This window comes from Camellia sinensis, chromosome 7, assembly GCF_055761805.1.
Source record: "Camellia sinensis isolate YWXY chromosome 7, ASM5576180v1, whole genome shotgun sequence".
In the NCBI taxonomy this organism is placed as follows: Eukaryota; Viridiplantae; Streptophyta; class Magnoliopsida; order Ericales; family Theaceae; genus Camellia; species Camellia sinensis.
The window spans coordinates 92,141,533-92,213,621 of NC_138967.1; the positions used below are offsets into that span (position 1 = coordinate 92,141,533).

The 72,089-nt window shown below is 35.7% G+C and overlaps 2 long non-coding RNA genes across 7 annotated transcripts; both read left to right on the forward strand.

Annotated features, from left to right (window-relative positions):
- Positions 1-5,627: 5,627 nt before the first annotated feature.
- LOC145795200 (uncharacterized) lies at positions 5,628-29,664 on the forward strand. Of its 6 annotated transcripts, none has more exons than XR_014335667.1 (3): positions 5,628-6,108; positions 11,454-11,503; positions 29,284-29,664. It is a non-coding gene; the product is annotated as an uncharacterized LOC145795200 (long non-coding RNA). The 6 variants fall into 6 exon arrangements; XR_014335668.1 differs by lacking the exon at positions 29,284-29,664 and adding exons at positions 16,245-17,386; positions 17,566-18,378 and having other exon boundaries at positions 5,628-11,503; XR_014335666.1 differs by having other exon boundaries at positions 5,628-11,503.
- A 2,753-nt stretch (positions 29,665-32,417) lies between these two features.
- LOC145795201 (uncharacterized) lies at positions 32,418-34,585 on the forward strand. Its single transcript, XR_014335671.1, has 3 exons — positions 32,418-32,557; positions 33,472-33,524; positions 34,291-34,585. It is a non-coding gene; the product is annotated as an uncharacterized LOC145795201 (long non-coding RNA).
- Positions 34,586-72,089: the final 37,504 nt, after the last annotated feature.

Below are 72,089 nucleotides of genomic sequence, written 5' to 3' on the forward strand. Positions count from 1 at the left end.
ACAAATTCGACGGAATCGAATTCTGACTTGTGCGCTAAGATTAATTGAAGTTACAAATCTTTCCAAAAATGGCTAAATCTCGAAATTGATGGCCTAAATGATGGAATTTTCCCAAAATTATTGAGTTCCGTGGGACAGCTATGGATCTTGATCAAAACGATATTTTCCATCAACTCAACGAATTTTGCGCGATTTTGAGCACGTGCCGTTTGATTCCTGCTGGTGCCTTTTGCCTTGTTTGGCCACATGCCTATCCATTTGATCTACAAATTTTATGGCCACACGCTACGTCATCATCTCCAAGGTAGGAAGAATTCACCCTTGAATTTGTAGCCTTGTCATCAGAACTGTCTTCCCAATATGGAATGTAGGGGTGTTTACAGGTCGAGGTTTACCCTCATCCGTTGTCGACTGACCTACTATTCGAAATTGACCGAGTCATGACAATCGATTAGGTGGTCGGTTTGGTCGATTTCGCAAATCTGTTATTGAAAGAGGTTGGAGGGAAAAAATGGAAAAAATATGATTCAAAGTTTAAAAAAAACAAAACCATAAACTCATATACATACAAACAGATTGAAATAAAGATAATGGAGGAAAGAAAATGGGAAAAAAAGGGAAAAAGAGAAGGGAAACTCACCATGCCACGACCATTGCTCATCGACACTACCACCACCGCCATCACTCAATGCCACCACCGCCACACCATTGATAACTACCAACATTTGCCACCATCGCAGAGGGGAAGACTGAAGATTGAGAGGGAAGAGAGAGAGACGCAGAGATGATTGAGAGATGAGAGAGCATTTATCTTGAAGTTCCAAGGAAGAGAGAGACAAGTCCCATAGTTTTTTGCTAGAGTTTGTCTTTGTGAGAGAGAGAGATAGAGAGAGAGAGAGAGAGAGAGAGAGAGGGAAGTAGGATAGATAGCAGGGTGATAGAGACAAAAAGGTAGATGAACGGGTGAAAAAAAAGGTGAAAAGAGACAGAGTTGGAGTGAAAATTAAAGTCTCTGACACTAGGTAAGGCCATAGCCCAACTATTGATTGCAGAAGTCATTGATGATAATGTTATGTGTGTACAACTAAGGTTCTTGGGAAACAAAATCCACCATTAAAAGGCAACATGTGTAAGCACCATTATTAATTTAATTATAATTATATTCGGTTGGATCAATTTATGCAGTTTTTCAATTAATACGCTCATAATTCGATCGAAATCCGCACTAAATTTATAATTTCAATTGATTCTCGACTGTTCAACCATTGAAACTGTCCAAAATGGTGTTAGATCGGTTGGATTGGCTCGGTTTGCTCGAGTGATTTAGTTTTATAAACACTCCTAATGGAATGAGATGTTTGATGTGGAACACGTCGGTGGTGCAAATGAGATCTTTTCACAATCTCTAATGGCCCAATTTTTCTGGCTGCCAGTTTGTTGTACTTGCAGGCAGAAAACTTGTCTTTTGTGAGAACGACCTAAACAAAATTTGTGGACTTCCTATAGGTTGCTAATAAGATTTTTTGCTTTTTCATTGATACGCTTTCAGTTTGGCACAGGTGCCAAGTCCAATGGAGCTCGTGGTTGATAACCATAGTTAACATAAAAGGGATTAAAATCAAAACTTCGATTTTTTGAAGGGTTACAAGTGCAATTTCTAGTCCAATGATTTCAAATGATCCCCTACCAAACACATCAATGAATTTCCCAAATTGACAACTCTCATTTGACTGCCACTTTGAGGATGATAGGCACTACTAAAGTCAAGCTTTGTATTACACAAACAGCTCCAAAAATGATTGAGAAATCGGCTATCCTTGTCTGACACAATGGATTGTGGTAGCCCATGTAGGCAATAGACTTCTCAAAAATACAATTGTGCCACATTTATAGCATCTATTGTCTTCTCGATGCAATGAAATGGGCCTTTTAGAAAATTTGTCCATAACCACGTAGATGGAATCATAAACTCATTGTGTATATGGAAGCCCCAAAACAAAATCCATCCTAACATCAATCCATTCTAACAAAATCCATTCTCACAAAATCCATTCTCACCAATATTCAACTGCCTTGGATCCACGTTGGACAAGAGGTTTCACTTTCACAGGATGGGTAAAATTAGCTCTGGCATGCCAATAATGACTAAGATGACATGACTAAGATGACATAACTAGGAAACTCAAGGTCGATATTGCTAGTTTGTCAATAATGACTTAGATGACAGGAACAAATTTGGGAGAAATTTAAATAAAGGAGTACTTTTCTCCAATTTCCAAATATCTGGATGAGTTTGATTGCATATGCCAAGTACTTGGAATAAATTGCTAAGGCATCGATAATAGTTTGAGTTAAATTACGAACGTAACATCTCTAGAGTTAGGCTTCAAAAGGCCATGAGTGTGTTCACAGCCCAAATATATTAATTACATATCATTAAAATAACACAAGCTTGTGAGCTAACTCATCTTATAAGTCTATAAGCAAACTAGTTAGGTTTACACGCCAGTCTCCAAAATAATGGCAACTTAAAAAAGGTAAATACGATTAAGCATGGGTATACATGTATAACTCTGTAAAAGATTTGAATATATGGCATGGCCACCCAACTTTATGCTTACAGTGGTGGAGTACCTGTAAATGTAAAGGACGAGCAAAGATTAAAGCTCACTAAATAATCATCCAAGACATTGAAAATGAGTAGCCAATATATTAAATGTTATAAGGATGACGCCATATTACACAATTATCTTAAAATTCACATACCACCACTGTAAGCATCAATTGCTCAAATATTATGAAATTCAAGGTAAAATCAATACCACCCAAAAATCAATGAAACATCTCGATAACCTAGACAGACCCTATTGAGTCTAACTAGAACACAATTGTGTCTTTAACCTAGGCGACTAATCCCTAATCCCGTATTTATGTTTTACTAGACCAATACACTATGGGAAAGCCAACCCCGCGTGGGTGTTAGGGGTTGTCACCGATGGTATGATGCGGCACCAATCCTTACTATAATGCACACAACTAACCAAATAGTGGAACATCGGTGCATTTGTATTATTTATCACAAAAGAGGCTTAAGGAATTCCATTGTTAGGTTATCTTTGGGACGTTCAGGTTTCATGTCCTTATTTTGAACATTGGTGCATTTGATTTATTTATCACTAGTAAATGGACTTTCTATTGTTAGGTTGGCTTCCCATCATTTATTTTGCTGTAAAATTTACTTGTAGATTGGAGAATCTAAAAAAAAGATTCTAGCACATACAATTTTTTTAAAGATTTGGTTACACGTAGGGTTTATTATCTTAAATCATAAATGTGGTGCATTTTAGTGGACTAATCATTTGGTCAAACTAAGTGTCCAGTCTCGAGTCTTGACTGCCGGAAGTTGGAGGGGCGTCAAGTTACGGGAAATTTTGATATCATCGAACAATTTGATAAAATAAAAAAATAAAACCTCAATTTTTAATTTTTTTAACTCTTTTTTCTTTTTTCTTTTTTTCTCCTATCTCTTTTTCTTTTTCTTTTTCTGAATGTTCCCATTATGTGCCCCATGGTACACGATTCATAAATTGCTCTTTTGTGTTCGTCTTACCCATGTTTGGGATTTGGAACCTTTGGGATTTTAATTAGTATTGTTCATGCAGGAATTCGTACAGTTTTTCCTTTTTGTGGTTTGAACTTTTTTATAAGCCAACTAATCTAGTTGTTTGGAGATGATTTGGTTTATAAATGTGTTTCGTATCATAAATTAGATGTCTTTGCTTTTGCTTTTCTGTAAAAGTTTTTGTAAGATTCTAACTTCTAAGTGCAGATGAAAATGAAGTTTAGAAGTTGGGTGGCATGAATCAAAGCATCTGAGGTCTTGGGATTATCAGCTATATGTTTCAAAAGAACAGCTTTGGGGAGACTTCAATCCTATTTACAGTATATAATTATTTTGCTCGAGTTAATGTTTCTGTAAAACATAATTTGCTGCAGTGAATTTTTAATTTAGTTAACCAGAAGTATTTAACATATTTCACTGTTGCATTACTTCTTGTGAAATTAGTTTGGTTGATTATTGTCTTCCGAGTACTTAGCAATGTTTGACTTGGATATATCGGGAGTTTTAAATCTTAAGGGGGAATTACATTTTTCACCTTTGTAGTTTGAGTCAAATTTCAATTTGATTCTTACACTTAAAATTCAGTTTTAATTTGGTCCTTTTGTCTAAAAAATTGTTAATTTTTTCATGCACTCCTTGGGAGACTGACACGTATTACAATATTGTAAGTTTTAATGTTTAATTTGAATGGAAGGATTGAATTGAAATCGGACTTAAAAGGCAGGAATCGAATTATTTAAATTAAAATGGTAAGGACTAAAGTGAAATTTGAGTCAAATTAGAAGTTTAACTTATCTTATCTTAGTCAACATCTCTGTGGTTTTCATAGAGCAATCCTACACATGTAACGAGTACTAACTTGTAGAATTTTCCATAGATGTAAAGAAATTCTAGTTTTTTGAGCCTGCCATAATTAAATCCCTTCTTTTTTCAATTGCTGCTTACCTGACAAGTTGATACCTAATCCTTTTTATAACGATTGATTTCCCACATAACCTAAGTGGCGACGTCGTTTTCTTGATTTTATGCATGCAACACTTTGACCTCCTTAACCGTAGAATAAAAATTGTATGGGCCACTCTGGATTCTTTGTATGTGTGTGATGTGTAATTGGCCAAGCAAGGAAAATATTTTATTGTTCTTATTGAAAATTATTCTTCAACGTAGTTAATTGATACCAATCATTGTTTGGGTAAGCAGTGTCTTGTTTGGATAATGCTTTATTTGCTTCACTATTGGAATGAAGTGGAATAACATGATTAATCTATTAAAATATTTATCATCACCTTTGATTCACTAAAAAAATAATAAAAAATACACCCTAAATTGAATCATCATTCACATTATAAAAGAATGATAATTTCATACGAAAGTCTAAGGAATAATTATTTTAACTTGTTTTAGCGAATCAAACAATTCCTAGTTGTTAGATTAAGTCTAATAAATTGTACTTTCAAGTTTGACTTGTATACATAATAAATCGATTTTGAACGACAACCATTGCTGCTATAATGCTATTGTCATTGCTATTGCTATAATTTGGCAATGAATAATGCTATTTTGTCAAATTATAGCAATGGTGCTCAAATAGTCATTTGTTATTTTAGCAAATCTTAACTTACTTTATTTCTAAATTTGTAAGTGTTGTTTAGATATAGGTTTTTTTGTAATTTTATTTTTATTTATTTTTTTTCTTTTGTGACATTTTTTTACCTGTTTGTAAAAAAAATTATATATTTATATTATTTCTATCTAGACAAATATAAAAAATGAAAAAAAAATGAGAAATTGGAAAAAAAATTAAATATAATTCACCCCACTAAAAAATATACCATTACATATTTAATAATTTTTTTAACTATATATAAAAAATAAACAATTACTAATTAGCTATAGAAATTTAAAATATTACTGTTTGAAAAAAATAGCCGTTTAAAGATAACTGTTGTTATTAAATTTTTTTTTTTTTAAAAACCAAACAGAACACAACGGCTATTTTAAGGGCAAAGTGGTAGATCACAACCGTCCACGTCTAAAATGTTCAATGGTTGAGATGATTCTCTAGAATCATCCAACCCTCTCCTCTCACTCTCATCACACCGTCTTCCCTCTCCCAGTCATTCTGTCTTCCCTCTCACTCTCCTCAAACCGATCTCTCTCTCTCTCTCTCTCTCGCACTATCTTCCCTCTCCTCAAACTGATCTCTCTCTCTCTCTCACTCTCGCTCTCACTCTCGCACTGTCTTCCCTCTCTTCACCGATCTCTATACTCTTCGATCTCTTTACTCTCCGATCTGTCTCTCTCTCTGTCGCTCTCCGTCTATATACACATCATGTATATATATATATATATATGCTTTGATTTTTTGTTTATTTTTCTGGTTGTTGATGTGGAGGTGATCGCGATTTTTCAAACTCAGGTCTCGCGATGGCTTCAAACCGGATCTTCAAAGAACTCAAGCATCTCCAGATCTTCAAACAACTCAGGTCTGTGCTCTCCGATTTTTCGTAATTATTTATTTTGATTTTTGGTTTAATTTTTGTTCATCCAACTATTTTTGTTCATCCATTTATTTTATTTTGATATTTATTTTGATCTTCAAAGAACATCCATCTGATTTTGGTTTGGTTTATTGTGATAATAGCCATCTGATTTTTACACTCCATTTGGATCAACTGATTTGGTGATAAATGATTAAAAAAAACAGAAAAGAGAAACCGAATTTGGGTTTGTCAAATTTATTCTGAAATTTGTGAACTTGGCAAAAAAAATTGTATAAATTGGGTTTGATTCTGAATTTGTTGGATTTTCTACTGTTTCAAATCTGTTTCTTCATTTAAATAAATTGGGACCTTACTGTTTCTATGTTGGGACTTATATTTTAAAATAAATTCCCCATTTAAATGATGTTTTATTGCAAAAATGTCATTGCCACGTTATTTTAGTGATAAATTTTGTATGAATAACAATTTGCTTTCTCATATGGTCTGGTATGTTTTATTATTTTATAAATATAATAAATACTATACATGCACACTATTGTTATTGCATAAGTACATATAAAAAGGTGAAATAAAATGAGAGAGCTATTATTTATCAACGGCTTCATTTGACCTCTTGTGTTTATACTATAAAAGTCACGTACATGTGTAAAAAAAAATCATATTAAAAAAATAGTAGAACTTACCATGTCACATGAAAGATTAGGGGTGTAAAAAAAATCGATGAAACCGAACTGACCACTCAAGATCAACCGAAATTTAAGTTTTCGATGCATTTTTTTATACTGGTATTCTATTTCGATTTTGAAAAGTTTTACATTAATATAAACTGAAAGATTAGGGGTGTAAGAAAAATCAATGAAACCGAAACGATCGCTCAAAATTGATCAAAATTTTAGTTTTATGTCTAGTTTTCATATTGTGTGGCCTGTTTTGATTTTGAAATTTTTTACATATAAACAGAATCAATTGAAATATTATATTTAAAAACTTTTATATTTTAAGTGATTAATAATTCAATTTTTGTAATAAAAACTAAGAGGGAGACATTTTCACTATTTTTCTTCATTTATTCCCAATGTGGAATTTTACAAGTTTTTATGAAATATTTTAAAATTTCATGTGAATCCTTCTTCTACACCAAATTGACAAAACCAACAAAATTGAATTGTAATATGTGGTTTATTTCGATTCTTCAACCACCAAAACTGAAAGATTCAGTTTGGTGCTAAATTTTTTCATAATTCTGACCAGACCAAACCAAACCACTTACACCCCTATAGAAGATGAAGACTTGAGATAAAATATTGGACAAATTACACCGGTAGTCTTTGACACTCAAGTTATTTTGATCCTTATAATTTCAATTGGCTCGATTTTGGCCCTGAATTTATGATATTGTCTTAATTTGGTCCAATTGATTATAATTGTTATTGGTTTTTTTATGAAAAATGTGCACATAAGAATATGTGTCATGCTTTTAAGTGTAAAATTTTAAATTTATCTAACTCAGTAAATTAAGCTCAACTAACTTAGTAATCATTTTTTGACAAAAATCACAATCAGTATTATCAATTGAACTAGATTGACACAATAAAAAATCAAGGGTTAAAATCAAGCCAATTGAAAGTGTAGGGACTAAAATGACATGATGGACAAAATTCAAGAACTAACAGTGTAATTTGCTATAAAATATTTCAATCATACATGACAATTATGATGAAATAATAAAATAAATTTAACGATAAATAACATCACGTGTTCAAAAATTTTTATCCAAGTTAGATAGGGATGCATGTCAATATGTTTTCAGTGCAAATGCTCTTGCCAACAAACACAGTTGTGATCCAACACCATTTAGATTTTCTTTCTTTCTTCCGTTCAGAATTTTTGAAATTGTAAATAAAATTTTGTTTGGTTTATGTTTTTGTTTACAAAAATTTTCTAAACACAAAAAAACTGGTTTCACAATTTAATTTTTGCCCCCCATTTCTTCCTCTTTCTTCCACCCTTTTCAATCATCACCCACTAATTATTTCCACCACTTCCGCCAACCACTTTCGGCCACCACTTCCCTTGGTCACAATCACCTCCCACTTGTGATAACCACCTTCGGTCACCACTTCTTTTTAGAAACAAGCTTTAACTAGCACTTTAGATGACTGAGCGGCCATTAGTTCCGATCGTCAACCACTTACGACCATGACCTCTCACTATTGGCACTTACTTTCGGCCGCCACCTTCGAAGGCAAACAACCACATCTGGCCATCATCTTCAACCGTCTAAACAGACCAATTCTTTCACTTTTTTCCAAAATAAGTTTTTTAAAACATTTACGTCAAATTTGTTTTTTGTTTTCATTTTTACCTAAAATAAACATAAACATATTTAATATTTTTTGTAAAATAAAAATAATAAAATGTAAAAGTTACCAAACCACATCTAAATCGTTTCACCTTAATCTAAAAACACAATTTGAAATATCAGTTTCAAAAAAATAAAAATAAATTAGAAAGTGTATAGAACAATTTTACGAGTCCACGGATTTTTTTCCTCACTTCTAGCACAGCTGAGAATAAACTTGGATTCTAATAGCAACTCCAATGGTTTTTCTATTTGCCTTGCCAAAGCCAAAAAATAACGGGGCTTCACAAATGCACTACTCTAATGGTGTGTCATTTGCCATGCCAAAAAATGGCAAAGTCAAATCAGTTTTGTAACCCAAATTAGCTGTTTTTTTGAACCTTCAACTGTTAGTTTCACAACTTCTACAAATCAAAACTCTACCATAAATTTTCAAACCACAGTAAAATTTATAAAATTACAAAAACTCAATAAAGATCCTTCTAGAAATTCAGCTTTCCAAATTTAATTTGGAACCCTCAAATTTTTTGAATACGAAAAGTTTATAGATTGTACAAAATTTTAGAACAATTTAGAACCCAAATTTGAACACAATTTTAGAACAATTTACAACCAAAATTTGAATTTGGCATTTGGTTGTGCCAAAATGGCAAGTCCCTATTAGAATGGTATAACCAAAAAAATAAGTTTTGTGCATTGTAGTAAGCCAAAAAATAATTTTGACAAAGCTATTTTAACTTGAGCCATTGAGCATCTAACTTGAGCCATTGAGCATCTAACTTCCAATTTCAAAAACGGTTGTGAGTTTGCTAAATAATTTCCAAGCTATAGTATTTTATAAATAACTAGAAGGCTGAGAGCACATAATTTGTGGTTGAAAAAAATCACGTGCGTTAAATATTTAAAAAAAAAATTGAATAATAGCATAGTTGACTCTTGTGGGCATTTTTAATATATATATATATATATATATGACATGTCTGCACTAATTTAATTGTAAGCTTTATGTTATATATTATAATATTAAGGGTACACACATAACGTGTGTATCATGACAATTGTTTAAAGCACTTAGATTTCATAATTATGACACTTATATTTGAAGCAGTTAAATATGAGAGGGACAACTATCAAGTTTAGAATTACTTTGGGAATTTTTTTTTTTTTTTTTTGGCAATTTACACTAATTTATTTGTAGGTTTTATATAACAACCAAAAGGCCGGTTATGATGGGAAGGATTTGTATCCAATTCTCATAAACGATTTGGACTATCTAGTCAAGTCATTGGGGTCTATTTCAATGATATGAATCATTCAACTTAAATCAGATATATTTGGTGATTATACCTATGTATTTTCATCATTTATTTAGAGAAAAAAAAAAGTAATTAAATATGATTAAAATTATCGAACTAAATAAATTTTGTCTGTGAATAATTTACATATAAATATCAAAAGAATAAATAAATCAGATTATCAAAATGGGCCAAAAGAATGAATGATCATATTATAAAAATGGGTCATGTGAAAGGCCCCCCAAAGGTGAACTTGATGAGTGGAAGCCTTTTTCCGTTGTAATTGAAGGAAAACCCTACCCCTCTCTTTGGGCGAGAATTTAGCGGAAGGAAACCTTACCCCACCTTTTGTGGGTGTGTTTTTTTTTGTTTTTTTATCTTTTACTGCGAGTCCCTGTCTCCATGGCTGATTGAAGAGAGAATATCAAAGAGGAAGTCTGAGTATCAAAAGAGAAAAAAGATTGGTCTAGGAAAGAAGCAACCGGTCGTTCTCCTTGATGGTATATATCTGTATTTCTCTTTCCGGTTCGCATGCAATTCCTCCTATGTAGTTATAGAATTGCACAACAATGAAACGTGTAACTAGCAAGTAGCAAGAGAGTGGTTATGCTCGCCTCGCCTCGCCTCGCCTTTTCTCGCCTCTACAAAATTAAAAAAAAAAGAAAAAGAAAACCAGAGAACTAAGAAGACAACAATGGAGCATTAAAAACCACCATTTCTGTCTTTCATGTCCTTGTTTCTTGGTTCTTCCATTTAGACGGCAAATGTCAAAAGCTATCACCTTTTTCCTTTGAAGTTATCTGAGCTAATTTAATAATGTGTCATACAAAAGGCTACATTGTGGTTTCGTGGTGCTTATCTTGACATACTTCCCATTTGATTGCATTAGGGCTTCCCACTCCTTTGCGTAGTGCCACAGGCATTTGAAGCCTTCTCAACCCAACAAATATGCCCAACAAAGTAAACGTCAATACATAAAGAAAAAAAATTACGCTTATGGTTCTAGCTAAATTTTTTTCCCACTTAACAAATGTCCTAGTTGAAAATTAGTTCCAGTGACTTCCAATAAAGAATGTTCCATATGCTTCTTTGTTATATTATTGGATTTATAAATAGTAAATACTAAAAGGAAAATGTTTGAGAGCCACAATTTTTGTGGCCACAATGGCTCAAAACTGTCAAAACGACGTCGTTTTAACAGTTTTGAGCCATTGTGGCCACAAAAATTGTGGCTTTCTAGCATTGTTGATACTAAAAATCTGTACAAATACAAAAAGCAGGACACCTACTTCATAGTAATAAGAAAGAGAGAGTATAACAACAATAATTGTTTTAAGAAACTGACACTTATTTTGAAATTAAAAATTATAAGAATCCGATAAGAAACTGTTTTCATATCACCGAATACGTGATAAATTCACTATTTTTTTGTTAATAAACTGACACACTTATGCTTGTCCAAAGGCTAGTTTTGAATTTTCTTTCATCATTCAACTTCATGACTGGTATAGTCCTAGCTATTTCAATTGGAATTTTTAATTAATTAGGCATTTGTCATGAAGTTAATTGCTTGATTCATTGTTAAGAGGTAATTTATTGGTTTCACGGATTAAATTATAGTTTCTTTGACGTGTATAACGTTGATTATTATGCTAATTGTGGTCATTTAGGTTATCGCCTTCGTGGTGGAGTGAAAAGCCTGCCAAACTTGCCGGCCTAGGTATTAATGAACCTGTTTGCTTTATCAACATTTGATGCATCAGCCAAAAAAGTAATTAATTAGCTTGAAGTATTTGCCGTTTTAAATACTAACTTATCTAATGTGTGTACAAAGTTAGTAATCAAATTTTAATTAAATTCATTGAATAGGATTATGGGAGAAAGAAGAAAATTTTCACTCCCCCACTTGACACAAATACAATCACAAATACTACCACCGACATTGTAGCCATTTGTTGAGATACTTCATGTAAATGCCATTTGATCTTCTACTTGATCGAACTTAGCAGCTAAGAAATTGTATAGGCAATTGTATAGGCAGATAGAATTCAATGTAGTAATTTTGATTATCACTCAGTTAATTAGTCTAAAGCTTTTATAACCTTTGTTTTTTGCACTAAACAAAATTTGGTTATTGTTACGAAACTAATTTTTCGCAATAAGTAAATTTATTGTGATGAAAATTATTTTGTCCTTATAGTTCGTCACAAATTCCATGGTCGGAAGTTTTAAAGCCAGTGGGAGTTAAATATTGCTATGAATTAGTTTCATCACAATAAATTTGTTGCAATAAAAATTAAATTAGGACATATTGTGACAAACTATTTTGTAACAATAGGTAACTGTTTATAGCCACAAAAATATTGTTGTAATACGTTGTTGAGTACTTGAAGGAGGGCATGCGGATCTCCTGTGCTTGTGGGCTCGTCCCTCTTGTTTGGCTTCTTGCTGGTGGGGGCTTCTATGATCACATCTAAGGAGGGTTTCCATGCATTGTTCACCCTTCCTTCCATTTTCTTTTAATGAGAAAAAATATATACATATGATTATTTAAATATGATTGTTACAATAATTAACAAAAGGAAAATTTACCCATAAGTCCTAGTTTCTGAAAAGTTGAACCATTTAGTCCTAAAAATTTTCTTATGCTCCATTTAGTCCCATTTGCACATCAATCTAATGTTCGAAATATTAATCTGATGTTCGAAATCTAATGTTCGAAACATTAATCTGATGTTTGAAACATTGTAATGGGACCTTTCAGTCTATAAGAAAACTTTTAGGACTAAACAGTGTATAAGTTATTAATTTGGGATTTATTGGTGCATCCCCCACAAAACAACTTGGATTATTAGTTAGGTCCAATCAATATTAGGGATAAAATTATAATAAAGAATTAATTATTGAAAATTTTGAAAATATTTATCCATCTGAGTATTATTTCAAGTTAAGTTGGACGAATTTTTTTTTTATTCCATCAAACTCTAATTACTCCAAATCTTATATAACATTAACCAATTTTCAAACAATAGATGGATGATACATGCTATTTTATTTTTAAAATTTGGATTATAAAATGCATCTTTTTATTTTGTTATTTTTTAATTAAGGGCAAATATTATTAACAATCATATTTTTTAATTAATGGTACATCTACTATAATAGTACATCTACTACAATGGGATACAATATAATCTCACATGATATATAATAGTACATCATCTACTATAAAATTTGAATATTGAGACAAAAAGGGTTGTTGAGAAAGTTCGGAGGAAGAAAGCCAATGGAAAATTTGAGCCATTGGTTTGAATTTTATTTCTTTTGTTTTCTTATGGTTTTTCATCAACTGAGCTTGGCATCATGTTGCAATTGGTTCTTTGCAATAGCAAGTGGAGAGGGAATAGAATGCTGTATGTAGTCAGATATTATATGGCTTGCCCCCTTTTCTCTTATTTTATGGAGATATTCCTTTTTTAATAGATATTATATGACTTGCCCTTTGCATTCCTCTTCTTTTATGGGTTGATTTTCAATTTGAAATACTTGTATTTGTTGTGTGTGTATGTGTTCTATTGAGGTTTACTTTGGCAAAGAGTTTTACATAAACGAACTGGTTTTGATCTTTTGATTTACATCACTTTTTGAATAATGTTGTTGTTTTCTACCTTAGGTTTGACATCTTTTTGTTCAATAGGATTGGAACCCTTTACTTTTGCCGGGTAGCATCCAAGCTTATCCAATCTAAGGGGCTCCAATAGAGGGTTCCAAGATTTATGATGAAGATAAGGGTGCTAAGATGAATGGGAGCCATATAATGGGCTTTGTTCCTCTATGGATGCTGATATGACAGCATTCTAAAAGTCACTTGTCCCTATTGAAGAGCTTGATATACATTGTTGAGCTCATTTCAAGACAACTTAAAGCTTTTGAGCTTGATGTATTTATTGAGCTCATTTCTTAACATATCAAGTTTTTGGGACTAGTGGTGATCTAATAGTTCCCCTCCTCCCCCACCCCCCCTCCCCCCCCTTCCTATACAATCAATACACATGGTATGTACTTGTGTCTATGTGGACCTAAGAAAGAGAGATTTATATTTTTCTTTTAACTGTTTTAAATTATAATACTAAATTCCAGACCTTGTGTCCATTTCTTCTAATTGACCTTGAAATAAAGACTATGATCACTTGGACTATCTTAGCTTGAAACATCAGCGCAGAATGTTAAGTTGACCTTCTTAGCCTTGCAATCATGCATCAGGTTTCTTTACTATATATTGATTCTTTTACCTTTGATTCTCTAAGTTAAGCTCATGCAGCTGCATTCATCTTCGTATGTGCACTCAAGTCTGAAAAACTGATGATAACCGTAGGGATATTACAATTTAAGACGCTAACATTTTCATGAGATTTATTAGTCTATACTTTGGTGGTACAATTATTATTGTTTAGTATAGTAATTTGTTACTTGTTAGTTTAGATCCTTTGCCGGTCTATTGAATCAGAACCTTTTAATTTTTCCTGTCATTGTATGCGTTATTGAGAAGATCTAATTGTCTTCATATTCTTACTGTACTTATAGTTTGCTAGCTTTGTCAATGGTCTGGATTTAGGAGATTAAGTGGTAGCACTAGCAGGATGTTAACTATTTATTGTGGTTTGTTATTCTAATCTGCTACAGAGAGTGACCCCATTTTACAGTTGCTGATTTTGATTCAAGATGGTTGTTGATCCAGATACCATAATATGTTTCATCCACTACCTCTATTTTTTAGAATATTTTATCTATATTATCGTATAGGTAACTTTTTATCCATATATTTTGTTTTAATTATATGACTCTAGCCTGCTAGAGCATTTGAAATACAATTTTCAGAAGGAAAACAAATTGAGGATTCAAACATGTATACTGGTTACATTGGAAGTACACAAAATAGCAAGTGGTGTATCACCTTAAGTCACAATCAAAAGATTTACGATAGTGGTACGAGTTTGCGACGAGTCACTGCAGCCTGTATTTACTGAGAGTAATTGGAAAGTGTCAAAGTAGAGTAATTGGAAAGTGTCAAAGTAGTTTTGTTGGCAATAAGGTGCTTTTTTCACAGAGGTGGTAGAATGAATTCTACACGATTGGGTGATGAAAAACCTTCTCATTGATTCTGAGTATCCTGAAAGGTTGAATAAGTTTTTTATTGGCATCTTGGGGTAAGTGCATTTCTATGTCATGTTTGCCATTTATCCAAGTAATTCATTCATTTGTTTTTTTGTCTTTTCATTCAAATTTTTTTGGTCATTTACTCTGTAAAGATATACTTAATGGCATCATATAGTTCAGATGTATTGAGACAACCACATGGAGAAATTTGTGCAAACAATGTCTACTTGATTTATGGAAATGCCAAGTTGGGCAAAACTGTAAATCCTAAGTGGTACGAGAAGACATTTGGGGATGACATTGACAAGTTCTATGATATGGTTAAATCTCTCTTTTAAGTCCAAAGGGTCAAAACTTCCCTTTGGTTTGGATCATTTAGACTTGAAGAGAGATTTAACCATGCCACAGAACTTGGCATTTCCATAAATCAAAGTAGACATTGTTTGCACAAATTTCTCCATGTGGTTGTCTCAATACATCTGAAGTATATGAAGCCATTAAATATATCCCTACAGAGTAAATGACCAAAAAAATTTGAATGAAAAGACAAAAGAACAAATGAATGAATTACTTTGATAAATAGCAAATATGACATAGACATGCACTTAACCCCAATATGCCAATAAAAGGCTTACTCAACCTTTCAGGAAACTCAGAATCAATGAGAGGGTTTTTCATCACCCAATCGTGTAGAGTTCCTTCTACCACCTCTGTGAAAAGCACCTCATTGCCAACAAAACTACTTTGACACTTTCCAATTACTCTCAGTAAATACAGGCTGCAGTAACTCGTCACAAACTCGTGTAAATTTTTTGATTGTGACTCAAGGTGGTACACCACTTTTATGCTATTTTGTGTACTTCCAATGTAATCCTCAATTTGATTTCCTTCTGAAAATTGTATTTCAAATGGTCTAGCAGGCTAGAGTCATATAATTAAAACCCAATATATGGATAAAAAGTTACCTATACGATAATATGAATAAAATATTCTACAAAATGGAGGTAATGGATGAAACATACTATGGTATCTGGATCAATAGCCATCTTGAATCAAAATCAGCAACTCTAAATTGGGGTCACTTTCTGTAACAGATTAGAATAATAAACCGCAATGAAGAGTTAATATTGTGCTAGTGCTACCACTTAATCATTATTGAGAAGATTTAATTGCCTTCATATTCTTACTGTTTGTTGGCAATTAAATCTTCTCACAAGGCTAGCAAACAGTAAGAATATGAAGGCAATTAAATCTTCTCAATAATGATTAAGTGGTAGCACTAGTAGAATTCTAATCTGTTACAGAGAGTGACCCCACTTTAGAGTTGCTGATTTTGATTCATTACCTCCATATTATCGTATAGGTAACTTTTTATTCATATATTTTGTTTTAATTATATGACTCTAGCCTGCTAGAGCATTTGAAATACAATTTTCAGAAGGAAAACAAATTGAGGATTCAAACATATATCCCGAAAGGTTGAGTAAGTGCATGTCATATTTGCATAAATAATTCATTCATTTGTTTTGTTGGCATCATATACTTCAGTTGCATTGAGACAACCACATGGAGAAATTTGTTCAAACAATGTAAATCCTGAGTGGGATGACATTGACAAGTTCTGTGGCATGGTTTGGATCATTTTCGCAGATACGTGCAAAAATACAACAAATTTGAAAAGTACAGTAGTTCTTTAATTATGATTTTTTATATCTGCGCAAGTTTCAATGTCACTTCCAAATGTCTTCTCGTACTTGGCATTTCCATTAACCAAGTAGACATTGTTTGCACAAATTTCTCCATGTGGTTGTCTCAATGTAAATCTGAAGTATATGATGCCATTGAGTATATCCTGACAAAAAAAATCAAATGAAAAGACAAAAAAACAAATGAATGAATTACTTGGATAAATAGCAAAGATGACAGAAATATGTACTTACCCAAGATGCCAATCAAATGCTTACTCAGCCTTTCAGGATACTCAGAATCAATGAGAGGGTTTTTCTTCTCCCAATCGTGTAGAGTTCCTTTTACCACCTCTGGTGTACTGACTCGTCGCAAACTCGTACTACCATTGTAAATATTTTATCCATATGTCGCATAGCTAACTTTTTGTTTTAAATATATGACTCTAGATTGCTGGAGCATTTGTAAATCTTTTGATTGTAAATCTTTTTACATTTTTATACTATGTGTACTTCCAATGTGACCAGTATACATGTTTGAATCCTCGATTTGTTTTCCTTTTGAAAATTATATTTCAAATGCTCCAGCATGCTAGAGTGGATAAAATATTCTACAAAATGGAGGTATAGGACGAAACATACTATCCAGCTGTACATGTAACAAATTGTACCAAATGTTAATGTCTTGGTTCATATTGATCACTCTTCTTTGTTTTATTTCTGCTTATTTGATCCCATTGGACCTCCTGATCTCCTCACTGGTGATTGATATTTTGTGATTTGGGCTTCATCTTGTTTCCATTTCCATTCACTTCTTATGTGGTTCAGACCTCCAATTAATAATCCCTTGAACTGGGCTTGGTCCAACATCATATTTAAGTTAATGCTGGGCCTGTGCAGATCCGAATTGACTGAGGTGCATTATGGGTCTGGTATTGAGGAGGGTTGGGCTGGTGATTGATATTTTGTGATTTGGGCTTCATCCTGTTTCCATTTCCATTCACTTCTTATGTGGTTCAGACCTCCAATTAATAATCCCTTGAACTGGGCTTGGTCCAATATCATATTTAAGTTAATGGTGGGCCTGTGCAGATCCGAATGATGGGTCTGGTGGCACAAGGGAAGCTTGCGCTTTCGGACGTCGAGAATAAGATCAACCCTATCCAAACGACCACCAATGTCAGGAGAAGTGTTAGTCTTAAGATCAACCTTATCCAACTATTAGGCTCCCCCTCGCCACAATTCGCTGACTAGAAAGGAAAAAAGATAATTTATGTTGATAGGCCATCTCCTCATCCGCAATCTCATCTATAACTATCCCCCGAAGAAGATGGCAGAGAAGAAGGAAAGAAGGCCCATCTCTCAGATTCGCGGAAAGTAACATCCACTTTTCCCACGAGTACGAGGTTGCAAATGAACAAAACAGAAACACCCACTTTTCCCGGCATCAAAACCCTGTGCATGCCTTCCACTTTTCCCAGACTTGTCCCGCACGTCTCATTAACTACTGACATAGCTAGTGAAATGATGCCTCTTCCAGAATTCATGGATTTGAGTTCTTTTCTTCTAGAATTCAAGCCTTCCTCACCAAGCTTGGTACTTTTGTCAGATATCTTTCCAATTACCATGTAATGATACGACTTCGATTATTACTATTTTTTGGTTTAACTATCAAACTTGATTGTTATTATTTTTGTTATTAATCATATGTCGTTTGTATCTGTTGGTGACCTAACAGATGTAATATTTCTCACTTCCTTCTCTTTTCAGTTTATATGGAATTTTGTCAATTATATTCTATAAATTGTGGAGAATTGGTCTTGATCTTACTTTTGTCAATTATATGTATATGGTTAGGGGTGCGAATGTTGTAATTGATGAAAATGATGTTTCTTGTAAAGACAATTTCTGTTTAGATGCTTTTGCCTTTGATCCCACCATTGATCCAGAGGAGGGTTTGTTGTTCCCTATCCACTGATATTCCCACCACTGATATTCCTGCCCAATCCTCTCAGCTTCGGTAAAACTGGTGGTGAAACTATCCTCGACTACTTTGCTTGGGGACACAGGCTTAGAATTTATACCCAGGCTGGTTTTTGCTTGTTTGACGGGGTTCTTAAGGAAGTTCCAGTGTTGGAATTGACATTGCCTGCCATGTCAGCAAAAGGGGATGAGCTGATGAGCTCACTGCTTATGATTTTGAAGAGGCCAATGGTTTCCTCAAGTCTCACTGGGTACTAAGTGAGCTTTCTATTATGTTCAATCCTCTGGTCAAGCGTTACGTAGGCTGTCACCTATCTCTGTGATCGCCTTAGGGGCTCTTCCCAAGCGGGCGGTTTTGTATACGTGCAGCAGTCTTTCGGGTTTCCAAAACCTCTTCGACGAAATTGAGCATCTGCAAAGCTTTTTTATTCATCGAAAAATCTAAAATTTTATATATAAAATTATAAACGTGGGGACTGTGTATGTAAATGTAGGACAGAATTTTGCTAATTTGGCTGATGTGCACCATCTAATTGGTTGTCTAGCAAATCCATGGTGTATGAATTAGCTGTGAAAATTTTGGTCTCAACCACAAATCAGATGGTGGTTGTTAACGTGATCCTGATCCTCATAATAATAACAACAGGAGTAGTGTTATATAATTAGAATTTCTAGATTAAAAAATATATATATAACAAATGATATGAATTTTTGTGATATTTTAAAAAATGTCACTACAACATTATTTTTGTCAAAAATTTCGTATATATATAACAAATGATTATTGTTTTTGTACAAACACATTAATTTTATTATAATAGAATGGTGCCGTGCCTCGTCAAGATGATATGGCTTCAAACCGTTCAGTTGTGCCATGGCAAATCATATCACTTAATCTTTATTAATTAATTAAATACTTCAAGAAATGTCTAGGATTGAGAATGACAGTTTTAGGGTTATGGGTTCAAATACTTAGCAACTAAGGCATGATTAAGGGGTTGTTTGGGATGTTCTAAATAAGTGTACTTTTTATATGTGAAGTGATGTGTTAAAGAGGTGATATGACTTAAATATGATGATGTGATTTAAATAGGATTGTAACTTTTTGACTTTTTGATTTTTCAGAGTATATGAAGAGAACAAAGAAGAGTGAAGTAGGTCATGGATTCTATGTCACTTTTCTGAAGTTATCGTTGATTTTTTTATTTTAGCGATCAATTTCACCCATGAGCTTCCCATTTTCTCTCATTGTCTATGTTGCAAGTAAGTGGCACTTGTTGGTGAGGGAGAATCCAGACAATTGAAGAAAGTAAAGTTGGAGAGATGAACAGTACAATCGATTTGTCTAGCCATAAAAGATTTGCACCAGTGAGGCAAACTGATATGAGTTTGGTCAAGATTAATGTTGAAACAAGATAGTAGGAAAGGATTTGATCCTATGGTTTCGAGAACATATGACCCTTGATAACCCTTGATATTGCACAATTATAGAACAAGTTTTAATTGCTAAGAGTATTATTGCAAAGTGTCAAGAGGGAGAGGGTTTTTCCATTGGGAATATTATTGCTAAGAACAAGGCATTATTAGGGTAATGGTTATGGGGATTTTTTTTATTAAATAAGATACTTCATAGTAAGGCCCCATTTGGTAAGTCCTAAATAAGCTAGCTTCTTCTGAAAAAACCAAAAAGCCAAGAAAAATCCAAAACACCTCTAAAATGAGTTTGGCATCCTCTAAAAAAGCAACCACCAAAATTACCTTTTACTCGCCCAAAAAGTTTTGATGTGACATTACCTTCTTTCTATTACATCAAGGGTAAAATAGTCTTTTACTCTACCAAGTATGGGATCCAACACAATGGTTGGGATTCATGTGGTTTTTTGGGCCAACTCTAGATCTCGATGGAAATGCATTGTGCATTTATAAGGGATTTTATATTTTTAAAATTTCATTCCTCTCATGGTTGGTAATTGAGAGAATCTCTCTTTGAGAGAATGTTTGGATTGTGGAGGACTCCTTTGATCATTTGTTTATGTGCCTTTTTTGTTTATCTTGCTCTCACAAGTCACAATGCTCCCAACACTTTTCTTGCCAGTTCCCGCGAGGCTTCCATTTCTTAGAATATCAAAATTTTTAGAAATTTAAATGATACGGATGCTAGTGACTTTTGATTATTGTTAGTTATTGTTCAAAATGTTTTCTTGAGTCGTCATGCTATAGATAGAAGAGCGTGGTCCATTGATTCCTCGGGTATGTTTTCTTGCGAGTCTTTTTGCATGGAAATGTAACTTTGTTACTAACACAAGTAGAAACAGTAAAATAGACTTTATTACTAACACAAGTAGAAACAGTAAAATAGTGTAGATTGAAAACCATGAGATACCAGAAAGTGGAAAGATTGAAAATGATGAAACTTTAGTGTATCAAAGTAGGTTGGCTCAAATGGAGATGTGCTAGATAGCAACAAATTTGAAAGAAAAATCTTTAATTTTGAGGTCTGCAATGCTTTATGGCACTGAATGTTAGGCAACTACGAAACAATAAATTTGTAAAATTGAGTGTAGCATAAATGAGGATGTTAAAATAAATGGGTGGTAAGATGAGGAAAGTACTTTCGCAAAACGTTAGGGGTAGAAATGGTTGATCATTGTGTAATGGTTGTAGAGGAGTTATGAAGATGGTAGGCAGGCACTAATATGGACTAGAGGTGGCAGAGGAGAGAGCCAACGGTAGCCTTTGTAAAGAGGGGTGGCAGTGGAGAGCTTGTATGTCAGAAGAGCAAGGAAATGTAGATATGTTGTCTTGCATAGCCAACTCAACTGATGATAGGTGGATCACTGTTTTAGGCTTGGCAAATTGGAGGGAAATTGGATCAACTCTACAACATTTGATGTAGGCCTCGGGGATGTAACATACTTGGATACGTGGACATAGGTAGGCTTGTTACATCCCTTTTTGGGTGTGTCGAGTGGCCTAGAGATATGATACGACCATCAGGGTGTCGCGTCTTGGTTAAGGCCCCTCTTACAAACTGGTTTTAGTGCCCCAACTCAACTTGTATTCTAGCCTCTAATTCACAAGTCCTCTAGTGTTTATGAGCGAGGTATTCGAGCTCTACTCCCAACCTAAGTGATGTAGCAAGAATGTGTGATAGTGACGATTTTATGGTCTGTTGATTCAGAGATGATTACCCAGAAACAACCAAAATCAACAGTTTTTTAATGAGCAAAACAAAAAATAAGCAAATACAATAAAAATTTCCAAAAATAGAAATATTGAAATAAAACAAAGAAATTAGTAATTTAGGCTACTACGATAATCACAAATTCGACGGAATTGAATTCTGACTTGTGCGTTGAGAGTAATTGAAGTTGCAAATCTTTCCAAAAATGGCTAAATCTTGAAATTAATGGCCTAAATGATGGAATTTTCCAAAATCTATTGTGGTCCATGGCATGGCAACGGATCTTGATCAAAACAATATTTTCCATCAGCCCACCAAATTTTGCGCGATTTTGGGCACGTGCCGTTTGATTCCTGCTAGTGCCTTGTGCCTTGTTTGGGCACATGCCTATCCATTTGATCTACAAATTTTATGGCCACACGCTGCGTCATCACCTCCAAGGTAGGAAGAATTAACCCTCGAATTCGTAGCCTTGTCATCAGAATTGTCTCCCCAATATGGAATGTAGGGGTGTTTGCATGTCGGGGTTTACCCTCATCCGTTGTCAACCGACCTTCGAAATCGACCAAGTCAAGACAATCGATTTGGTCGATTTCACAAATCTATTATAGAAAGAGGTTGAAGAAAAAATGGGAAAAATATGATTCAAATTCAAAAAAAAAATAAAAATAAAACCATAAACTCATATACATACAAACAAATTGAAATAAAGATAATGGAGGAAGAAAATACAGAAAAGAGAGAAGGGAGACTCACCATGCCATGACCATCGCTCATCGACACCACCACCACTGCCACACCGTTGATAACTACCAACATTTGCCACCATCGCAGAGAGGAAGACTGAAGATTGACAGGGAAGAGCGAGAGACGCAGAAATGATTGAGAGATGAGAGTATTTATCTTGAAGTTCCAAGGACTCTAAGTCCCATAGTTTTCTATTAGAGTTTGTCTTTTAGAGAGAGAGAGAGGGAAGTAGGATAGATGACAAGGTGATAAAGACAAAAAGGTAGATGAAATGGTGAAAAAAAAGATGAAAAGAGAGAGTTGGAGTGAAAATTAAAGTCTCTGAGACTAGGTAAGGCCATTGCCCAACTATTGATTGTAGAAGTCATTGATGAAAATGTTGTGTGTGTACAACTAAGGTTCTTGGGAAACATAATCCACCATTAAAAGGCAACATGTGTAAACACCATTATTAATTTAATTATAATTATATTCAGTCAGATCAGTTTATGCAGTTTTTCAATTAATACGCTCATAATTCGATCGAAATCCGTACAAAATTCTTAATTTCAATCCATTTTTGACTGTTCAACCATTGAAATCGTCCAAAATGGTGTCAGATCGGTTGGATTGGCTCAGTTTGCTCAAGTGATTTAGTTTTATGAACACTCCTAATGAGATGTTTGATGTGGAACACGTCGGTAGTGCGAATGAGATCTTTTCACAATCTCTAATGGCCCAATTTTTCTGGCTACCAATTTGTTGTACTCGCAAGCTAAAATTTTGTCTTCTTTGAGAACGACATAAACAAAATTTGTGGACTTCCTATAGGTTGCTAATAAGATCTTCTGCTTTTTCATCGACACGCTTTCAGTTTGGCACAGGTGCCAAGTCCAATGCAGCTCGTGGTTAATAACCATAGTTAACATAAAAGGGACTGAAATCAAAACTTCAATTTTCTGAAGGGTTACAAGTGCAATTTCTAGTCCTATGATTTCAAATGATCCCCTACCAAACACCGCAATGAATTTCCCAAGGAACAATTGACAACTCTCGTTTGACTGTCACTTTGAGGATGATAAGCACTACTAAAGTCAAGCTTTGTATTAGACAAACATCTCCAAAAATGATTGAGAAATCGGCTATCCTTGTCTGACACAATGGATTGTGGTAGCCCATGTAGGCAATAGACTTCTCAAAAATACAATTGTGCCACATTTATAGCATCTATTGTCTTCTCGATGCAATGAAATGGGCCTTTTAGAAAATCTGTCCATGACCACATAGATGGAATCACAACCTCATTGTGTATATGGAAGCCCCAAAACAAAATCCATTCTAACATCAGTCCATGGTTGACAAGGTATTGGTAGCGGCATATATAATCCCGCGTTTGCCGCTGTTCCCTTTTGACACTTGCCTGGTGCAACACCCGTCCATGAACTTGGCAACTTCTTTCCTCATAGAAAGCCAGAAGTAGGAGCTGACCAGTAATTGTAAGGCCTTGTCGTGCCTAACATGGCCCTCTTTATGCAACTCCTTAATAAATTTCAATCGTAGGCTCAATTTAAGAGCACACAACTGGTTGCCTTTGAAGAGAAAGCCGTCGTAGATAATAAAGTCAGACCATTGACCTAATTCAATTTCAGCAATAATATTAGAAAAATAGGGATTAGCAACCAATAACCCTTGAAAGGAATCAAACCCAAGTACCTTGGTCCTTATAGTAGTGAGCAAAAGGGAACGTTGGTTAAGTTTCAATAGCCACCTTGTTCAGGCCCCGACTTGTGCTTGATAACAAAAGTGAATTGCTGCAAGTATGCGATCCAATCGGCATGCCTCGATGAGAGCTTATCTTGGCTGTTTATGTGCTTCAAAGCATCATGGTAAGAAAACATAATAAATTCACTTTGGGACAGATAAGAATATCAGTGCTTCAAGGCTTAAATAGTGGAGTAGAACTCTATGTCATAGGTATTGTAATTGCTCTTAAGCTTCTCACTCTAGTACGCAATCGGCTGGCCATCTTGACTCAAAACAACACCAATACCTACTTTTGATATGTAACAGTGTAACTCTAAGAAAATTTTGGCAATATGAGCACAGATGTTGAAGTCAACTTTTGCTTGATCTATTGAAATGCTTTTGTTGCAACCTCTATCCAAGAGAACCTCTAAGCCTTCATGCAGTCTGTAATAGGCGCCATGATTCTACTGAAGTTAGGAATGAACCTCTGATAGAATGAGGCCAGCCCGTGAAAGCTACACACATCATGAATATTCTTTGGTATTGGTCACTGACACACTGCTTCTACCTTGGGAGTCAATATTGTTGGTACTGCCACGCACTGAGGCTCTCTCTAACATGTTCCTTTGCCACTTGCTTATCTACCTAACGGTGAAGCTCTTCATGTTGCTTTGGACTCATTCGATAATGGGGACGATTTGGCAAATTTGCTCTTGGAATCAGATCAATCTGATGTTGTATGTCCCTCAAGGATGGCAACCTTGGAGGCAACTCATCTAGAAAGACATCATGCAATTCCTCAATCAATGCTTTCATAGGTTCTAGGATGTTATTTTTCGCATTGTGTTCTTTTCCCACCAACATGAACACCATTCCCATTTTTGTCACTTAATGAACCGGTGCATAGACAACAAACTGGAACTCTCTTTTGCTACTAGTTTTTGAGCTTCATCTCTATTGGGGGAGGGGGGTCGTTCATAAGGCTGGTGATAGCAAGCGGAGGTCACGAGCGATAGAGGAGGGAAGGTGTGTCCATTTAATCCTTGATGGTAATTTGCTAAAGGGATACAATTGTAAAAAAAAAAAATTAGGAAATGTGTGTATTGAGACAACTTGTGGTGTGCAAATAGAAGCTCCCTTTATCTGCATATTTTGGCTTTGTGGGCAGCCTGTAGATACTACGGCTATTGTCATTGAGAGATATTTTTTATATTAAGAATGGACATTGAATTTAGAATAAGAGCTCTATTATTTTTCTTTCTTTATATATTTTTTTTTCTCTTCTCTGCCTTTTCCCCTACAGGACTACATCAATAGTGTCAGCTAAATCTGATCCATAGTTGTTAACCAGTAATCATAGTCTTTGTGATTGCTTGCCACTGCCAAAGTTCCATTATCAACTCTTACATTGTTGCTTCAGTTTGTGTTGCCATTCATCACTAGGACAATGACTAGTCCTTCGTTCTTTTTTGTTTTGGTTTGGTTGTTTTTTGTGTAATCAAGATTGTTGTCATTGCGTTCCATTGTCGCTAGAAGATTCGAGACAAAACCATACCCATCTTTCCTAATTGTTTGTCGTGATCATTGCTTTCTTTGTTGCCACTGACATGTTCATTAGTGAGGGGTAGCAGTTTGGGTCTATTTTTGAATCAAATCGTGTCTTTTATCATAAAGGAGAAGATCCATTTTCCACAATTGGTTTATAAGTCTTGACATGCCCCTGATTCATTAGTTGAAAGGTCAGATCAGGATCTGACCCAAATCCAATATCCAAACCAAGATCCGAACCAACAAAATTAACCCATTGTCCAACACATCTTCAACAATGACTTTCTTTCTTTACCTTATTTACAGTTTCCACTTTTTATATCCCATAAGTACACTTTGAACATCGGAGAAACAAAAAAGAATCTTAAATTTTGTTCCATTGCTATCCCTCTTCATTTATCACCTCTAGTTGGAGTTTGTTGCATTATCAATGGGCTACTAATTCCTTGCTAAGCTATGACTCTTCTACACTAAATCTTGTTCTAATTTATTTTTGTCGTGCTCGGATTTTGACAATCAATTGTTTATAAGAAAACTAGACTAAAAATTGAAGTTTTTATTGCAACGATGGAAATAATATCCAATTACTTTAATCAGGCCTTTTTAATTTACTGAAAATTTAGAGTCACCACCTAACATAGAGTAAATAGTTCTGTTTTTGAGCCAATACTTTGTATTTTTGTTTACAAGCATGCTATATTGGGTATGTTTCATATTAGTGATTCTCATTTTGGTCAATGTAAATCAAAGTTGAGTCCGCGGGTTTTGTGTTACGAGTAGGGAAGGTGTTATGCACCCTACATTGCCCTTTTGGTTTTGACTTCCCTAAACCTTGTTAATTCCTATGAATGCTGACTTGGGTTTTTGGATGACCTGTTACCTATTATATTTAAAAGAACATGTCTTTAGAAAGACGACAATGTATTGATTGTGGAATTTATTCAATTTGTTCTTTCTATGATAATATCAATGTGATCTTCCTATACTAGTATTGATTATAGACTTGCTGTGAAGATGACATTGTATTGATTGTGAAGTTTATCGAATTTATGTTTTCCATGGTGATATTAACATGTATCTTTCTGTAGTGGCCAAACTGATGGAATGATGGCTTTAATATGCCTAGATGGTGTATGAGTGATAAAATATATTATTTTTAGTGTGGGAAAAGAAAAGCCTAGGTGGCAGCATATTTATTATATATTGCGCTTGGGCAAATAGTAGTATAATACTACATATATTTACTATATATATTTTGTATATTTATTAAGTTAGAAAGTTCGGACGATAGCATATTTGTTTACTACATACTATACTAGGGACAATAATATAATACTGCGATGTATATTTACATATGTATAGATTGCTGGAATGTAAATAATAAGAATGGAAAAGTCCAGGCAATGGTATATTTACCCTTTTTCCTTGTTTAAAAAAAAATAAAAATACGTAGGACAAAATGGTATATCAACAATTTTCTACCCTTTTTCCTTTTCCATTTTTATTCCCCTACCAAAAAGCCCTTGTTGCATCCATACCCACACTACTTTTGTTGAAAACTCTAGAATTGGCACTCTCATCGCATTCACATTCCTTTGTACGTGTTGTGAGTAGGACATAATTTATTTATTTTTTGCCATTTTAAATATTAGCGTAAACCATTTTCCTCCCTTACGCCACTGTGACCATTAGTGATTTCTATGACCAACAAGCCTTATTGGACCAAACGCACCTTAGAATAGAACATGAACACGGCCATCTGTCAGAAGGACTTGACCACCATTCAAAACAACTTCATGACTATCATTAAACCCACATGTCCCAACCAATCAAGACATGGCGGTCCTTCAAACCAACATCATAAATCAAATCCATTCTGATTTTGAAGCTCAATTCCGTAGACGATAGGATGATTTCTGTATGCAACAAGATGAAATTTGTAAGGAAGTCTGTCCTGATGTAGCAAGTCAAGTAACTCAACAAGTTAGTTCAGTGAAAATTTCCCATTAGAGAAAAACATTTTGGAAAGCTTCCATTTGAGGAAGCTTAGGTAGAGTCCAATGTTTTGTATCACATTGTTCCTGTGGGTCCTTCGGTCACACTGTTCAATTTTTCACCAATATTCAACATCCTTAGGTCCATGTTGGACAAGAGGTTTCGCTTTCACATGATGGGTGAAATTAGCTTTGGCATGCCAATAATGACTAAGATGACATAACTAGGAAACTTTAGGTCGCTATTGCTAGTTTGTCAATAATGACTCAGATGACAGAAACAAATTTGGGAGAAATTTAAATAAAGGAGTACTTTTCTCCAATTTCCAAATATCTCAATGAGTTTGATTGCATATGCCAAGCACTTGGAATAAATTGCTAAGGCATCGATAATAGTTTGAGTTAAATTACAAACGTAACATCTCTAGAGTTAGGCTTCAATTCACAGCCCAAATATATTAATTACATATCCTTAAAATAATACAAGCTTGTGAGCTAAGTCATCTTATAAGTCTATAAGCAAACTAGTCAGGTTTACATGCCAGTAGTTCCTAATCTCGTATTTATGGTTTACTAGAACACAATTGAATCTAACTAGAACACAATTGTGTCTTTAACCTAGGCAGTCCCTAATCCCATATTTGTGGTTTACTAGACCAATGCACTATGGGAAAGCCAACCCCGCATGGGTTTTAGGGGTTGTCACCGATGGTATGATGCGGCACCAATCCTTACTCCAACGCACACAACTAACCAAATAGTGGAACATCGGTGCATCTGTATTATTTATCACAAAAGAGGCCTAAGGAATTCCATTGTTAGGTTATCTTTGGAATGTTCAGGTTTCATGTCCTTATTTTGAGCATTGGTGCATTTGATTTATTTATCACTAGTAAATGGACTTTCTATTGTTAGGTTGGCTTTCCATCATTTTTTTTAAAGATTTGGTTACACGTAGGATTTAATATCTTAAATCATAAATGTGGTGCATTTTAGTGGACTAATCATTTGGTCAAACTAAGTGTCCAGTCTTGAGTCTTGACTGTCAGAAGTTGGAAGGGCATCAGGTTATGAGAAATTTTGTTGTCATCGAACAATTTGATAAAATAAAAAAATAAAACCTCAAATTTTTAATTTTTTTGAACTCTTTTTCTTTTTTCTTTTTTTCTCGTTCTCTTTTTCTTTTTCTGAACGTTCCCATTATGTGCCCCATGGTTACACGATTCATAAATTGCTCTTTTGTGTTGTGTTCGTCTTACCCATGTTTGGGATTTGGAACTTGTGGGATTTTAATTAGCATTGTTCATGCAGGAACTCGTACAGTTTTTCCTTTTTGTGGTTTGAACTTTTTTATAAGCCAGCTAATCTAATTGTTGGAGATGATTTGGTTTATAAATGTGTTTCGTAGCATAAATTAGATGTCTCTGCTTTTGCTTTTCTGTAAAAGTTTTTGTAAGATTCTAACTTTTAATTACAGATGAAGATGAAGTTTAGAAGTTGGGTGGCATGGCATGAATCAAAGCATATGAAGTCCTGGGATTATCAGCTATATGTTTCAAAAGAACAGCTTTGGGGAGACTTCAATCCTATTTACAGAATATAATTATTTTGCTCGAATCAATGTTTCTGTAAAACATAATTTGCTGCACTGGATTTTTAATTTAGTTAACCAGAAGTATTTAACCTATTTCACTGTTGCATTACTTCTGGTGAAATTAGTTTGGTTGATTATTGTCGTACGAGTACTTAGCAATGTTTGACTTGGATATATCGGGTGTTTTAAATCTTAGGGGGAATTACATTTTTCACCTTTGTAGTTTGACTCAAATTTCAATTTGATTCTTACACTTAAAGTCCAGTTTTAATTTGGTCTTTTTGTCTAAATACTAGCTAATTTTTTCATGCACTCTTTGGGAGACTGACACGTATTACAATATTGTAAGTTTTAATGTTTAATTTGAATGGAAGGATTAAATTGAAATCAGACTTAAAAGGTAGGAATCGAATTATTTAAATTAAAATGGTAAGGACTAAAGTGAAATTTGAGTCAAATTAGAAGTGTAACTTATTCTATCTTAATCAACAAATATGTGGTTTTCATAGAGCAATCCTATATATCCAACTAGAACTAACTTGTAGAATTTTCCATAGATGTGAAGAAATTCTATTTTTCTGAGCCTCTCAATAATTAAATCCCTTCTTTTTTCAATTGTTGCTTACCTCGGTGCTTTTCCTAAACTAAGCCCTGCACTATTTTATTTCCCAAACTAAGTCTAGTTTGGCCGATTTTTTCAAATTAAGCTAAAACGTGTTTATTAAATACACTTTCAGCATTTTTGTGGTTTAGGCAGACAAAATAAATAAAATTATGAAAACGTATTTAGAAAACGCATTTTCAATTAAGGTCGCGCGGTTGCAAATTGCGTGTTTATTAATTATCGCATCAATTAATAAAACGAAATTGAAAAATACGTGTTTTGAAAACGCGCTTTCAATAAAAAAAAAATTAATAATTAATTTTACACTAACACTCACTCTTCTCTCTCTCTCTCTCTCTCTCTCTCTCACTCACATACACTTACATTCACATCACTCACACTCATATCATTCCACTCTCTCTCTCTCACACACACTTCTACACACATTTATAATAAATAAATAAAAATAAAAGTAATTAATTTTATTCATTATATTTATTTTAATAAAAACATATATAATTTTTAATGTATATAAATTTTATTTTATAAAATTGAGACTAATATTAAGGCCTCGTTTGGGAACCCTTCCTTTTAGTTAAAAAGTAAAAAAGTTACTAAATTAACCAAAAAGTCAACAACCCATATCAAAAAGTCAAAGATTCTCTTTTCTCTCTACTTTTTGCACATATTTTCGTAAAAAGTCAAAAAGTCATCTCAAACATACTAATTTTTTTTAGCTCATATTTTAGCCAAATAGCCAAAAAGTTACTAAATTAGTCTGTTCCCGAACGAGGCCTAAATATATACATATATATATATATATAATAATTTATAATAACAAATAATAATCAACTATATAAAATGATCACTTTTTTACTTTAATACTTAAAATTTATTTTTTTTTATTTTAAGGTTTAGGATATAGGGTTTAATTCTTAATTTTTTATTTTATTTTAGGGTTTAGGGTTTAATTCTTAACATTTATTTATTTTTATTTTAGGGTTTAGGATTTAGGGTTTAGAATTTATAGTTTAATTCTTAAAATTTATTTTTTTTATTTTAGAGTTTAGGATTTAATTCTTAAAATTTATTTATTTTTATTTTAGAGTTTAGGATTTAAGGTTTAGGACAAAGTGTAATTTATGATGCCAAAAAACATAGTAAGAGTATTAAAAAAAAAAAAGAAGAAGATAAAACTGTGTCGTTTTAAGTACAATAAAAAACGCAATAGGGGGTCACAGCAGTGACCCCGTGGCCAAAAAAAAAGAAGATAAGACTTGGCATCAGACATCACAGACACTCGCACTCTTTTCTCTCTCTCTCTCTCTCTCTAACACACTTACACTCACATCACTCCACTCTCTCTCTCTCACACACATCCACACACAATTATAATAAATAAATAAAAATAAAAATAATTAATTTTATTCATTATATTTATTGTAATAAAACATATATAATTTTTAATATATATAAATTTTATTTTTATAAAATTAATACCAATAAAAAGATATCAATCATATTTTTAAAATGAGACCAATATTAAATATATATAATAATTTATAATAATAAATAATAATTACTCTGTTTGGTTTGGTTATATTTTTTAAATTATTAATCTCCTTTTAAAGATAATCAAACCAAACAGAGTGATTGTTATTTTTATAGACCAATATCAAATATATGTAACAATAATTTATAATAATACATAATAATCGAATCAAACAGAGTGGTTATTATTTGTTATTATAAATTATTATTACATATATTTAATATTGGTCTCATTTTAAAAATATGATTGATATCTTTTTATTGGTATTAATTTTATAAAAACAAAATTTATATATATTAAAAATTATATATGTTTTATTAAAATAAATATAATGAATAAAATTAATTATTTTTATTTTTGTTTATTTATTATGAGTGTGTGTGGATGTGTGTGAAAGAGAGAGAGGGAGAGTGAAGTGATGTGAGTGTGAGTGACGTGGGTGCAAGTGTGTCAGAGAGAGAGAGAGAGAGAGAGAGAGAGAGAGAGAGAGAGAGAGAGAAAAGAGTGTGTGTGAGAACCCGAATATAAAAATTAAGTAAATAATTAAATAATAATTTTATAAATCTCAAATATTTTATTATGAATCTTTAAGTGCAAATTAAACATTATTAGAGGATCTTTTAATTAATTTTAAACCTAAAATAAATTTATGGTGAAAGTCATTGATTGAGAAGCAAGATTTATTATTAAAAAAAAAAAAAAAAAAAAAGAGAAGAGGGTGTGACTTGAACTCTAGACCACAAAATTAATAAGTTAGACATTGCATGTAACTTAATATGTATTTTGTATATTTATCTATCTATTTGACCTAAGTGTGCCCACAACTAGTATAAAATAAAATAAACACAAACCCTAACTCTTGTTATAATTGTTTTCCACAACACTAGCAGCCCTAGCAGCCGTGGGTTTATGAAGAAAAGAGAGGGGTTTTTCAATCATCAAGATTATTGTTGTAGCCAAGAAGGAGAGCTTTGGGTGTGTTGTGCTGTGTGGCTTCCTAGGTTTTCTTCTCTTCTTTCTTTGTTCTTTATCCTAATAATATTGTTATTTAATTCATTGATGGAGAGATTGTAGGTGTATGTATTTTGTGTATATATATATGCTGTTAAGAAATCTAAGGAGTTAAATTCATGTATAAAGAATCGGTGTGAATCTTAGTCCAAAAATTCTGCACATAATCGCTAACTTTAAAAATCAAGAAACCATATCAAACGGATGGATTTTAATCTGAAATTTTTACAGTAGATCAATTACACATTGAATTGCATATCTGAATTTTTTTCATAATTTTTGGGAGTCGAAATCCATATAAATTGAGGTATTCAAATCTGTCCAGAAAACCAGTCCGAAACAGTAAATTCGGGATTGTTGTTCTCTTTGGGTATAAATCCAAAAATTATCAAATTAGTGTCATTAGAACCGGTTACGAGTCTAGTTTCATACGTTTTTGGCCTTGCATTGATTGCTCGTGTATATTAAGAGAACCGTCAATTTCTTTAAAGTGCTGCAGAAAACAACCTGTTTGGATATAATAAATTGTAGAAAATTATTTTGATAAGCAAATCAAGTGAAACCAATTGGGTTTGAAACTTAGGATATATTAGATTATATCTAGAGGTTATTGGAGTTTTTCGAATAGCGTGGAGTGGGTTTTGTAATTTTCAAAGTTAGCGAATAGATTGGGAAAACTTGTTTTAAACACTGTTTCATCTTAAAGTTTTTTAGTTAAGTTTCGATCGGAATCTATGTCTTGGGTGATTTTAGACCTTGAAGAATATGAACTTAGATAATATTTAAGAGTAACGGTGAGTTGGGTTGAGCCGTGTTAGTGCGTTTTAGTTTGAGGTTACTTAGTTCCTATTTTTTTTAGTATTTTTAAATTAGTTGTGACGCGTAGTTTTTATACTTGGTTCAGGCCACTAGTTGGACTTTTACACTCTATTCGAGGATTATATTATTGCGTTTCAGGTGAGTAGTTTCATGCTACGTATTTTTATAAATGTTCCCCTACCCTGAACTGTTGGAAAATTAAATTGTTGTTTCAAGACTAAATTGTTTTGATAAATTATTATATTATCAATTGAATCAAATTATTTCTGAAACATGTGTGAACTTGGCATACTGTAAACTATTTGTTTTGGTCTCATGTTTATAATGATGAACCACCATGTTTTGCGAAAACTGATGTGTATTGATTATTGGGACCATGTGTGTATTTAGTCCAGGGAAATTATTCCACTGTGTGTGGTGACTCTGGCCACTAGGGAACAGATCCGGGTTGGGCCGTGATGACTCTAGTGCTCAACGATTGTAAGGAACAGACCTTTAAAAACAACTAGGTGACCTTCAATCGGATCGTCTTTGAGAAAAGGCCCAGGTGCCACCCTGAGGATGACTCTTAGTTCGGTATTGGATCTAACGGGGCTTATAGCTTGAGAAATGTGTGGCAGATTATTTGTTTTTATTGGTACCCAGAAAATTATTGGTGTTCATGTTATAATCTGTTTTAAGTGAAAAATGTCGTTTATCATGTTCTTGCGAGACATGAGTATTTTAAGTGTTGAACTGTGGAACCTTCTTTTTGAAACAGATTGTATTTACCAAACTGTATGCCAATCTAGTTTCTGTGATATATATCTTATTTTGGAATTGAACCCTGTTTTCAAAACTGTATTTACTATCCATGTTGCTACTCACTGAGCTATCAGCTGACTTAGTTGTTTACCATTTCCAGGTGTTAGAAGGACTTAGAGTGGACTCATGGCGTAGCGGGGACTCAATTGCATGGACCTCTAGGGCATTCCTTTAGTTTAGAGTGTTATGTCAAGTTTGTGCATATTTATATTTATTCTTATCGAAGTTCATTTAGGATTATTTTTGATATGTGGGTTGTTTATATCCCATAAGTTTGGATGGCTTTTGATTACGGTTGATTTTGCCGTTTATAATTGTGGCATGTCTGGATTGAGTTTTGGTTATTTATTATTGGACTATTGTTCAGTTGTTCAATGTGATTGGATTCGTGTTTAGGCTTACGTGTGCCTTGGGCTAAGTCCCTGTGGGCCACGGCCAGTCATGCCCGGATTTGGGGTGTGACAGTGTGAGTGTCAGTGTGTGTGATGTGGGAGTAAAATTAATAATAATAATTATTATTATAGCGATCTCGGGTTTACCCTTGTTGTACAGTGATCCGGACATGTGTCCGTGGATGTTGGTAGTTGTTTATTATCTTGTTTACATCCTTTCCTACTTTTTATTTGAGTTATAGGATGTGTTGGGCGGGTTGGTTACAGGTTGGTTGAGTTTAGAAACCAAAACTAGTTGCCCAGATTTTTGGCCTGTCCGCTCGAGCGGAGGTGTTGGCGCTCGAGCGGGGAATACATCCATCCAGTATCTTTTTGTGCAGTGTTGTGAGCTCGAGCGTAGGGTTGGGAGCTCGAGCAGAGGCCTGGTTCTGCAAAAGTGCTGGGCGAGTGCATTCTGCGCTCGAGCGGGAGGTTGGCCGCTCGAGCGGAAGTCTGTGAGTGGCCGCTCGAGCGGGGTGTTTTACGCTCGAGCGGAGACCTGGGTTAAAGTCCCGAAATTGTGACTTTTCAAATCACTTTTTTACTTTCTCTTCTCTCTCTTACTTTTCCAAAATCACCATTGTTGAGCCTCTCACTCTAGACTCTACCTTCTCTCTAGGTTTTGATCTAGTAGGAGTGATTTACTCACCTTTGGCCTTTACAAAAAAGTTGTTGATCGTCGAGGGCTACATTTTAATCTGAAAATCACGGGTTTTGGAGCACGTTGGGTTTTGTCGTCTTCTCCTTTGGGACTCCGAATTTGAGGTAGGGATAACCTACTCCTCTCTATGGGTTTTGTCTTTAAATTTTGGTATTTTGAGATGTTGGGCTTGGTTTGGTAATTTTGTGAAAGTTTGGGGCTTATGTGTAATTTTACAAAAGTTGGGGTTTTATTCATAATAAACCTAGATGCATGTTTGGCATAGAAAATGGAATGATTGTTGAATCATTGATGAAAATGGGACCTAAGGGTTGAAATAGTAATTATGGAAAATGGCCTAATTACATTGTTTAATTAATAGGGATAATTAATTGGTGAGAAATGAGGAAATAAAATGTTGATTGAATATCCATTTGTGCATTTATTTTCTGTTTTAGAAATAACTGCTTTGGGCTATCGGTGGAGGATAGTCGAGATTGTTGTAGACAATGCATGATGATTAGGTAAACGGAAACTAATCAATGGAATGTGTCATGGAACTTGACGGCTGATAGAATACATTAATTGTGTGTATTGTGTGATTGTATATAGAACCAATGTGTTTATATACGTTATGTGTAGAGGAGGAGATAGGGGATGTACTCCGCGGTTTAGGGGAAGATAGGGGATGTACCTCTAAACCGGATAGGTATTGGGAGGAGATAGGGGATGAACTCCGTAGACAGAGCTCATATGCTTGTCTAGAGAAGTGAAGATAGAGCTCATATGCTTATCTTTGTGAAGTGTGGATACAGCTTGTATGCTTATCTGTGGATATTGTTGATATACATATCTGTTGTAGAATGTGGATACAGCTTGTATGCTTATCTGTGGATATTGTTGATATACATATCTGTTGTAGAATGTGGATACAGCTTGTATGCTTATCTGTGGATATTGTTGATATACATATCTGTTGAGAATGTGGATATAGCTTTTATGCTTATCTGAATGTGAGATATAGTTTTTATACATATCTGTGGAAATGATGATAGAGCTAGCATGCTTATCTGTTGAAAAAGGGAAAACGAAAAGTAATTGGGACTTGTAAGTCGTTGACATAAATATGTAATTTATGTGATTGTATCAGTGTCGACCAACTATCAATTGCTAATGTTTTAGTCATTGTCCATGGTTGGTTTAGTGTATTTCTACTGGGCTGTGGCTCACCCTATATGGGAATATCATTTTCAGGTGCAGGAAGCATGCCACCTCCAAGGACATAGCTTGGGAGGCTAGAGGCGGACATAGTGTAGTTGTTTTACTTTTGATGTATTACATGTAACTTCAAGCCAAGGGCTTAATGTGTAAACGAGTTAGTACTCTTTTGTTGAAACCAAGTGTTAACTTGGAAAGCTGTAAGCCCGTAGGGCATTTTGTTTTGATGTTAACATGTAATACTTATGTAATGGAATTCGAATGAATAAAGGAATGCGGTTAGTTTAAATGTAAATGCATGTCCTATTTGATGGGTTTAATGTTATTATTTTGAGGGCGTTACAACTTGGTATCAGAGCGTCCCGGGTTCGAATACTTTGGGTACGTGGGAAGTGATTAGTATCACAATGGGTTTGTCTCGCTTGATAGAGACTTAGATGTAGTATCATAGGCTATGTGCTTAAGTGATAACATGCTTATGTGACTATGTGGGTATGGGATTTAATTTCTGGGATGTTGATTGGATCCTTGAGTTTCTGGGAGTCTTGTTGGAAAGGCACTTGATCAATGCTGTTTCTAACCGGAACTCTAGTAACGCCTCGGACTGTCATTATCCGGAAATGAAGTTCGTAAGTGCTTATGTGTTTATGTGCTTATGTGGAGTGAATTACACTTGTCCATGCATTAGGACGTAAGTGTTTAGTTTCGGCACATTTATGAATGTGCTAATGTTCTGTGTTGCCTTTATTAGGATGTCAGGACGAGGAAGAGGTGCTAGGCGTGGTAGACCTGCGAGGCAGGAAGTACCGTTACAGGGTGAGATTCTGGCAGTGCAGGAGGGAGTTGGGCAGGCCAATGTGGCCGAGCCAGTAGGTCAGCAGGCTATGGGTGCCTTGGCCAGAGAGATAGCAGGAGCTTTAGGTATTCTTAGAGCTGGGAATCAGGCAGCTGAGGCAGGGCCTTCCTTCTTGAAGAGGGAGTTCTTTCGGTGTAATCCGGACGAGTTTATCGGGGATCCTAAAGAGCCGCTTAAGGCAGATGAATGGCTCGAACAGACAACGAAGACGTTTGAGATGCTTGGCATCGAGGACGGAGCACTGAAAGTGACCTTGGCATCCTTTCAACTGAAGGGAGATGCGGGTCAATGGTGGAAGTACGAGAAAGCTCGTGTTGGTGGTACTTGGGAGGCGTTTGTGAATGCTTTTCAGGAGAGGTTTTTATCAGCAGCAGCTAGGGAGAAGCTGAGGGATCAGTTTAGCCGGCTTAATCAGCAGGGCTTGTCAGTGGCCGAGTTTGAGGCTACTTTTACCAGTCTGTCTAGGTTTGCACCTGAACTGGTGGCGTCTGAGGAACGTCGTTGCTATGAGTTTGAGCGGAAGTTGAGGCGGGGCCTCAAGTTGAGAATTGGTGGGTCATATATTCGAGAGTATAGACACCTAGTGGACGCTGCAGCTCATATGGAGCTTATGATGCAGGAGGAGGATGAGGGTCAGAGAGGCTCCAAGAGGAGCCAGGATAGTCAGAGTGATGGCAGGAGGCAGAGGGGTTATAACCCACAGCAGTCTCAGGGTGCAGTCTCTAGATCGACCTTTCCAGTGCCGAGTGTAGGCTCGGGGAGAGGCAGTCAGGGGGAATTCACTTGTTACAAGTGTGGCCAGTTGGGTCACAAGGTTTCAGTTTGCCCGCAGAAGGGTGGGGGTCAGAAAGCTGCTTCTTCTTCAGCTAGACCGCAGAGTCAGAGTTTGGGCAGGGGGCAGCTCCTGACTTGTTATCAGTGTGGACAACCTGGACACATGAAGAGGTTTTGCCCACAGTTGAGTGCCACTCCGGGAGCGTCTGGTTCTAGGCAGACGCAGGGTTTTCAGCCAGCTCAGTCTGTGCAGGCCTCGAGGGCCAATCCGGGAGTTTCGTCATCCCAGTCTGTGCAGCAGTCTTTTGCTCCGAGAGGTGAGCAGGTAGACCAGGGGCCTACGGGGCGCGTGTATGCTGTTACCGCGCAGGATTTAGTACCGGCTCCATCAGTAGTGAGAGGTACTTTTCTGTTTTGCAACTCAGTTGCTAATGTGTTGATAGACACGGGTGCATCTCATTCTTTTGTATCTGCTGCAATTGCATCTGTTTTGGAATTGGAGTTAGCACAGTTAGCATCTCCTATTTGTGTGGTATCGCCTTTGGGTGGTGAGTTGATTCTGAAACAGGGTGTTAGAGGATGTGATATAGAGGTCGCCGACTATAGGCTTCCTTTTCCGTTTGTTGTCATGCCCATGAAGGGTTTTGATGTTATTTTGGGTATGGACTGGTTATCGTCATACCGGGCTGTTATTGATTGCTACCGCCAGAGGGTTACATTGTGTACCTTGAGCGGGGAGTGGTTCCATTTCTTGGGAGACCGGGTTGGTAGTGTTTTGCCACCGGGGTATGATTCGCGAGGGCGAAGTGAGCTTAGTAGTCTACTTGCTAGCTTTGAGAGTGGTGAGAGTGGTGAGACCCAGGTTGTGTTACCGAGGGTGGTTTGTGAGTATTCGGATGTCTTTCCCGAAGATCTTGTTAGTTTGCCACCTCACCGAGAGATAGAGTTCTCTATTGATTTAGTGCCTGGTACGGCGCCGATTTCTATGGCACCTTACCGTTTTGCTCCAGCAGAGTTGGTTGAGTTGAAAGTTCAGCTCCAGGAATTGCTCGATAAGGGCTTTGTTCGCCCTAGTGTTTCACCGTGGGGAGTGCCGGCCCTCTTTGTTAAAAAGAAAGATGGTGCCTTAAGATTGTGTATTGACTACAGGAAGTTGAATCGGGCTACGGTTAAAAATAAGTACCCTATGCCCCGTATAGATGATTTGTTTGACCAATTGAAGGGTTCCCGTTGTTTCTCTAAGATAGACTTGAGATCGGGTTACCATCAGTTGAGGGTCAGGGATGAGGATATTCCGAAAACGGCATTCCGTACGCGGTATGGCCATTATGAGTTTCTGGTGATGCCATTTGGGCTTACCAATGCACCGGCAGTCTTTATGGACTTGATGAACCGGATTTTCCGGGAGTTCTTAGACCGATTTGTGGTTGTCTTCGTGGACGACATCCTTATCTATTCGTCTTCTGAGGAGGAGCACGAGGCACACTTGAGAGTGGTGCTTGAGTTACTTAGAGCCCATAGGCTGTATGCCAAGTTTGGGAAGTGTGAGTTCTGGCTGGGGAAAGTCAAATTCTTAGGCCACGTGGTATCCGGGAAAGGGGTGTCTGTTGATACATCCAAGGTTGAGGCAGTGCAAGATTGGGCACAGCCTAAGAGTGTGTTTGAGATCCGCAGTTTTCTGGGATTAGCTGGGTATTACCGTCGGTTTGTGAAAGATTTCTCTAGGTTAGCGTCACCGTTGACTAGACTGACTCGGAAGGGAGTCAAGTTTGTGTGGAGTGAGACTTGTGAAAAGTCGTTTCAAGAGCTGAAAGTTAGATTGACCACTGCTCCGGTGTTGATTATTCCGGAGAGAGGGTTGGGTTATGCGGTTTATTGTGATGCCTCACGAGAGGGTTTGGGTTGTGTGTTGATGCAGGAGGGGAAAGTGGTAGCTTATGGCTCACGTCAGTTGAAAATACACGAGAAGAATTACCCCACACACGACCTAGAGTTAGCAGCTGTGATCTTTGCCTTGAAAATCTGGAGGCACTACCTTTATGGTGAGAGGTTCGAGGTATTCTCGGATCATAAGAGTTTGAAGTATCTGTTTACACAGAGAGACTTGAATCTGAGGCAGAGGAGATGGATGGAGTTCATCGAGGATTATGATTTTGAGTTACATTATCATCCGGGAAAGGCCAATGTTGTGGCCGATGCCCTTAGTAGGAAAACCATTAGTGATGTAGCTTGTATAGCCATCCGGGAATGGGAGATATTGGGAGCACTTGGCGAGTTTGATTTGCTACTGGGCGAATCTGTTGAGGCTGCGGCCTTGTTTTCTGTTGTTGCGCAGCCTACACTTGTGACTAGAGTGTTAGAGGCACAGAGAGGTGACCTTGAGGTAGAATCCCTCCGAGAGAAGATCTCCAGTGGGAAAGTTGAGAAGGGTTTGACGGTGTATCCCGACCTGAGTGTGAGATACCGAGACCGTTTGTTTGTACCGGCGTCTTGCCGAGAGGAAGTACTCCGAGAGTTTCATCATTCGCGCCTTACGGTGCATCCGGGAGGTACTAAGATGTATCAGGATTTGGGTCGCCAGTTTTGGTGGCGGGGTATGAAGAGAGATGTGGCTGTTTTCGTATCAAGGTGCCTTACTTGCCAGCAAGTGAAGGCCGAGCATCAGAGGCCAGCGGGTTTGTTGCAACCCTTGCCTATTGCCGAGTGGAAGTGGGAGCATGTCACTATGGACTTCGTTGTAGGTCGTCCGAGGACTCAGCGGGGTAGTGATGCTATTTGGGTGGTTGTAGACCGGTTGACTAAGTCGGCGCACTTTATTCCTATGCGCGTGAGAGATTCGGTAGATCATCTTGCCGACTTGTATATTCGGGACATAGTGAGATTGCACGGGGTCCCAGTGACGATCGTCTCAGATAGAGATCCTCGTTTTACTGCTAGGTTGTGGCAGAGTTTGCAGAGTGCCTTGGGCACTAAGTTGACCTTTAGTACGGCTTATCATCCTCAGACTGACGGGCAGTCCGAGCGTACTATTCAGATCCTCGAGGATATGCTTCGGGGTTGTGTCCTGGATTTCAGTGGGACGTGGGAGAGGCACTTGCCATTGGTAGAGTTTGCCTACAACAACAGTTTTCAGTCTAGCATCGGTATGGCACCGTTTGAGGCCTTGTATGGCCGACCGTGTAGATCTCCAGTGTGTTGGGCCGAGGTGGGTGATGCACCTTTGTTGGGTCCGGAGTTGGTTAGGGAGACGACGGAGAAAGTTGAGATTATCCGTAGGAGGCTTGTTACAGCCCAGAGTCGACAAAAGAGTTATGCCGACCGTAGGAGGAGGCCTTTGGCGTTTGAGGTAGGTGATCATGTCTTTCTGAAGATATCACCTAGGCGAGGTCTTATGAGGTTTGGGAAGAGTGGGAAGTTATCCCCTCGGTTTATTGGTCCTTTTGAGATCCTTGAGAGGATAGGTGAGGTTGCTTATCGGTTAGCCTTACCGCCGCAGTTGTCCGGGGTGCATGACGTGTTTCATGTGAGTATGCTTCGGAAGTATGAGCCAGATCCATCACATGTGCTGGATTGGACCGATTTAGAGGTAGATGAGGATGCCTCGTATGAGGAGAGACCGGTTCGGGTCTTGGATAGGCGGGATCAGGTCCTGCGTGGTAAGACCATTCCTTTGGTGAAAGTCTTGTGGAAACATCACGGAGTGGAGGAAGCCACTTGGGAACGTGAGTTGGAAGTCCGTGAGAAATATCCGGACTTGTTTGTTGATGTGTGATCTTGTATTTAAATTTTCCGTTTTGTTGAACTTAAGAGCTTTTATATATGTCTTAAGTTGTGAAACATTGAAAATGTTTGGTTTATTGAAAGTATGTTTTGGAACTTGCCTCATATGGAAGTTGAATGTAACATTATATCTGTTGAATATATTGTTGAAATTGGAAGGATAGTGCATAATGTTGATGCATGTTGAAGTACATATTTTGTTTACATATTGTGATTTGTCTCTTGTTTAAGGGATGGGATGACCGGTAATGGGTCGAATTGTTGACTGTTCAAGTGTAACATTGTCTAAATTGGAGAAAAACTTGTTTTTGAAAACTTGTGCTTAATTTCGGGGGCGAAATTCTTTAAGGGGGGGAGGTTATAGCGATCTCGGGTTTACCCTTGTTGTACAGTGATCCGGACATGTGTCCGTGGATGTTGGTAGTTGTTTATTATCTTGTTTACATCCTTTCCTACTTTTTATTTGAGTTATAGGATGTGTTGGGCGGGTTGGTTACAGGTTGGTTGAGTTTAGAAACCAAAACTAGTTGCCCAGATTTTTGGCCTGTCCGCTCGAGCGGAGGTGTTGGCGCTCGAGCGGGGAATACATCCATCCAGTATCTTTTTGTGCAGTGTTGTGAGCTCGAGCGTAGGGTTGGGAGCTCGAGCAGAGGCCTGGTTCTGCAAAAGTGCTGGGCGAGTGCATTCTGCGCTCGAGCGGGAGGTTGGCCGCTCGAGCGGAAGTCTGTGAGTGGCCGCTCGAGCGGGGTGTTTTACGCTCGAGCGGAGACCTGGGTTAAAGTCCCGAAATTGTGACTTTTCAAATCACTTTTTCACTTTCTCTTCTCTCTCTTACTTTTCCAAAATCACCATTGTTGAGCCTCTCACTCTAGACTCTACCTTCTCTCTAGGTTTTGATCTAGTAGGAGTGATTTACTCACCTTTGGTCTTTACAAAAAAGTTGTTGATCGTCGAGGGCTACATTTTAATCTGAAAATCACGGGTTTTGGAGCACGTTGGGTTTTGTCGTCTTCTCCTTTGGGACTCCGAATTTGAGGTAGGGATAACCTACTCCTCTCTATGGGTTTTGTCTTTAAATTTTGGTATTTTGAGATGTTGGGCTTGGTTTGGTAATTTTGTGAAAGTTTGGGGCTTATGTGTAATTTTACAAAAGTTGGGGTTTTATTCATAATAAACCTAGATGCATGTTTGGCATAGAAAATGGAATGATTGTTGAATCATTGATGAAAATGGGACCTAAGGGTTGAAATAGTAATTATGGAAAATGGCCTAATTACATTGTTTAATTAATAGGGATAATTAATTGGTGAGAAATGAGGAAATAAAATGTTGATTGAATATCCATTTGTGCATTTATTTTCTGTTTTAGAAATAACTGCTTTGGGCTATCGGTGGAGGATAGTCGAGATTGTTGTAGACAATGCATGATGATTAGGTAAACGGAAACTAATCAATGGAATGTGTCATGGAACTTGACGGCTGATAGAATACATTAATTGTGTGTATTGTGTGATTGTATATAGAACCAATGTGTTTATATACGTTATGTGTAGAGGAGGAGATAGGGGATGTACTCCGCGGTTTAGGGGAAGATAGGGGATGTACCTCTAAACCGGATAGGTATTGGGAGGAGATAGGGGATGAACTCCGTAGACAGAGCTCATATGCTTGTCTAGAGAAGTGAAGATAGAGCTCATATGCTTATCTTTGTGAAGTGTGGATACAGCTTGTATGCTTATCTGTGGATATTGTTGATATACATATCTGTTGTAGAATGTGGATACAGCTTGTATGCTTATCTGTGGATATTGTTGATATACATATCTGTTGTAGAATGTGGATACAGCTTGTATGCTTATCTGTGGATATTGTTGATATACATATCTGTTGAGAATGTGGATATAGCTTTTATGCTTATCTGAATGTGAGATATAGTTTTTATACATATCTGTGGAAATGATGATAGAGCTAGCATGCTTATCTGTTGAAAAAGGGAAAACGAAAAGTAATTGGGACTTGTAAGTCGTTGACATAAATATGTAATTTATGTGATTGTATCAGTGTCGACCAACTATCAATTGCTAATGTTTTAGTCATTGTCCATGGTTGGTTTAGTGTATTTCTACTGGGTTGTGGCTCACCCTATATGGGAATATCATTTTCAGGTGCAGGAAGCATGCCACCTCCAAGGACATAGCTTGGGAGGCTAGAGGCGGACATAGTGTAGTTGTTTTACTTTTGATGTATTACATGTAACTTCAAGCCAAGGGCTTAATGTGTAAACGAGTTAGTACTCTTTTGTTGAAACCAAGTGTTAACTTGGAAAGCTGTAAGCCCGTAGGGCATTTTGTTTTGATGTTAACATGTAATACTTATGTAATGGAATTCGAATGAATAAAGGAATGCGGTTAGTTTAAATGTAAATGCATGTCCTATTTGATGGGTTTAATGTTATTATTTTGAGGGCGTTACAATTATTATTTTATTGAAAGCGTGTTTTCAAAACACGTTTTCATGTTGCGTGTTTTCAATTGCGTTTTATTAATTGACGCGATAATTAGTAAACACGCGATTTATTATTGTGCGACCTTAATTAAAAACACCTTTTCTAAACACGCTTTCATAATTTTGTGTATTTTGTCTGGACCACAAAATACTGAAAGTGTGTTTAGTAAACACGTTTCAGCTTAGTTTAGGAAATTCGGCCAAACTAGACTTAGTTTGGAAAATAAATTAGTGTACGGGCTTAGTCTGGGAAAAGCCCGCTTACCTGCCAAGTTGATACCTAATCCTTTTTATAACGATTGATTTCCCATATAACCTAAGTGGCGAAGTCTTTTCCTTGATTTTATGCATGCAACACTTTGACCTCCTTAACCGTAGAATAAAAATTGCATGGGCTACTCTGGATTCTTTGTATATGTGTGTAATGTGTAATTGGCCAAGCAAGGAAAATATTTGATTGTTCTTATTGAAAATTGTTCTTCAGCATAGTTAATTGATACGAGTCTTTGTTTGGGTAAGTAGTGTCTTGTTTGGATAATGATTTATTTGCTTCACTATTGGAATGAAGCGGAATAACATGATTATTCTATTAAAATATCTATTGTCACCTTTGATTCACTAAAAAATAATAAAAAATGCACCCTAAATTGAATCATCGTTCACATTATAACAGAATGATAATTTCATACGAAAGTCAGGAATAATTATTTTAACTTGTTTTAGCGAATCAAACAATTCCTAGTTATTAGATTAAGTCCAATAAATTGTACTTTTAAGTTTGACTTGTTTACATAATAAACCGATTTCAAATGAGTTTTTAACGAGTCAAACACAAATTGAGCTTGAGTAGCTTGATTCGTTTAATAACCCTAACTATATAGGGACTTATATTTTAAAATAAATTCCCCATTTAAATGACGTTTTATTGCAAAAATGTCATTGCCACGTCATTTTAGTGATAAATTTTGTATGAATAACAATTTGCTTTCTCATAGTATGGTATGTTTTATTATTTTCTAAATAAAATAAATCCTATACATACACACTATTGTTATTGCATAAGTACATGTAAAAAGGTGAAATAAAATGAGAGAACTATTATTTATCAACGGCTCCATTTCACCTCTTGTATTTATACTATAAAAGCAATGTACATATCTAAAAACAATCATATTAAAAAAGTAGTAAAACTTACCATGTCACATGAAAGATTAGGGGTGTAAAAACAATCAATGAAATCGAACTAACCACCCAAGATCAATTGAACTTTAAGTTTTTGCTGCATTTTTTATACTGGTATTTTATTTCGATTTTGAAAATTTTTACATTAATATAAACTGAAAGATTAGGGGTGTAAGAAAAATCAATGAAACCAAACTGATTGCTCAAAATTGATCAAAATTTTAGTTTTATGTCTGTTTTTCATATTGTGTGGTATGTTTTGATTTTGAAAATTTTTACACTAATATAAACAGAATCAACTGAAATATTATATTTAAAAACTTTTATATTTTAAGTGATTAATAATTCAATTTTTGTAATAAAAATTAAGGAGGGAGACATTTTCACTATTTTTCTTCATTTATTCCCAATGTGGAATTTTACAAGTTTTTATAAATTATTTTAAAATTTCATGTGAATCCTTCTTCTACACCAAATTAACAAAACCAACAAAATTGAATTGTAATATGCGGTTTATTTCGATTATTTAACCACCAAAACTGAAAGACTCAGTTTGGTGCTAAACTTTCTCATAATCCTGACCGAACCAAACCACTTATACGCCTATAAAAGATGAAGAGTTGAGAAAAAATATTGGGCCAATTACACAAGTAGTCTTTGACACTTATGTCATTTTGATCCTTATAATTTCAATTGGCTCGATTTTGACCTTGAATTTATGATATTGTCTTAATTTTATCCAATTGATTATAAGTGTTAGTGTTTTTTTTTATAGAAAATGTGCACATAAGAATCTGTGTCATGCTTTTAAGAGTAAAATTATAAATTTAACTAACGCTGTAAATTAACCTCAACCAACTTAGTAATCATTTTTTGACAAAAATCATAATCAGTATTATTAAATGGACCAAATTGACACAATATAAAAAGTCAAGGGTCAAAATCAAGCAAATTAAAAGTGTAGGGACTAAAATGACACGATGGACAAAATTCAAGAACTATCAGTACAGTTTGCTTTAAAATATTTCAATCATATATGACAATTATGATAAAATGATAAAATAAATTTGACGATAAATAACATCACGTGTTCAAAAAATTTTATCCAAGTTAGATAGGGACGTATGTCAATATGTTTTCAGTGCAAATGCTCTTGCCAACAAACGCAGTCATGATCCGACCCCATTTAGATTTTCTTTCTTTCTTCTGTTCAGAATTTTTGAAATTGTAAATAAAAACTTGTTTGTTTACAAAAAAAATTGGTTTCACTTTTTAATTTTTCCCCTCCATTTCTTCCTCTTTCTGCCACCCTTTCCAATCACCACCCACTACTCATTATTACCACCGCTCACCATTGTTAATGGCCTCTTACACCAACCACTTTCAGCCACCAATCACCTCCCACTTGTGATAACCACATTCGGTCACCACTTCTTGTTAGAGACAAGCTTTAACTAGCACTTTAGACGACAGAGTGGCTAATATTTCGAACCGTCAACCACTTTCGACCATGATCTCTCATTGTTGGCAATCACTTTTGGCCACCACTAACCACCTCCCACCAGTGGCAATTACTTTTGGCCACCACATTCGGAGGCGAACAACCACATCTGGCCATCATCTTCAACCGTCTACAACTACCTCCTGCAGACCAATTCTTTCATTTGTTTTCAAAATAAGTTTTTAAAACATGTATATCAAATTTGTTTTTTGTTTTCATTTTTACCTAAAATAAACATAAACATATTTAATATTTTCTATAAACTAAAAATAATAAAATGTAAACGTTACCAAACCGCATCTAAATCATTCCACCTTAATCTAAAAACACAATTTGAAATATCGGTTTCAAAAAAAAATTTGAGAAAGTGTACAGAATAATTTTATAGGTCCACGGATTTTTTTCCTCACTTCTAGCACAGTTGAGTATAAACTTGGCTTCTAAGAGCAACTCCAATGGTTTTTCTATTTGCCTTGCCAAAGCCAAAAAATAACTTAGCTTGACAAAAGCACTACTCTAATGGTGTGCCATATTCTATGCCAAAAAATAGCAAAGCCAAATCAGTTTTGCTGCCAAAATTAGCTGTTTTTTTGAACCTCCAATTGTTAGTTTCACAACTTCTACAAATCAAAACTCTACCATAAATTTTAAAACTATAGTAAAATCTATGAAATTACAAAAACTCAATAAAGATCCATCCAGAGATTCAGCTTTCCAAATTTAATTTGGAACACTCAAATTTTTTGAATACTAGAAAGTTTATAGATTGCAAAAAAAATTTAGAATAATTTAGAACCCAAATTTGAACACAATTTTAGAACAATTTACAACCCAAATTTGAATTTGGCATTTGGTTGTTCCAAAATGGCAAGTCCTATTAGAGTAGAATAACCAAAAAAATAAGTTTTGTGCACTGTAGTAAGCCAAAAAATAATTTTGACGAAGCCATTTTAACTTGAGCCATTGAGGATCTAACTTGCAATTTCAGAAACGGTTGTTGGTTTGCTAAATAATTTCAAGGAAGTTTTGGGGGAGGGAGGACGGTGGTTTTGCGCCTTCTCCCTTCAGTGTTGGAGCTGAATTTGAGGGCTTTTACATTGCCATGTCAGCAAAAGGGGATGAGCTCTTTGCTTTTGATTTTGAGCATGCCAATGGTTTCCTCAAGTTTCATTGGGTACTAAGTTAGCTTTCTATTATGTTCAATCCTCTGCTTGAGCGTTACATGGGCTTTGTCACCTATCTCGGTGATGGCCGTATGTGTTTCCTGTATGGCGGCGAAGAGGAGAAGCTCTTCCCAGGCGGGAGGTTTATTATTCGTGTAGCGGTCTTTCGGGGTTTTCAAAACCGTTGGTGTTGGTGGCAATTTGTTCCTCTCCGTACAAATTGAGCATCTTCAAGCATATGATTCAGAAAATTGAAATTGTGCTTATCGAGTAATCGAGTCTGTCATCATGTAATCAAATATTTTCCCCATTGCTTCTTTTTAACACCCATCCACCCACCCCTAGATTATATGCATGACTGTCTTCCCTTCACCTTTTTATGTTGGTTTTCCCCTTTTTATGTTGGCTTTGTATTTTCATTATGATGATGATCCTGATGTATAGATTATTGTATGGCAATTAATTTCCTGCACGCCTCTTTCCCTCTCAATGTTAGTATTATTATGATTGGACAATTTCATTCCATATATTTGTGTGCTTAGGCGGCAAGGCGGAAATTATGTGTTGCATTACATCCCTCTAGCAATTAGAGCATTATTTGGATTAGTCTCTGCCGAAGTTAGAGACCTTTTCACTCTGTTGGTTGTTACTTGTTTGATGTTACTCTTGTTCTATTTTAAATTAATGTTATAAAAGTGTTTTACTTTCTCAAAAGAACTTCCAGTATTAACTGGTGTGCGTTTTGAAACTTTATTACTACTATGTGTCTTTCAAGTGGTACCCACTTTAGTCTAGTTGTGAGATCGTTATATGAAGTTAGAAGGCATGTGAAAGTTGAGGTCCTTGGGTATAAATGAAAGGAATAGAACTATATAATATACAAGCAATTATCACTACAACAAATTACACTTTTGGCGACTAAACTTTAGTCATATTTTAGTCGCCAAAACGTTTTGCCAACTAAACTTTTTGGTTGCCAACTTTGTCGCTAGACTATTGTTGGGGAAAGGTATTGGCGACTAAAAATTATTTAGTCGCTGAAAGTCCTCAATTGGCTACTAATTTTTTAGTCGTCAAAAGTTTTCAATTGGCGACTAAGAATTATTTAGTCACTGAAAATATTCAATTGGCGACTAATTTTTTAGTTGCCAAAAGTTCATAATAAATTTAACATTATATTTATATTTTTAGTGACTAAAAACTTTTGTCGCCAAAAACTTAATCATTTAGGGCGACCAAACTTTTAGTCGCTAATTTTCTTTTTTTATTCATCTTATTTCTTTTAGCTACTAAATGGTTTAGTAGCCTAAAGTCTAGTTTTTGTTTAGCTACTAAAGTTTTAGTCGCCAATTAATTTTCTTTCTTTGTTTTTTTTTTTTTGGCTACTAAATCATTAGTCGCCTAAAGTCTTTTGTTTATGGCTACTACATATTTAGTCTCCAAAAGATTTGTTTCCATTTAATTCTTTTTTTAGCTACTAACTATTTAGTCACTAAAAATATTTATTCCATTTTTGGCTACCAATTGTTTAGTAGCCAAAAACATAATTTTTTGTTTTTTGTTTTTTTTTAAAAATTAATTTGTCCACAACCTATATGTATTCCATGCAACTTGTGACATGTATACAAACAAAACAATACATATATATATTATCACCCATTCCACAATCTACATCTATTTCACTTACAACCATCCAAACAAAATTATAACTTTTAATGTCAACATTGCAAACAAAGTATATTCCAACTTAAAATAATAATTTCATACAAATCTATTTTAACAAATGAGCTACCAGTGACATCCATACACTAGCTATATATAAAATCAAAAGACTTCAAAAATTCACTAGAATAAATCAAAAGGCGTTCTGCATGAAGGGATACACCAAAGGCCTTCTGTTGGTGTTGAGTAGAACCCAATAAGATGTAATAGATTCCAGTGAACAGCTACAGTTATCATCTCAACTTCACGTTGGAATGCTGCGTCTCCACCAGAACTCTCATAGTCATTTAATCATTTCACAGCCACTTTAGTATTATTTGAAAGCACTCCTTTATAAACCTTTCCAAAACCCCCCTTTCCAAGGACATTTTTCTTATTAAAGTTGTCTGTAGCTAGCTGTAATTCTCGCGAAGCGAATCTTCTCAATTGGCCAAATGCAATTCTTTTGTCAACTTCACCTGAGCATACAAATAAACAGAATCCATCAGTAAATTACTAGAAAACCCAAGTCACAACAAAATCAATACCTCAATTATATATCTACCAAAGATTTAGAATTAATGAGAAAGCTAGAGGTTAATACAAATTGACAAGATAATATATCAAACACTGAAGAACTAACAAAAATATAATGCGCCAAGAAAAGGAAATTATGAACTATAAACTATGCTAATAAAATCTCAAAATTCAACTGATAACATCTCTTTGGCATTGTTTCATTAAATCCAATTTTTATATACTAATAAGTATTTTTTGCTTTTCTCAAAACAATCCAATCTACTTGTAGATATCAAAGATGCTTCACAAATTGATTAGGGAAAAATATTAGATAAACCTAACAAATAGTTGTCACAAGTCCTTTTCCGACTAAGTTTAAGGCGTATTCGCCTCTAACTCTCAACCTACGGGTCCGAATTATATTCCATCAGTTGTCACAAGTCCTATTTGTCAAGAGGAAGCTGTCTGTGAGAGTCGCACGGCGGTTCGAGGGTTGTTTTAAATTTTCGCCCCCGGAACGCCTTTTTTCGACTAAGTTTAAGGCGTTTTCGGCTCAAACTCGAAGCCTACGGGTCCTAATTACATTTCAGCTGTTGTCACAGGTTGTAATTTTCATGGGGAAGCTATTCGTAAGAACCACACAGTGGTTCGGGGCCTATTTTGAATTTTCGCCATCGGAACGCTCTTTTCCGACTAAGTTTAAGGCGTATTCAACTCTAACTCTCAACCTATGGGTTCGAATTACATTCTGTCAGTTGTCACAAGTCCTATTTGTTAAAGGGAAGCTGTCCGTGAGAGCCACAAGGTGGTTTGGGGGCTGTTTTGAATTTTCGCCCCCAGAATGCCTTTTTTTGACTAAGTTTAAGGCGTTTTTGGCTCAAACTCCAAGCCTATGGGTCCTAATTACATTCCAGCTGTTGTCACAGGTTGTAATTTTCATGGGGAAGCTGTCCGTTAGAGCCACATGGTGATTCGGGGGCTGTTTTGAATTTTTGCCCCTAGAACGCCCTTTTCGGACTAAGTTTAAGGCATATTCGGCTCTAACTCTTAACCTACAAGTCCGAATTACATTCTGTCAGTTGTCACAAGTCCTATTTGTCAAGGGGAAGCTGTCCATGAGAGCCACATAGTGCTTCAGGGGCTGTTTTGAATTTTCACCCCCGGAACGCCCTTTTTCGACTAAGTTTAAGGCGTATTCGGCTCTAACTCCCAACCTACGGGTCCGAATTACATTCCGTCAGTTGTCACAAGTCCTATTTGTCAAGGGAAAGCTTTTTGTGAGAGCCATATAGTGGTTCAGGGGCTGTTTTGAATTTTTGCCCCCCGGAACGCCCTTTTTCAACTAAGTTTCAGGCGTATTGGGCTCTAACTCCCAACCTACGGGTCTGAATTACATTTCATCAGTTGTCACAAGTCCTATTTATCAAGGGGAAGCTGTCCGTGAGAGCCATATGGTGGTTTGGGGGCTGTTTTGAATTTTCGCCCCCAGAACGCCCTTTTTCTACTAAGTTTAAGGCGTATTCGGCTCTAACTCCTAACCTACGAGTCCGAATTACATTCCGTCAGTTGTCACAAGTCCTATTTGTCAAGGAGAAGCTGTCCGTGAGAGCCACATGGTGGTTCGTGGGCTGTTTTGAATTTTTTCCCCCGGAACGCCTTTTTTTGACTAAGTTTTGAATTGTTAAGAATGTAATATTAAGTTTGGTTGTGGAGGTGATGGACTACGAATCTGGGGCAGCATCACTTAAGTTAATAGTTATTTGCCATCACCAAACCCATAAAGAGCGTAAAGAGATAATAAATATTATTAATCATACTTTTTGCATCACACAAACAATTACCACAAAAGCCATTCAAAAGCATTAACCAAAGCATATTACCCATATTTGCCAAATTGCATGTCATGCCTCAAACATAATTATAGGTCACTTTTGCCTAGGGATTGAGTTCTTCTTTAGATGGTTTTGGCAGAGTATCCACAGTAGTAGTACATTTGTAGATATATGAAAATAGATCAAAAGACGTGAGAAAACTTTAAATCAACTGATAAGTAATATATGCGGGTGACAAAGATGCATGCAACTGTGCCAACCTCAACCTTAACAGGCTTCTCATTCTTCTTTTTTAATAGGCTTTTCATCGTCTATTGCAGTCCTTTTCCCAAGTAATGCATATAAGTTTGCATCTATGAGTTACTATTCCAAAAGACAGCAAAGAAGTGTAACTAAAAAGATTATTGAAATACCTCAATAAGCCTCTCATATTACATCATCTGTTAAAACTAAGAAAAGCGTTTCATATCAAATATATGTACTACCATGCATAAATGAAATAGCTCAATAAGCCTCTCTTAGCTTCTCATACTGTTTTTGATATCCTTCCTCTTTTTTAATGAAAGCAACCATAAGTTGAAGAGGTGGTAGCCGAATTGATTATAGGTTCTATTTGCTAAGTTTCTGACTGCAGCTTCCTTGCAGAGTTGCAGAAAAGGATAAGGTATATTGAGCTAAAAAGTAATCTTATGCATATTACAAATGTATGAGAGAGTTTGAGTGTGTGGTAGTGTATTTTTTAAACCCTAGTTTATTTTCTTTCCCGACCAACTTTTTTAGTCACCAATAATAAATAAAGGAATTAATTTTCCCTCCAAAATTTGAAGTCCAATTGTTAAAATTTTTAATTATAATTGCTGACTAAAATTTAGTCGCTAAAAGTAAATTAATACCGACTAAATTATTTTTAGTAGCTAAGGATTGTATATTTAGGGACCAAATTTTTTTAGTCACCTATTGGATAACTTTTTAGCTACTAATTGTATTTTAGTCACCTATTAGGCTATTTTTAGTGACTAACTATTTTTTAGTCACTGATTGGGTCATTTTTTAGCTACTAATGGTGTTTTTAGTCGCCAATAAGTAATATACGGCTACTAAAAAATTTTAGTAGCTAAAATATGCAACATTGCCAACCAATTCAAATTTTAGTCACCAAAGGGCTGAGTTTTGGCAACTAAATTAATTTTAGTCGCCAAATTTGGTCGCCAAAAGTGTAATTTCTTGTAGTGTATACATATACTTGCCATAAGTTCTTTTGGCCACTGTTTGTTCGTATGACATATATTTCATGCAAGAATAGGTTCTAGTGTCTTAGAAGATGTCTGTGTAGTTATGGTAAGCGGATTTTGGGTAGGCAGGTACACCGGTACTAGGGAAGGAGAGTTTATAAAGGTTGGTTGCCCGCAATTAGGGGTTTTACATAATTAGGAGTCTTCAAATTACATCATGTGCCTCTTGTCGCTCGAATAGCATTCCCTATCCCCTTCGCCTATGAAGCACATATATTTCTAAAAGAGTGTTCTATCCGTTTCGTACCCATATTAGATACTGATATTTTTTGAATATTTGCAGATATGTATTTGAATTTCCTAAATGTATTCGATACTTGATGTCAAATTTTGAGAAGCTTCGAATATCGTTTAGACACTCTAGGTCACGTATCCAAACTATTATGAAATTAAAATTTTAATAATTTTTGTATATTATTAAAGTATAATTGTTAGAATAATTTCAAGAGTAACTTTTCAATATTTTCTTAAATCTAGTTTTCTTTCTCTCTCCAGCGAGCTTCGCCGGCAGTGATGAATATAGCGACCCCGGTCTTTTCCCATTTGATTATTGTATCCGGACTTAGGTTCCGTAGATTCTGTCATTGTATAATTGTTGTTGTTGTCCCTTATTTTTTTTTCTCATTTGGAATTATAGGATGTGTTGGGCAGGTTTGTTTCAGGTTGGTTGGGTTTAGAAACCAAGTGTTGCTGTCCAGGTTTTTGGTTCTTCGCTCGAGCGAGGAGTTGTTCGCTCGAGCGAGAGGTGGTGTTTGATTTGGACCTGTAGCTGTGCATTCTTGGCTCGAGCGAGCTTTTCTTCGCTCGAGCGAGTTAGTTCATCCTTCGCTCGAGCTATAGTTCCTTCGCTCGAGCGTGTGTCTGGGTTCAGACCTGAGGGTTTGAGTTCTTCGCTCGACCGAGCTTTCTTTCGCTCGAGCGAGCATTTGAGTTGTTGGCTCGAGCAAGGCTTCCTTGGCTCGAGCGTAGTTTCTCTGTTTCTGGTCGCTCGAGCGACCAAGTCTTCGCTCGAGCGAGCCTGTCCAGTTTATATACACAGCAGCGGGATTTGATCAGTCTTTTTCATTTTCTTTTGATTCCAAACCCTAGGTCCGACTTCTCTCTCTCCCTACTCACCTTCTTTCTTAGATTTGATCCACTTAGGGTGTGTTTCTACCCTAGATCCTTCATTAAAAAGATAGAGTGAGGCAAGGGCTACCATTTAATCTGAGCATTTGGCGATTTGGAGCACTTTGGTATTTGGGCACTCATCTCTTTCTTCACCTTTTGGGTTGTTTTCTTTGAGGTAGGGATTTCCTACTCCATCTTATAGGTTTTGTTCTAAGTTTTGGTAATTTGATATGTTGGGAATACTTGGGTAAATTTTGGGAAAAACCCTAGTTGTATTATTGAATTAATTTGTATAAGTAATTCATGGAATTGGGAAAAGAGGGTTAAATTCACGGAATTGGGGAATTTATTGATTAAATGGCATAATTGGGTAATTGGTATCATTTGTCCATTGAATTGTTGACATGGTTATTTTCAGTTTAGAAATAACTGTTTTGGGCTATCGGTGGAGGATAGTCGTGATTGTTGTAGACATTGCATGTGAATTAGGAATAACTGAAACTAATCACATTGGTTAAGTCATTAATTTTGACTGTGGCATTGATACAGAAAATACGTGTATTGATTGAGCATTACATTTGCATACATTGTTTGTGTGTGGGAGGAGATAGGGGATGTACTCCACGGTTTAGGGGAAGATAGGGGATGGACCTCTAAACCGGATTTTGTTTGGGAGGAGATAGGGGATGGACTCCATTAGCATCACTTTTATGTGTGCTTATTTATATAGAAGTGTTTTATTGATACAGCACTAAAATGTGTATCAATCTGGAAGTATGAAGTGTTTGATTTGAGCTTGAGTCTCATTTGTTGTTAATATTGGAAGGATGTGAATATGATATATGTGATTCACTGTTATAAGTTTGGCCAGGTTCTGAGCCATGTTGATAAAACTGGAAAGTAAAACGTATCTTTGGCAATAATGTCATGAGTCTGTAAAATGAAGTAATTGATTATTTTGGTTAACCATCTGTTGAATGCTATTGCTTTATTCATTGCTTATATGTGGTTTAGTATATTTCTACTGGGCTGTGGCTCACCCTATATGGGAACATCATTTTCAGGTTCAGGTGATAAACTACCTCCAAGGACTTAGCTTGGGAGGGTTTGGCTTCTGGATTGGAGAAGACTACCTTTAGTTAATTGTCTTTAATTATTATTACATGTAAACATTCAAGCCTAGGGCTTTTCTTGTATTGAGTTAGAACTCATATTTTTGTATCCAAGTGTTGGCTTGGAAAGATGTAAGCCTGTAGGGCATTTTATTCGATGTTACATGTAATGCTTTATTTAGTAATACTCTGAGGAATGAATTAATATATATTGTCTTCTTTAAATAATGCCTGTCTATGATATATATAATGGGTTAATTTTGAGGACGTTACGACAAAGAGGGCTTGTCGTTGGTTGGGTACACCAAACTTATGACTATAGGTGGTGGGGGTTTTGGAGTGAGAGCTATAGAGAGAGAGAGAGTGAGAGAAAATAGGTCTAAATATTAAGGGAAAAAATGTCTAAAATTTAAAAACTAGGGACTTTAACTAGAAACTAATTTTTTTATGGATTTAAACTCTTACAAAAATATTTAAAAGGGTGTATTGCTAATTTTCCTATAAGCATTGTCATTTACTATATCTTATGTAAATTGAATAAAAATCTTAATGATTAATATTTAAAATTAGCGCTATCTATATAATATAACACTATATAAAATTTTCTTTAATAATAGCCCTTTCAAAGAATATTTAAATAGAAAATTAACTCTATATATAATCTATACCATTTAAAATAATTGATATGACTTCATGCTCAAAAATTCTAATTTAATTTTGTTACACATGTCAAATTATTAGTAAATTTAAGCGGTATTTACATAGACACTCCTTAAACTATTGTCAAGTATCATTTTGACCCCATAAACTAAAAAAAAAAATGTACAAATTGACCCCTAAAACTATTATCAAGTATCATTTTGACCCTCTAAACTATCAAAATATATCATTTTAACTATTAAATCATATAATTCTACCATTCAACTATCAAAATGTCATACATCCCTTAATGCTGCTAATGAAAACGGTGAAATGACCAAATTGTCTTATCTTTTCAATATTTTCACACTCTCTCTTACTTTGAAGTCTATTAAAAATCATTACAAAATTAATATATATATATATATATATATAAGGATTTTTTCATTTTTTTTTTAAATGGAGTGAGGGGTGGGGCGCTAAAAAAATATAAAATGATTTTTTCAGGAATTTTTTTGAAATGAAAAGGAGAGGTAAGGTGGTAGGATTAGGGTTTTCAATGGATTTATAAAAAATAAAAAATAAATAAAAAAAATTGTAATGGTTTTTGATAGATTTCAAAAAGAAAACAAGTGCCTGAGATATTACAAAGAGAGAGAATTTGGTTAGATCACTCTTTCCATTAATATCAAGGAGTGTGGCATTTTGATAGTTAAAAGGTCAAATTGTATGTTTTTATAGTTTAGGAGGTTTTCATGTAATTAACTCATTGCTAAATAGTACATTGGCTATAAAATAACCAAAATATTGGCACGTATCTTTCAATCTCCCGATTTACTCACGACTAAAGGATGGAGGGAGGTGTATGTGATACATTTTGATAGTGTCGATTTGTATGTTTTTTAGTTTAAGGACCTAAAATGATATTTGACAATAGTTTAGGGGTCAGTTTGTTCGTTTTTTTAATATAAGGGTCAAAGTGATACCTAACAATAGTTTAGGAGGTGTTTGTGTAAATACTCTTTAACTTGACTAAATGTCTTATTTGTGAAAAATTCAAAGTCTTATATCTAACTTAACATATTTTTTGTTGTAAATATTTGATACATTTTTGTATTGTTTAACATTTAGTTAGGAAAATTTTAATTTTATATTTTACATATATGACTTTTTAATAGCAAAAATTTTACTTAGATATTAAATTTTTCAATACAAATTACTTTTAAATCTCAAAAGTTTAATTGTTTAAAAATTACAATGATAATTGCACTCTTTTTTAATAATTTAAAAGACGAGAAGTAGAGCATAAATATTCAGTATGTTTGGTTTGAGTTTTCTGGATTAAGTTTTTTGAAAACTAATTTTTTTGGTTTTCGTATTTTTTTGTTTTTAGTGAATATTTTTTAAATTTTAAACATTTTTTTTACTTTTTTAGATGCACCTTACTTAGATGTATCTAAAAAGTAAAAAAATTGTGAAAAAATATTTTAAAAAATTAATAAATACATAAAAATACAAAAAATGTACTAAATTCTTGTTTTTTTTTTTGTATTTTTGGTATTTAGTGAATTTTTAAAAGATTTTTTTTACAATTTTTTTTACTTTTTAGGTGTATTTATGTTAGGTGTGTTTAAAAAGTAAAAAAATTGCTTAAAATATTAAAAAAATTCAGTAAAAACAAAAAAACACAAAAAAAAGGTAGAATTTTCTGAAAAGTATTTTTTGAAAAATGGAAACAAGCAAGGTTATTTAAAAAAATTCTAATGTCGACCCTCCGTTTTTAGCCCTAGATAAGATCATTCTCTACAGAAAATCACCCACCAAGCCGGCACCGCAATCTCTGGACTGTTGAAAGCAGAGGATAGATAGGGTTTCCGAGAATGCGTAGGTAGGCGGTGAGAAATTTTGAGGAGGATCAGATTAGGATGGCGACGAAGAAGGATTTGTATATGTATGTGCAGTCGCCTGAAGTACTATGCCGTCTCAATGTTACCAAGTTATGCAAAGGTGGCGCCGATCTTGAACTTGTGTACGATTTTCGCAATTGCACTAGCACCAGTGGTGGATCCCCGATGGGAATGCGATGTATGGTTGTGGATTCCAAATTGTATATGGTTGGGAGTACGAATGTTGTAATTGATGAAAATGATGGTTCTTGCAAAAAGAATTTCTATTTAGATGCTTTTGCCTTTGATCCCACCACTCATCCAATCAGATTGTCAGGTTACAAACCCAGACCTATCATGGTCACACTTGAGGGAAAAATTTATCTTCTTTCCAGACATTCATACTACTCATACCTATTTGAACTTGATCTTCCATTTTGAGGTTTTTGATTCCAATCCCGTTGACAGAGGAGATAGAAAGTGGGAAATCCTCCCTAACCCTCTCAGCTTCAGTAAATCTGGTGGTGATACTATCCTCGACTATTTTGCTTGGGGACACAGGCTCAGAATTTATACCCAGGCTGGTTTCTGCATGTTTCACGCTAGTAAAAATAAATGGGAGGATGGGACGGAGTTTTCAAGCCAGTTTTGTGTGCTGGATGATCTTAGTTTTGTGCCTCGTCCCTCCGGGGCTAGAGCTGAATTTGAGGGCTTTTGCATTGCCATGTCAGTAAATGAGGATCAGCACATTGCTTATGATTTTGAGGACGCCAATGGTTTCATGAAGTCTCATTGGGTACTAAGTGAGCTTTCTATTATGTTCAATCCTCGGCTCAAGTTTTACGTGTGCTTTGCCACCCATCTCGGTGATGGCCGTATGTGTTTCCTGTATGGCGGCAAGGAGGAGAAGCTCTTCCCAGGTGGCAGGTTTATTATTCGTGTAGCGGTCTTTCGGGTTTCAAAACCGTTGGTGTTGGTGGCAAGCCGTTCCTCTCCATACAAATTAAGCATCTGTGTTTGTGTTGTTCTTGTCCCTAGTGTTTTCGCCCCCCTTTTCAAGGATAGATATGTTATATTTCATGCAAGAATAGGCTCTAGTGTCTTAGAAGATGTCTGTGTGGTTGTGGTGAGGGGATTTTGGTTATGCAGGTACACCGGTACTAGGGAAAGAGAGTTTATAGAGGTTGGTTGCCCGCAATTAGGGGTTTCACATAATTGGGAGTCTTCAAATTACATCATGTGCCTCTTGTTGCTCGAATAGAATTCTCCATCTTCTTAGGAGGAAGAAAGGATATTTACTCGGATATGATATGACAGTTGAAGGTGATTATTTCTCAAATTAGGACTAGGATGGGGAGTTCCTGGGTTGTATTACTAAGGCACTTGGATAATGGTTGTGGCCCTCCGCCTATGAAGCACGTATATTTCTAAAAGGAGTCCTATTTGTATGGTACCCATATCGAATACCGATACTTTTTGGATATTCGCGGATACATATTTGAAGCTTCCTTAATGTATTCGATACTTGATGTTAAATTTTGAGAAGCTTCGGATACCATTCAGACACTCTAGGTCATGTATCCAAACTATTATGAAATTGAAATTTTAATAATTTTTGCATGTTATTAGACTATAATTGTTAGAATAATTTCAATAATAATTTTCAATATTTTCTTATTTCTTACTGAAGAAGAAAAAAGTAAGATTAAAGTTGTATAAATATACAAAGTAAATCCTTCACTTTAGTTAACAAATACCGTGCATTTTAATCATTCAATCATACAATGTCTTGACTAAGTCAATAGATTATGAAAAACTATCAAACCCCTAAATCGTATGCTCTAAAAATAACTAATATGACTCATGGTAGTGAAATTAGAAATTCCTTTCTAAATATCACAATGCCCTGGCCAAGGTCTTCCTTGAGTAATATCCTAGAATGTCACATGGGACATGCTCTCTCTTTACTTAAGAGTGATAGATCTCTTATTGAACATTCACATGCTTCCATGCATATCTCACTAAGCACGATCAATACATTTTCATATTTTATAATTAGAATACAAACATATTGTACGATTAAAGCTTAATAAGACATATATAAGACACCTATGATGGTCTCAAGTTTTAGAATTACATGCACCATTGTAAGTAATGAGCATTTGTTTTGGTAGGTAGTTAAAACTGCATATAGATATTCATCAGTCGTCACATTAAGTGAATTTTTTCTCTAACAAGCACTCATATCATATGTTTGCATTACATCACATATCTGCCTTATTTTCCACACCAGTGACTTGTGTTAGTAATGGGCGCCCATGTGGCATGACCATTTGAACATAATTTGGATCTTATCCAAATAGGTTTTGAATTAAATTCAAACCTATTTAGGATAACCACTCAGGATATAGATATTATCAGTTTTAACTGATATGGATAAATAATAATAATATAATATATATCTGATATATGGTTATGGGTAACCAAGAGAGAAAAAACGTAGGTTTTGTTTCTACCCATATACTGACTCTCTCCCAAGAAACAACGATCAAGTCTTCTGCACTGTGGTTTGTGTGGGTGATATTCACCATTGTAATATCACCCCACTGCTGGGATTGATTGATTAGATTCTGGAAGCACGTGATTTATCCATGAGGTTTTAGATCAAATCAGGTATGATCTAAACATTTTATTCCGCTGCAAGTTTTGTGATCTCTGATTTACATTGGTATCAGAGCCTTTGATGGATATTTTCGTGTTTCCTTTTATCATGTGTTTATTTTTACATGTGTATGTTTACAATATATACATGAATGTTTGTAAAAGAAAAAAAAAATCTACTTTGATTAGATTAAGAGCATAAATTTTTTTATGTTCATTAATGTCTTTTTTAAGACCATAAACGGTTTTATTTTGAAAAAAGGAGTCCGGCAGTATAAAAACCGGACCAGAAAACACCCGGGAAGGCGGCGCGTGTGATACACGCGCTGTATGACACCTCCCAGCGGTGCCACGCGCCACCACGCGCAGCCACGCACCACCACGCGCCGGATGCCCTGCTGACGCGCCTGCACGCGCCATCACGCGCGCGTCGGCGGCGCTGTCCACGCACGCGCGCCGTTCGCGCCCGCACGCGCGCCGCGTGCTGGAGCCGAGCGCCGAGCCGAGGGCTGGAGCCGAGTGCCGAGCCGCGTTGAGCCGACTCGCGCCGAGTTGCGCTGAGCGGCGCAAAGCCGAGCCGAGCCGTTTTTCCCGCCTGGCTTGGCTCTAAGGCTCTGTTTGTTTGTTTTTAATTCTGAATTGCGTTAATTGGCCATAATTTATTCGTTATAGCTTTGTTTTAAGCATGGTTGGTACCCTTAGACTCAGAATTAATTTTTCTACATTCTGTAAAATTTTGAAAATTTTACGAAAATATGTAATATTTTTCCTGTGTTAATAATGCATTTTTTTTGCTTTAAAATGCATCTGGTGTTGCATGATTATTTTTCTGGGGTTGAATTTTTTATTGTAGACTATTGATATAGTTTATTATTTACTGGTAATATTGTCTCATTTTATCAGTTTCTGGATTTTTTATTTCTAATTTTATGTGTATTTATTAGTCATTTAAAATTCTAGAATATTTCAGAAAAATTTCAGAATATTTCAGAACAATGTACATTTTAATTATGGCATAATCTGAATATTGTTTCTGTTTACTAGTTTCTGGATTTTTTATTTCTAATTTTATGTGTGTTTAATTAGTTATTTAAAATTCCAGAAAATTCCAGAAAATACCAGAAAATTTCAGGATGATGTACTTTCTGTTATGGCATAATTTAAATATTTAATACAGCATATTTTTTTTAGAGTTTGTAATATGTTGTAATTAGAGGAGCATGATTATTTATTTATTTATTTATTAGAATTCCATTATTAAATGAATATAGCATGAGTTATTTGTAGATTTACATTAAGATGCTATTGTATGGAATTTATCATGCTTTGTATATGCCATAGTCAGTGGGAGGTTATTTGGTTGAGAGAAATCTTTGTAGATTAACTCCCGAAAACCAATATTTTGCGCATAAATTAAACTAAATTTTGGATAATTGTCACTTGTGGCGCAAGAGATGATTACGAGCATAGCGGATTTTCGATCTTGCGACTTGTGTAATATTGTCACTATTTAATTTAGATTTTTGCGGCAAAATTATATTATGCTAATCAAATTAATCCCAATGCGAATTTCTCTCTAAATTGATTTAGCTTATGGAAGTTAATTTGGTTGACCTAGACTTAGTAGAGATGTTCAAATGTGAACAAACTAATCCCATTCTTTAGATGAGCAAAAGTCTTGGAGACTTTAGGTCAAACCTTAATTGAGCCAAAGTAAGGAAACATGACTCAAAGTCGCCGTGTTTTTGTTGCCTTGTTTGGCACAATAAAAACTAATGTGTGCGTTATAGTTAGCGGCACGCTACATAGTTTTGGTTGGCGAGTTTTGGAGTTATGAAATTAGTAAGCCCTCAATAGATCTGTATATGATCTTGACTAATGAGCTGCGCGGATTGACTTTGTATTTTGACTTGTAAATAATGTTACATCATTGGATGAAGTAACATTCAAGAGTCACGTCATCCAAGAAATGCGAGCTTAAATAAATTAGTCATTAAGTGTAAGACGAGTAGCCAGTACGAGCAGTGTTTTGCTCTCTACCCAATTATTGAGAGTGGATTGAGCGAAATTTCATGCACTATAATAGTGTGCGTTGAAATATCACGTGAAGTTAAAAGATTAGCGCTTAGAAGCTGCAAAATCTATTAACACTGAGTGAAAAGATTGGCGCTTAGTGGCTGCAAAATCTATTAGCATTGCCAACTTGTCTAAGTGTGGACACTTACTGTTTCCACACTTGAGTGTGAGACATGAGGAGGGGCTTCTTTGTATAATTCCTTAGCTAGGCTAACGTTTTTGAATAACATTTACCACTAAGCGCAAACGTTGCAGCATAGTAATGAAAAGGTTAAGACTGACAAGGTTGTTATGACTCTAAGAATTTAACGCATCGCTTGTAAGAGCATTGTGTTGAATTAGACTCTTTAGCCTAATTCGCGCTTAAGTTACTTCAGGAGCTATCATAGTTGATAGCTTATTCTCTCCTTCTTGTGGATAGTAGAATTAATTGCAAGTAGCTATGAAGCGAGAAATAGAGATGGCAACAGGAGTATCGTCATCTTTCAACTAGATGTATTAAAGTGTATGGAGAATAAAATTGACTTGAAGGTGCAGGGGATTAGCACTTACTAGTTAAATTTGTGACTTAGGCGCAGTTGATATCTCCATGACATCCTTTTTATGATCTAGTGAATATGACTTAGTCGTGAGTCATTACCTAGTTGGGCCTAAACCTTTAAAACTTGTCTTCGAGAACTCACACATTAAGATGATTGGAATTAGTTTATGACATTGGTCATGAACCAGTGGCTTATTATACTTAATCACATTAATGAGATGATGACACGATGGTTTGAGTAGGCCTTCTCGGGCCCACTCGCTTATGACATCCTGCTCTCATGTGAATGTGTAACTTTGTTCGCAATGGGTGCGCACAAGTAAGTAGGAAAGCCGCAGAAGGTCATTTGTTTTGGCGCATTTAGTCCACTATGATATTTTGTGACTAGATATGTGTGAGGGTATGATAGCTAAGCCTCAATCTCGACACATTTATAGATTACGACACGCATCTGAGTCAAGACTATTTGATCTCCCATAAGTCAAAATATAGCGATCCCGGGTTTACCCTTGTTGTACAGTGATCCGGACATGTGTCCGTGGATGTTGGTAGTTGTTTATTGTCTTGTTTGCATCCTCTTTACTTCATATTTGAGTTATAGGATGTGTTGGGCAGGTTTGTTACAGGTTGGTTGTGTTTGGGAGCCTAGTGTTGCTGCCCAGATTTTTGGACCTTCGCTCGAGCGAGGAGTTGGTCGCTCGAGCGAGAGTGGGGTTCGTGTCTGGTGGGTCGAGCCAGGGTGGCTTCGCTCGAGCGAGTGTTGCGTCTGGTTCTGGACCTGAGAGTTGTGTTTCTTGGCTCGAGCGAGCTTTTCTTGGCTCGAGCGGTCTGGGTTTTTCTTCGCTCGATCGAGAACTTCTTGGCTCGAGCGAGAGTTTCTGTGTCTGGTCGCTCGAGCGACCATGTCTTCGCTCGAGCGAGTGTGTTTTATATCAGCGGACAGCAGCGTCTTAAACATCACTTTTTCACTTCCTTTCTTTGATCAAACCCTAAATCCGAGCCTCTCTCTCTCTAAACTTACATTCTCTCTAAGATTAGATCTCCCTAGAGTGTGAATCTAGCCTAGGGCCTTTGTTGAAAAGATAGAGGGTGTTGAGAGCTTCGATTTAATCTGAAAAAGTTTTGTTTTGGAGCAAGTTGATCTTCGAGTCTTCATCTCCTTTTGGGCTTAAACTTTGAGGTAGGGATATCCTACTCCTCTCTATGGGTTTTGTCTTTAAATTTTGGTATTTTGAGATGTTGGGCTTGGTTTGGTAATTTTGTGAAAGTTTGGGACTTTTGTGCAATTTTACAAAAGTTGGGGTTTTATTCATAATAAACCTAGATGCAAGTTTGGCATAGAGAAATTGAATGAATGTTAAATCATTGATGAAAATGGGACCTAAGGGTTGAAATGTTAATTATGGGAATTGACCTAATTACATTGTTTAATTAATTGGGATAATTAATTGTGAGAAGAATGAGGAAATGAAATGTTGATTGAATATCCATTGTGCATTTATTTTCTGTTTAGAAATATCTGCTTTGGGCTATCGGTGGAGGATAGTCGTAATTGTTGTAGACAATGCATGATGGTTAGGCAAACTGAAACTAATCATGAGATGTGTCATGGAACTTGACGGTTGATAGAATACATTAATTATATGTATTGAGTGATTGTATATAGAACCATTGTGTTTGTATACGTTATGTGTAGAGGAGGAGAAAGGGGATGTACTCCGCGGTTTAGGGGAAGATAGGGGATGTACCTCTAAACCGGATAGTGTTGGGAGGAGATAGGGGATGAACTCCGTAGATACAGCTCATATGCTTGTCTAGAGAAGTGAAGATAGAGCTCATATGCTTATCTTTGTGAAGTGTGGATACAGCTTATATGCTTATCTGTGAATGTGGGATATTGTTGTTATACATATCTGTTGAAATGTGGATATAGCTTTTATGCTTATCTGAATGTGAGATATAGTTTTTATACATATCTGTGGAAATGATGATAGAGCTAGCATGCTTATCTGTTGAAAAAGGGAAAATGAAAGGTAACTTAGACTCATAAGTTGTAAGACATAAATATGTGATTTATGTGATTGTATCAGTGTTGACCATCTATCAATTGCTAATATTTTAGTCATTGTCCATGGTTGGTTTAGTGTATTTCTACTGGGCTGTGGCTCACCCTATATGGGAATATCATTTTCAGGTGCAGGAAGCATGCCACCTCCAAGGACATAGCTGGGAGGCTAGTGGCGGACATACTTTTGTCGCTTAACTTTTGATGTATTACATGTAACTTCAAGCCTAGGGCTTAATGTGTAAACGAGTTAGTACTCTTTTGTTGTAACCAAGTGTTAACTTGGAAAGCTGTAAGCCCGTAGGGCATTTTGTTTTTGATAGTAACATGTAATACTTATGCAATGAAACTCTAATGAATAAAAGAGTGTGGTTAGTTTATATGTAAATGCATGTCTTATCTGATGGGTTTATTGTTGTTATTTTGAGGGCGTTACACAAAAGTTTTGAGACAATTTTTGACATTGCACATATGAGGTCGAGATCAATTAGATAACAGCTTTCATGTTTTTAGTTTTGACCAAGGTGGCGAGTATCTATTTGAGTTATTTTTAGAAAACTTTGTGAAGAGAGATGGATGCTTAGAAAATTGATTATTCCTAGTACTCAACAACACACTGGTGTAGTAGAGATAAGGAATTAAATATTGTTAATGTTAGGTAGATAATAGCGCAAAATGTTTCCCAATTGGGAATTGCACTAGTTTGTTGCCTATATCCCTAACTAAGTGCCCTCCATATCAGATTTTACACTCCAATTTTGAGTAATAGGTTAGTGGAGAGCCATCTATGGGCGATCTATAACCGTTAAGCAGCTTATCTTTATGTTACTTCTCATAAGATTGTGAAGTTAAGACCTAGGGTTCTATAGCGCATTATTGTATGCTGTCTTGTAAACACAAAGGGTCGTGTGGCGCATTATTGTATGCGGTCATGCAAACCCTCCGGGTCATGTGCATATAGGTAAGCAGCTTTGTGGTAGTGTAACTAAGTCACATAAAGTTTTATTAGTAAAGGTGACGTGAATAGAGTTTTTGGAACTCTATAAGATGGAGAATTCCAAGCATAGCGCTCTATGTAGCCTAGTTGAGAATGGAAAGAAATTTCTAATATCCTAGGGACAGTGGGAGCGATGTGTCTACTAATGGATTACTCCATTAGAGCAGAATACTCTACATTCTTAGTTGCGTGGTAGCAAATGTGAAAATTTTCCACGTCATCACTGGGTGATTGAGAGAGAAACATTCATGATTGCTCCGCAAGATGATAAAGAGCCTAGGATAATGCCAAAGGCTCTAGTCCCCTGTTTTTAGAAAGTGGATCAATGTTGCGCAGTTTAAGACAAAGTCTTTGAGGATTAACCATTTTTATAATTTGGTTGACTTTCCATTATGACACAAAACTGATATAAAGTTATGCGTAATTTGGATAGTCATTGTTGAGGCATAAGGCTCGCTAGATACCGAATGGTCGCACCATTGAGGAAAGTGTAGACCATGAGAAGACTTCCTCCTGGGGAGTGAGGTTATTTTGACTTAGGCTATAATTGACATAAGTTCGGAACATTGATTTGTGGACATTGTGACCTGATTTCTCATTAGAGAATTGGATAAGTAGATCCGTAGGGATTTACCTTCTGCTTTTATGGTGAAAAGTTAGGAGCGCAAAAAGGTTGCTGGTTCCAATAAATCTTTTACAACCTAAAGCAGTTATCCAAACAGTGGTTCTTAGATTTCGTCAAGCCATGATAGGCCAACGATGATCAATGAAGACCACTGAGGCATGATCAATGGTCCAAAAGATGTTTTTCCTTACTTAGTCATTATGAGCCAGGAATTTATAAGGTTGTCGCCACCTAGGGTGGGCAGTCCTCTATTTTAGATATGATGGACATGGGTGATGTAATTTATATGCTCGGATGTACGATCCTTAGGGATTGTTTTAGGAAAATTCTCGGTCTGTCTTCGATGACTTACATAGAGAATATCTTAGAATGATTCTAGATGCAAAATTGCAAATCCATTGACTTACCTATCGGTAAAAGCCAGAGCCTTAGCTATTGAGTGAATCCTCAGATTGTCTTTGGGAGAAACAGATGACTTATATTCCTTGATCTTTTCTTTGTTGTGGGAGCCTAAAGTACGCTATGTGGGCGTATTCGGCATGATAAGTGTTATCTTTGATAAATGGTTAACTGAGTTGTTCAGACTTTGACCTTGCTCATTAGACTGTGGATAAAATGCTTTATTAGAAGCATATTAATTTGCTCATTGTAAAATTCAATGCGCTGGTTGGGCGCATCTGTGCTAGTTGGGCGCATTAAGAATGAACGCAAATTGGTCACCAAAAATATCTTTAGAGAGGTTATTGTGCAAGAGGTAGTGATCTTAAATCATTTCATGTGAGGCGCACATGGTGGATTCCGTTGTATATACTTATCGCAAGAGGTGCTGATAAGGCTTATGTTTGGAATCTATAATTGCGCAAGTTGTGGTCAATTTTTTTTAAAATCGATCACTTATTTTGAGATGATGGGATGTTGACACTATTACGGTTTGTGTCATAATGATTAGAAAATGATGATGTCAGCAGGCAAGATTGGCTCACTCACACGAGCAATCGCCCTTGGCGCTTGGGAGCGAGCAAGGATGAGACTGGTGGTTTATTTTATTTGGAGCCAAGAGAGGCTTAAATCATCCACTATGTATGTCGCCTTGGTTATAACCAAGATGAGGTCGTGTTAAGAACCAAACATGGATGTTAGTACCCACTTTCCATGTTGTGCCTGTTATGATTAGCCAGATACGAGATCTCATTTGGCGCCTAGAAGGCGAGCAAATAGAGAATTCGGGTTAGGCGCTAGAAAGCGACTAGACTAATATCTGTACGGTGTATCGAGTATGACATCACTCTTTATGGAAGAGTTACTCCACCGTAACATGTATTCATACTATATGTGCTTGGCGACCGAGTAATGAGGTGAGAGAATGGATCCCTGCTTCCTCACCGTGTGAGTCTTACGTGTCATTATTGATATGACTTTCATTTATGTACCCTTTTGTGACTTTTGACTATGTCATAAGGTAAGGGGTTGATGTTCTGCTACTTTGGTATGTTGCCTGCGGTCATGCATGATTCGGCCTTAAGGGACATCATTGGGAAAGCGGTCAATCCTAAACTAAATGGCATGAGTGCAAAGGGAAGATCATCTAGTATTACACCACTGTTGTATATTCACTGCCGGCAACTCACATCGCTCTGTATGAGAGGCGAATTGAGTGTGAATATATTGCAAGAATTGAGAGGGTCAAACATGCTCTTTTTTGAGGGATTAGAGATGTTTTTTGGACCGGTGTAATTAGATGGGTCTGGGGTATATGAGACACTATTTCTGTTCTTTTTGGGTTGATGTCTCTATGCTGGCTCATTTTGAGTTTCTAGTATAGAGCTCCCACATGCAGGTGTTCTCAGCAGTCGCACGGTGCAGTGGCTAGTATGAGATTGTTTATTTTTGGGAGATTGAGACAGAGATGTGGCAGTGTCATGCCAACTCATGTGCGAGTGGGAGATGTTAGTAATGGGCGCCCATGTGGCATGACCATTTGAACATAATTTGGATCTTATCCAAATAGGTTTTGAATTAAATTCAAACCTATTTAGGATAACCACTCAGGATATAGATATTATCAGTTTTAACTGATATGGATAAATAATAATAATATAATATATATCTGATATATGGTTATGGGTAACCAAGAGAGAAAAAACGTAGGTTTTGTTTCTACCCATATACTGACTCTCTCCCAAGAAACAACGATCAAGTCTTCTGCACTGTGGTTTGTGTGGGTGATATTCACCATTGTAATATCACCCCACTGCTGGGATTGATTGATTAGATTCTGGAAGCACGTGATTTATCCATGAGGTTTTAGATCAAATCAGGTATGATCTAAACATTTCATTCCGCTGCAAGTTTTGTGATCTCTGATTTACAACTTGAGACTAGCTACTCTTCCAATTGTGCTAGCGTAACACATGCTAGTCTTATCGAGTTTCTAACGCCCAATTAATAATCGTATGACTAGGAACATTTAAGAATAAAGCATTGAGAAGTAAAGTATTATATTCTAAATCTTAAGAACACGTCTTCTCAATTTTAATTCTATGGGCTTATCATGTATAAACAATAACAAACAAAGTAAATATGACAATAAAACATGCCTTTTATTATTAATTAAACGATAAGATTGTTTTATAAAATTGTATCATCCACATCTTATGGATTGGTTTTTAGGGAACAGCACTAATGCTAGGTTTGGTGGGGCATTAGTGTTTGTGGCCAAAAACAATGACCAGTTGGTGAAATCATAAAAATAAAGGAAGGAGTGGGTGGGGCACACTGGTTGAATTGGAGTTGAGTCAGAGTATTTGAGGTTAATCAATCTCGTGAGAGGCTTATATGACTCTAATCCATTAGTAAATTAGATGGAACTAGATGGAATGTGCATTGAACCAAATTAAAGAGTTTGAGAGCTTAATTAAGACAATTGGTAGTTAGGGGCTTAGTTGACACAATGGGTATAGATGAGAGTGAGGTGCCATTTTGGTAATCTACACTCTAATGTCAAATGTTTAAAATAAAAAAGAATTGAACACTACTCACATCTGGAGTAAAAAGGCCACATGGCTTCTATAAGGGTGTGCACGGATGTCGAAGTGAGGTGTGTGTGTGGCGTAACATATAAAGGAGGATCTGATGCCATGTTTGAGCAGAATATTTGAATTGCACACATAGATGCTCTTAATTAATTTCTTTGAGCAGAATATGTGAATTGTTGTTAAATTATTTTCTGTTGAATTATAAGTTATTCTTTGAAATTCAAATGGAATTTTGTTGAGCAATCAAAGTATGAGAAACATGTGTTTTGTGGGTTATTAATGGGTTGATAGCCACTCAAAAAAAAGAATGGCTTAATAGTCAGAAGTCCATACACACATCTAAAAGGCCTCCTTTGGTGGTGAGGTGTCAGCTCATATCATGATTTTTCAGAGCATATGAAGAGAACAAAGAAGAGTGAAGAAGGTCATGGATTCTATGTCACTTTTCTGAAGTTATCGTTGATTATTCTATTTTAGCTATCAATTTCACCTATGAGCTTCCCATTTTCTCTCATTGTCTCTGTTGCAAGTAAGTGGCACTTGCTGGTGAGGGAGAATCTAGACAATTGAAGAAAGTAAAGTTGGAGAGATGAACAGTACAATCGATTTGTCTAGCCATAAAAGATTTGCACCAGTGAGGCAAGCTGATATGAGTTTGGTCGAGATTAATGTTGAAACAAGATAGTAGGAAAGGATTTGATCTTGTGGTGTCGAGAACATATGACCCTTGATAACCCTTGATATTGCACAATCATAGAACAAGTTTTAATTGCTAAGAGTATTATTGCAATGTGTCAAGAGGGAGAGGGTTTCTCCATTGGGAATATTATTGCTAAGAACTAGGCATTATTAGGGTAATGGTTATGGAGATTTTTTTATTAAATGAGATACTTCATGGTATTCTGTGATTAATAGTAAGGCCTCATTTGGTAAGTCCTAAATAAGCTAGCTTTTTCTAAAAAAACCAAAAAGTCAAAAAAAAAAAAAATCAAAAACACCCCTAAAATGAGTTTGGCATCCTCTAAAAAAGCAACCACCAAAATTACTTTTTACTCGACCAAAAAGTTTTGATGTGACATTACTTTCTTTCTATTACATCAAGGGTAAAATAGTCTTTTACTCCACCAAAAAGTTTTGATGTGACATTTGATTCCACTTTTTCAAATACCAAAAAAATTCATTATTTTAGCCACAACCAAACACTTTTTAAAAAGGCAACTAAAAATACAAAAAGTAGTGTTTTTAGAAGTTCCCAAACACCCACCAAGTATGGGATCCAACACAATGGTTGGGATTCTCATGTGGTTTTTAGGGGCAACTCTAGATCTCGATGGAAATGCATTGTGCATTTATAAGGGATTTGATATTTTTAAAATTTCATTCCTCTCATGGTAGGGAATCGAAAGAATCTCTCTTTGAGAGAATGTTTGGATTGTGGAGGACTCCTTTGATCATTTGTTTATGTGCCTTTTCCATTTATCTTGCTCTCATAAGTCACAATGCTCCCATCACTTTTCTTGCTAGTTCCCGCGAGGCTTCCATTTCTTGGAATATCAAAAATTTTAGAAATTTAAATGATACGGATGCTAGTGACTTCTGATTATTGTTAGTTATTGTTCAAAATGTTTTCTTGAGTCGTCATGCTATAGATAGAAGAGCGCGGTCCATTGATTCTTCGGGTATATTTTCTTGCGAGTCTTTTTGCATCGAAATGTAACCTTATTACTAACACAAGTAGAAATAGTAAAATAGTGTAGA